The sequence below is a fragment of the Vipera berus genome (assembly GCF_964194415.1).
Source record: "Vipera berus genome assembly, chromosome: 4".
Lineage (NCBI taxonomy): Eukaryota > Metazoa > Chordata > Lepidosauria > Squamata > Viperidae > Vipera > Vipera berus.
In genome coordinates, this window is record NC_138206.1 from 87,228,342 (window position 1) to 87,300,430 (window position 72,089).

A 72,089-nucleotide genomic window follows, 5' to 3' on the forward strand; every position below is an offset into this window, starting at 1 on the left:
GACTGTTTTCCAATGCCCGGTGGAACCGCCTCTGTTAATGGAGACTATTGATGGCTGATTGCTCCTGTCTGGGCCCATTAAGGCTGCCACGCAACCATTGGGTATGGCCATCAACTCTCATGAGGAGGCCATTCAGTTTTACATAACCTCCGACCTGCATTTCCCCATGGGCTTGGGCTTGGTGTGACTCCGGATGCACGACCCGCAGATTTATTGTTCCTAGAACCGGGTCAGCCGTCAGCCTGTGCCACCACTCGCATGTTCATCCAGCATGTTTTCTGGCTGCATGGCCTCCCTGATAGGGTCATTTCGGATAGAGGGGCTCAATTTATGGCCCATGTCTGGAAAGGGCTGATGAAGGCCCTATACGTACAAATCTGCCTGTCGTCGGCACATCATCTGCAAATGGATGGTAGGACTGAGAAAGTAATCAGAATTTAGAATAATATTTGTGCTGTTTCGTGAATTAACAACAGGACAATTGGCAGACTATCTTGAAGTAGCTGAGTTTGCTTTTAACAACTCACAGCACACCTCCACACGTATGACACCATTCCTGGGCAATGTAGGATATCATCCCCGGGTTTTTTGCCCTCTCTCAGATTGATGCGCCAGTTCCCTCAGCTAATGAATATCTGACCAAGTTACAGGCTATCCATCAATTGGTGCGGCAGCAATTAGATACGGCCAAGGTGGAATACAAGAAAGTCGGCAAGATATGCCTGCGTTAGCTGTGGGAGATCAGGTATGACTGTCAACCAGGCACCTTTTGTCAGACTGGCCTGCCAAGAAACTGGATCACTGGTACCTAGGCCCTTTCCTTATTGAAGCCATCATTAATCTGTTTGTTTATCGGTTAACATTGCCACGTTCATCATGGGAACATTTCACTGGTCCCTCTTGGTCCCAGAACAACCAGCGTGTCCGCTTCGCCGATCAGAATGTTCCCCACCAGAACAGCAGGACAGAGACAGCACTCCTGAATATGAGGTCACCAGTATTCAAGACTCCCATTGGTTAAAAGGTCGATTCCAATATTTGATTGAGTGGAAGGGCTATGGACTAAAGGAGTTCACCTGGGAGGACATGACCACTGTGCATGTTCCTGCCTTGGTGATGGCGTTCCATGAACAATTCCCTTCACGGCCGCATCCGGCCTGTCAGACCCGAGAGAAAGGTCCTGCAGTGAGGGATAGTGTTGTGAGTCCTCACCTGCCAGCAGATCCGGCAGCTGAGTCAGATTAATCCGATGAGGGGGAAGGGTTGCCTGGGGTCACATTGGAGTCTGTGGAAGGCTCTGAGGAGCACAAAGACTCAGAGCTAGATGTGACACCGGGCCCATCTACTCACACTCAGGCAGAAAGACAGCTGGGTTGGTGGCCTGAACTGAGTAAAGATGAGGAGCAGCTAGGGCCTGTTCTAGATGCACAGATATGCAGGGAGGAAAGGCGTGCAGGAGAATGGAGGGCGTTGGAGCGGTTCTCCAGGAAAAGTAAAAGACTCTAAGAATCCACAGTCTGGCTAGACTATAAAGAGGGGAGGTATGGGAGGGGCTGGTTGCTGAAGGCAACCTTTCGTGCTATGGCTTTGTGCTTCTGTTGTTGGATTTCTTGCCTCACGATTCTTGGATATTTAATCAAGTTTGTCAGATTTCTGTGTGTTTGAGTGACTCAAACCTTGAGCATTCCAGCTGAGAACTCAGAGACTGATCTTGTTCATTTCAACAGCTAAAGGACTGGTTGGAGTTTTGTTCCATAAAAGCTGTGTCAAAATAAAAGTGGTTTATCTTATCAAGTCCTGCCTTGTTCCATGGAAAGGGGTTTTTCCTCATAAGTAAGCAGTTGAGCAGTATTCGTGGAGGCTGGGATAGAACAAGAGAGCGCAAAATACTGTAATTGTATTCTTACAGACCAGTTATAGATAGGCCTTTTTTTCAGGACTTGCTTTAATATTCTCCATTTAGCCATCCTGGAGGACAGATTCTAAAATATCCCAGTGTCACAGAGACTGTGGATCAGGTAGAAATGAAACCATGGACCATATTTTTAAATGTGTCTTTTATTCTGATTTGCAAACATAACTACTCCAGCTATTTTCTTTTAATCTTCCTGGTCATACTGAATAATTCCATGTAAGAAATCCCAAAGTTGCCAAATCTGTGGCAAAATTTTCTATTTAGCAGAATAAATACACTGTCACCATGGTGGGACAGAATAATTTTCTGTAGAGATTTAGTAACCTTGCTTACAAAGAGTATTTGTTAAATGTTTTATTAAGTTTTTTTTAGTATATTGTATTTCTGGTCAATGATTGTTGTAAAGTTTTGATTTGATTCTCAAAAGAAACAACGAAAGTAATACATATTTTACTCTGAATGCACTATTTTCAAAACTCAGTAACTACTTAATCAATGGATATTATAATTGTTATAGCCACTTTATCACTATTAACAATTGCCAATCTATCTCTTTCCTGCTATTCTAAGCATCTGCTTTCGCTCTTAACTTTACTATAGTTTAGATTAGAAAATATTTTACATGAGAAAAAATATATTTAAATATTTAAATGTAATTAACTTTTAGAAAATCTTAACCAGTAAGAATGTCTTGAACATTGTGGGGAAAACAAATGTAAATAAGAACTGTAAACAGGATCTATGATGAGGCAACCAGAATGACTAGATAGAAAAGAAATATTATATTGATGTGATTATTATCTCTAGAAATATTAGAAATTTTTTTTATATTCAATTGTTATTTACCAAAACAACAAGAATTGTATTAATTTAAGGTTGGTAAAAGAGAACATTATGGGGAAAAGAGGAATTCAAGTAAAGCTATTATGTGGATTATAAATTATAGATACCAACTGTTAATGAATGTTTTTTAAATGTAAACCCAGACAACACACTACCAAATATTAAGGTGAATATATTAAAAAGTCAATAAAACATATTTTTTTAAAAAAATTTTTTACTTCTTCATGCTGTTTTCTTCTAGTTGCTATTTGTTTTGCTTAGCTAGTAAGCCAACGACAAGAAAGATGTAATTTACAATTCAATTTATATCACTAAACTGTTAGTAATTTAATAAGAGTAAGTAAAAAAAGTCTAAGAAAAGCAGATTTTACATTTCCACTCTTGAGGGAGGGATATCTACAGATCTATTGTCATCACTGAAGTGGCAGGAGAACCTAGAACAGAAGTTTGAATGATGACCTTATTGCATGGAGAAATTAACAAAGAGGTAAGCATTTCTTGGAGTCTACTACATTTTATAAATAGCATGAAGCATGATTCTTATCTATATGCTACTAAAGCTCTACTGTCTGTCTGTTAGTAACCTTCAATTAGCATCATATGGAAAAATATTTGAATCAAAGTACGTCACATCTGCTAACATAAAGAATGGATACAAAATATGGGATTCTTTACTCTTGTGTAATTGAAATTTCAAGAATCTTTACACCAGTTGTGTTCACAAAGTGGTGGCTGTTGCAGCATTGCCACAGTTAACCATAGTTACATAATTGTCATTTCTGACATTCCCTGAAAGCATCCCACAAAGTCATTGGGGAAGCTGGCAGAAGTCAGAAGATGACTCCACCTTCCACTGCTTTTTTGCCTACTCATGGTCATTCTGTTTCTCTGTTTAAGTAAGGAAATATCTCTGAAAGGATGATCCAACAGATCATGGGTTTTCTACTTTCAGCTAAAGAAGAAACTATTAAAGGAACAGAGATGTCAAGTTTAATGTATTTATTAAATACATTAATTTAATTTATTTATTAAATTTATATGTTGCCCATTTCACTATTAGAACTCCACATGTCCAATTCCATACCAATGGGGTATACCTGTTGAATTATCAGTGCTTTTTTTGTAAAAAAAAAAAAAGGTGCCGGAACTCACAACCATCATACAGCCCACCTTGCCTATCCTACAAGGTTCCATCCAAAAAAGGTGCCGGAACTCTGTTCTGGGCATTCTATGAGAAAAAAAGCTCTGTGGGTTACAAATAATAACTTGCTTCCTTTTTGCTTTTTTAACATATACTATACAGTGAAACCCTCAAGTAACCTTAATAACAGACAGGTTTTAAAAATAACAATAAAAATAACAGTCAGATTTTAAAAACACTATATTTCTCTATTGATATGAAATTCAGAATGAATTGTCTATTAAAATTTATTGTTAACAATGTTTCTTCTATGTTTATTGTTTGTTTATTGTCTGAAACTAGTTTTAATACTCAGATTGTTTCTAAATTAAAGATATAGCTAAAAGGACCATATAATTGATTTATATTGTCCTCCTCCCCTTTTATTTATTCCTTTGAAGACCATGCCTAGGTATGAGTGTGTGTCTCTGTGATTAGATTATCCAACCAATCCTGGGTTAGATTCAAATTTATTTATATTTAGTAAACAACCACTGAAATAATTGGAACTTTATTACTACTAATATAGAAACTGATTTCAGTGTCTGTTGGAAGTATGATTAAGTCTGTATTCAATTCTCCTGCTGGGACTGCTTATTTGAACCACACTATTTCACCAGAAAATTATAGAGGCACTTCCCCTTCCCACCTAGCTATGTCCTAGTCCCCCTCTCTCTGTCCTTTTAAGGGCCTTTCATTCTGTGTATAGCGATCTAACTAATTGGTAGACTTGCTGAGAGTTGATGGGGGGAAACCTTACTTCTTAAATAAAGACACAGCATGAAGCTTAATGAGAAAACGAGGATAGTGTGAGGCTCTGATTGGTTCTTTTTTCAGTATTGCAAATTAAGATGTCTCTCGAGTTTAGACTAGGCATAGAAAAGTTAGTAGCAACCTGGCTGCTTCATGAACTTGAATTGGCGATACAGAAAAGTTTGGGTTTGATTTGGTGGATGAAAATGAAACAGTCATTTTCTCTTTTCCATTTGCTCTTTGTGATCTGCTTTTGCACAGGACAATTCACTTCAGGTAAGAATCATTCTTGCTCCATATTGATTTAAGATGTTTGTGTCTTAAATCTTAGATCTTTGAGTGATTTACTGTATAAATTAAGTCCACTTTGTAGATATCCTGTCTGTGTAAGGTGTGCTTTTTATTTCTATAAGGTTTTTTTAAAGATTTTAATCACAGCTTTATAAGTCAAAGACCTAAAATGGAATTCTTGTTTTAAGAACTTTATCGTAAGAGATACAACTCTTGTACTAAATAAATGATATACTGCTTTTCCTTGACTCATAGTATTTAGAGAGATCGCTTCTAAACTTTGGCTGCAGACTTCCTATAAGTTTGTATATCTCTGAGCTATCTAAGGTCCTAAATAGAACATGGTAGCCATGTCTTTTTCTATGGAGAATTTTTTAGATAGAAGTTTTGGTTGAAACAATTCATGAAAATTAATTAATTAAAACCAGGTCACAAGTCCTTAAAGTCAGTGTGCATTCATATGTGAGGATGTATTCTCTTTCTCTTCTTCCTTCTCAAATACATAATATTGGCTTCTTTTTGTCATCCCAATTTAAAGGTTTTTGTTCTTTTATAAGTGAGGGTAGGAGTTAATTACAGAATGAACTTTTTAAATGGTAAATTCAAATTTAAAGTTCTAGGAAAGGAAGTGATATGATTCTCTGATGAAAGGATTTTGTTTGATCTATAATATACAAGTTTCTTCAGGAGTATATGCATTTTCTTTATGTTAATTCAGATTAAATCAGTCCAGTTCTTACCTATTATTTCATGTTAACAGGATTTCCTCAGACTTTTGCCCGCTATCAGGATGAATCAAATGTTCCTAAAAATGAGGTATATAACATTTAACATATTTTCCACGTCTCTGCCAGAAAAATATAAATAATAGGACATCTATGGAAAATATGTATTCTACTGCAGTTAGAGAGGAAAGGCCATGTACAGTAGTGTTTGCTGTATGCAAATGCATGTAAATAAATGAATTGTTATAGGAGCAAAGTACACAAATGTGGACTACATATGAAATAATGTTAGCGCTTGTAAATATAATCTTTTGCACAAGTTTTTATCTAGATTAGAAGTTTCCTTTTTTGTACATTTGCTCTAGAGACTGGCACTATGTTTCAATCAGTGGACAGAACTCTTTGAACAACCCCAGGTAAAAATGTATAATTAATTTAGAATTATAGAGTATTCATCAATATTGATGCATTAAAAAATGTGTGCATATTCACCCCATACTATTTTTTTTCCTATAAAGCTCTTTCAAGCAAATAATTCATGTAAATTATTTGTCCTTCTCTAATGCTGAAACTTAAGCACTTGTTTTTTCTTAAGCAATTTTCAGTAAAATTGTTTTATTTCACAACCTATCCATACATATAAAATTACTTCATATTATCTAACTACACTTTCCAATCTATCTATCATTTGGATATGGGTATTTCTAATCAACTAACATTGTTGGAACCACAATTCCACATAAAAGAAGCAGTGTGAAAGTAACACAACATAAGGAATAATCTAACATTTAGTCATAGTGCCTGATTGTGAGTCCAAAAAGTAATTTTATATTTAAAAGTATTAAAAGTTATTTATTTAAACTCTTCTTTGACTGTCTGACAACTATTGGCTACTTTATAGATCATACATCTGAAAAGTGAACTATTGTAAACCTTTACATTCCACTAGTATGTCTTTTAACATTCCAGTCTATTTTTATAGTGATCATGCAACAGGTAAAGGATGAATAATTAATGTGTTTCACGTTTTAAACTGTTTCTTCACAATACTTTTTTGTAATGTTATGTTCATAAATGATGCCATAAAGTATAGAAAATGGCAAAATATTTATTAATAAACAACTGTGAGAATTATCAAAAATAATATAAATGTTTTGGATTTGGCTGCTCTTATTAATATATTAATTTAACACTCATGTCACTAAAATTAGTTAAAAATATTTGTATTTTTTTAAAAAAACTTGTATCTATAAAAATATATCATAGTCATCCTAAAGTACTCTCCCTTTGAACCACAACTCTCAAAATTTCTAGTTCTCATGGATGGATAATAATATTTCAGGGAAGATTGAGTTCAAGTCATATCATCAACAGCAGAATTGTTTCTAAAATACATTTTCCCTGCAGATTTCCAGTGCACTTTTGGATTTTTGTAACTCCATGTTTGACGGCCTGCAGACAGATGAGGTAAGGTGATTTCTCCTTGCATAGTATTTTGTTGGTAATAGTTATTGTTAATCTAATATGATCATCATTATCCTTCCTAGGAAAATAATCAGGAATTGTATAAAAGAGTAAGTATTTATTTTTAAAATAGAATTGATATGCATATTTTAATTGAAACAATATAAGATACTAAAATAGCTCTTTTTATGCAGTTTTTATTTCACTACTCTAGACCTCAAGACCCAACATATCCACTTAAAACTGGGGTTAGTACTTTTAACATATTCATTTGTTATACATTTTTAACATACAAAAGAGTATGAAAAGATGTGTAAAATAGCATATATCTCTTCACTGTATTTGTAACTCCTTTAAGCAGCATGTCAGTAAAGTAAAATAAAAAGGATTTTCCATGGATGTTTTCAAAGTGGGGGCAAATTGCAAAATGGGTGTTGTGACATTGCAATGCAAACTCTTTCCCTTTTAATCCAGGTTTTGGTTTTGTCTGCTGGCAAGGAAAGGAAACGGCTTTTCATGTGATGGCAGAATGCATTTTTCATTATTTAGAAAAACTCTTGGTATGCTGCAGATGCCTGATGTCTTCTGAAATTTATATTCTAATTTCAGGATCTAAAAAAATATATTAAAGCATTAGTTTCATGAGCCAAATGGATTTTGGATTACAAACAATGGCATAAATTTCTGTTTATCAAAAGCTTTCTGTAATATAATATGCAGAATAAAGCCCCTTGCACCTTGTTATTTATTTTTTTATTTTTTATTTTAATCCCATTTATATCCCGCCCTTCTCCGAAGACTCAGGGCGGCTTACAATTTAAGCACAAACCAATGTGCTTAGCAATAGCCTTCATTCTATGTATATGCCTGCTTATTAGGGCTTTGCCCCCCCCCAAGCGGCATTATTACAAAGTCAGCTTATTGCCCCCAACAATCTGGGTCTAAAATGTTCTTTAGATTCTCCTTTCTAATGATTCATAACTGTATCCACATGCATTCAATATTATCAGTCACTACCTATATCATTAATATCTGTCAATAATAAGAAGAATAAGTTGGCTAGTATGGTGATTACTGTGCTGGTGACAAAAGAAGCAATAAACACTGGCCTTATATAAGTTTTCAAGGGGTCAGCTAAAGGCAGAGACCAAATGTAAGTGAGATAGATAGAAACATAGCACAAACAAGACATCCAGACTCAAAGTAATGTAATATGCAGCTTCATCCTCAGGTGGGCTCAGATTTATCTGCATGCAACTCTTGTCCCCAGTCAATATGTCTGTTTCAGACTTCTGAAAGACTCCAGTTTATGGATGGTTACATTAGAAATATTCATGCATCAAACCAGTTAGCTGTTATCTACATTTTAGATATTACTTGTTCTAATATTCTAATATCTAAAATAGCATTCACAATATCTTTTTGTTATAGTCATTCCCTCTGCATCCTTTAATGAACCTTGCTCCAAAGCTCTCGGACAGAAGAAAGAAAAGATTCCTTAATCCAGTATGCATTCATATATTCCATATTACTTTGTGTCTGTTATTTTACATTTCTTTTTTTAGCCAATATGTCAGGTGATCAGCTTGTGAGCAATTACTAAAGAAAAATACTATTCCCTTCCCTTCTTTGATGTTTTTTTATTTCTACATTCCATCCTTTCTATTTCGCCCAGTCTTTTTCATATTGCACTTTGTTATTTATTTAAACTCAGTTACAACAATAAATGTAGATATGCCTATTATGAGTAGTGGCCAATTCTAAACTTAGGCATTGCATCTTGACAGTATCTTCATGCTTGAGGCTTTAAATCCAGATATTGCCCATGTTCAATTTTGTTTGTTGGCACAGGAGCATAATGCCCTGTATTTTCATGATATGATGGAATACTTGTCTAAAGTGAGTTGGAATAATTATCAATTGGCAACCAGTTCAGTAAATAAAAATGATCAATTATAACTTGTGACTGGGTTAAAATTCAGTAAATAATAGAGAGACATAGGGCAAAAATCCTAGCACAAATAAAAGAATATAAGATATGACTGCTATTTGAGATTATTTTATGTTCAGGACAGGAGTATGTCTGTGTCATTTTGGTTTAAGAGACCAAAGCATGTTTGTACTAACAACTACTAACAGGATATAAAATTGAAGGCATTTAGTCAGATGTTGAAATTCACATGTGTTCTCTCCTGCAGGAATTGCAGATTGCTGCAGCAGAATTCATGAAAAAGGTAATGTTAAAAATGCAGTTATTACTGTTGTATATGAATATTATTGCCAATTCTTAACTTTTTGATGGGGATTTGGATTGACTGATCACACTGTCAACTATCTCATTCAGCAAATTAAAGATACAGATGCCAGGAAGCATGTTTTCTATTGCATGTGAGACCTGAATCTTATACCTTCTGTCATAACTTGTAGCCCATTGTTGTGTGTGCATATACTATTGCCTTGGGCTATAGGATGAAGACTTGCAGTTCCAAAATGTTGGTTACAACCTTCAGCTCCTTTGCAGTATTTGTAATTTTTAATATGTCAGAGGGAAAAATATTACAGTAGCTAAATAGGGAGCAATTATATTAAGTATTACCTTAGTTTTTGTTCTCATTCTAGGTATATACATGTGTGGGTATACATACGGTATATATTATTTATTAATCAAATCAGTATAGTTACCAACTTCACCAAAATGACTCTGGATGGCACAACAATCAGATAAAAACCACAAATATAAAAATAAGAGATAAAAAAATTAAAAATCTACATTAAGAAATAAATAGTATAAAAACAAATATATAAACCCCAAGCCAAGAAAAGGTAAAAATGGCCACCTCAGCAATGGAACCATCTAAGTAAATTTCCCATTCCTAACATGAACAGGTCTTGAGGGCCTTCTGGAACATCAAAAGAGAACTAATCTAATTTTGGAGGGAAGAATATTCCATTAAGGTGAGCACCATGGCAGAGAAGACACATCTCCGGGGACCCACAAAATGTAAATCCCTAGCTGATGGTAACTGCAGCATCCTTTCTCTGACAGTTCTAAAAGGACAAGCTGAAGTAACTGGGGAGACAGATAGCCTCAGCCCTTGCCATGAAGGGTTTTAAAGTTTAAAACAAGCATCTTGAATAGGACCCAGAAACAAACTGACAACCAATGTAGTGTAATATGCACTGTTCTAGGAGCACACATAACTGTGACCACTGTCCTCATTTGAAGGGGAGGGAGGGAGGGAGGGAGAGAGAGAGAGAGAGAGAGAGAGAGAGAGAGAGAGAGAGAGAGAGATGTACAGTATATACATATACACTTGGGTATTGGGTATTGTTTTAAGTAGACTTGCAGATGATTGTGGTGCTAACGTCTGTTGCTGGGACATATATTCTTTGGACTCTGATTCCCTATAGAATTGTCTTTTTCCTGAAATCTGGAATCCCCTTAAAGTGACTTACAACTTCATGCTTCTTCTGTCACACACAGTATAACATCTGAGAACTTTTCACTTATACTGAGTTTTGAAGTATTTTATTAAATCTCTCTTATTTTATTTTACAGGATGGTTTGGATGATTTAGGACGATTCTTATTTCTTTTCAGGGTAATATTTTTTCTGTTTCTTTTTAAGAAGAAACTTGACTTTGAGTTACATATTTGACTTGGAGACCATATTTATAGATTATAACAAGTCTATAATAAACCCTACACAAATGAATTTCTGTTCCCCAAAATTAAATAGCTAGAATATTGTACTAATTAAAAGCTTAATGAGGAATAAAATAGCCTAGGCAAAAAAACCAATTAAAATATTTCTGTGCATAATAGCAAAATATAATTATATTTAGTAGTTTCTCCTTTGAAATTGACTGAGGAAGAAGCCAAAATAAGTATTACCTTGTATTAGTTCAATTCTAATATTGCACTCTCATTATTTCAGTGGAATAAATGATAAGGGAGTATACAATAGGATGGTGAAGGAGGGATTAATTGAAGCATAGGCCCGTCTTTCTTATTACCTAGTCCTAGTGCCTAATTTTATTGCAAACTTAGTACAAAGATTTTTCCCCACTGGGTATCTCATAAGGAATACTATCAAGCACCATCTTATTATTCATTTTCAGCCTAGAAATGGCAGAACTGTTGATACTGATGAACAATAGGCCACTAGAAGGTGATTTTTTATTTATTTATAAGTATAATATTTCTTTATTCATTTAGTAACATGCTTTGTTTCCTTTGAAATTTTGTTATAAGATGCAGCTTGGAACAAATTGTTGTGTTTATTTAGTCCTTGTAGCATTTTCATTGGCCATTGTAATTGTCCTGCATGAATCATTTTTAATAGCATCATCTGTGTGATCTATATGATCATACATATTAAGGCCATTCCTACCTATAATGTATTATTCGTGTTGCTTATGTTTGTCGTATTCATCAGGAGGAGCTGTTGGCACTGCTATGCTATGCTTCTCTTAGCTTTAGCAATATGCTGGCTGTCATGCCTCTGTCTGAGCCTAACTCAGAGGAAGATATGGAGTGCTTTGTTGAGGCCCAGGAGGGGGTGTCTGTGGCTTTGGAGAACTGTAGGGAAGAGCAGGTTGAGGCAGGCCAGGGCCCTTCAGGTTCGGAACAGGAAAGGCATAGTGCAGGTGAGGAGCAAGCCCCCCCCCTTGATCCTAGAGAAAGGAGAGGAGAGAGGAGGAGAAAACAATGAAGGCAGGCTCAATTGCTCGGGAGGAGAGCATCCCGCCCCACTTCACAAGGCACACCTGGGGACTAAGGTATAAGGAGATGCTGTGGGGTGGGGCATTTGCTGGGAACAAACGTGTTATCTTGAGATAGTGAAGTGTGCTCTTATCTAACCTGGACACTTTGAAATCCAGACCAGTTGTTCTCCTGCTTCACAACCACAGAAGACATTTCTGAGTCTTTCCTTACAGACTGCAGGGAAGCCGAGAGTTAAAAGGACTATTTACGTTTTGTTTTTGTGTTATCTGTCTTGCCTGTGTGTGCATTGCTTGAATTCTTTCCAGCTTCTGTGGGAACTTGGGTAGTGATTAAAGAACTGTTCCCTTGCCAGCTGACTCCTTTGCTTCCCTTCGGGGCCCTAGGTCAACACACTGGCTTTGTTACACTTTACACCTTTTATTTATTTATTTAATTTTATTCTCTCAACAGAAAAGTCTATACCGATAAACATTTATGTGAGTTGATGTTTTGCTATGCATACTTGTATACAATCTTGGTATACAAACTGATATCTCATCAGAGATTTCTAGTGTAAATAGTGATATGGAAGTGTGTTTGGATTATTTTAAGTATTTATATTCCTCTAAAGACTGAATGTATTTTAAAATGTAATTCCTTTCAGATTTCTACAGAAGATATATCCATGTTTGGCTGATTTGCTCCATCAGTTTATACTATGAAAAAAGATGTATGTCTGTGAATATTAAGAGAGATTGTTCTGTATCGTGTGAAATCACGTACAATAAATTTGCAGCTATATATTTTGTTTGAAAAATTTGTGTGAGTGCTCATAGACAATCTTTTCAGTTTATCTTCATTTCTAAATTAGTTACTATAAAGATTTGCATATGACCTATTAAACAAATTACTCAGAACTAAAAATCAAATTTAAAGTTGGCTAACTCAAATAATATGAAATTTAGAAGATAAAAGTGAATATTCACTGTGTTACAATCCAATATATCATGCTTTTTCCATTTTAAGTTCTAATTCAATGTTAAAAGCTATCACATTAAAGTAATGAGATCATTTAAAAGGAAATTTGCATTCTTCTTTGAAAACATTAATTTAGGTTGCACAAAAATGCTATTGAGTATAAAATAATTACATAGTATCTTTTTAATGCAGTCTGGAGATATATACGAAGTGCTTCAGAGCAGATGGGCATGCAGACCTCCTAATTATATGTTAGAATTGTTTGGCTAGAGGTTAAACCCTTTTTCCATTCCTGAGGAAACAGACTACTCTAAAAAAGACATAAAGAAAATCAAACATTAGGGACATATGGGTTGATAAATCAGGGAAAGATAAAAGCCTGAAAAATTACAAAAATACAGTGCTTAGGCTGAGCACATGATGTTGCATGTCTGCTATAAATGAATGCTTTTTACTTGTAAGACAGATGTTGAAATATGATATTACAGACTTTGCCAAGATTATATATAAAATTAGTATCTTCCTGCCTAGCATAGAATAATGAGATTGGAATGGACCTTGGAGGTCTTCTAGTCCAGTCCTTTGCTCAAGCAGGAAATCCTATGCCATTCTGAACAAATGACTGTTCAGTTTCTTATTGAAAACTTTAAGTGATGGAGCAACCACAACTTTCAAAGGCAAGCTGTTTCACTGATTGTGATGTGTTTGTATATTAGTAGCTCAGGTTGGTAGTTGGGCTGTTGGTTTGATCTCCGATCAAATTTGCGATTTGTCTGCAAATGTTTCATCTCCATTTGGGAGAACATCTTCAGTGCACTTTGAATTATGGTCATCTGTCAGAGCACTGGCTTTAAATACCTTTTTGTGTAATGTAAATTCGTGTGGGTGTTATTTGTTCAGATTTTCTGGGTCATGGTCTGGTTTCAGGCTGTTTGATTGGCTGGTTATTGTTGCTGGGCCACACCAGACAAACAGGTACTCCACACAGCAACAAAAATCACACCCACCCACAATAAACCGGACTATGCCTCAACAACCAGCTAATCAAACAGCCCAAAACTAGACCATGACCCAGAAACATCCAGACAAATAACAGCCATACCAATTTACATCAAAAAGATAGGTATTTAAAGGCCAGTGCTCTGATAGATGAGCACAATTCAAAGTGCACTGAAGATGTTCCCCCCCCGAATGGAGATGAAACGTTTGTTCCACTATCAATTATTCTCACTACCAGGAAATTTCTCTTCTAAGTTAGACCATTCTTTAATGATTTTCCACCCATTACTTGATTCAATGTACATTTTGTATAGTACAGAGAAATAAGGTAGACTTTGAGATGAAATATGAAACAAAGTTCATAACACAACGTATATAAATATTTTCACCTATCTTTTCAGATATAACTGATTCCCAAAAACTGATTCCCTCTGCCTCCACTCCCCGCTCCCCATCTTCCTTCATCCTGGAGATTCCAGGAAATTCATTCTTAGGCCACTAAGTACAGGTAGTCCTCAACCTACGAGCACAGTTGACCCCAAAATTTATGTTGCTAAGTGAAACATTTGTTAAGTGACTTTTGCCCCATTTTATAACCTTTCTTGCCACAGTTGTTAAATGAATCATTGCAGTTCTTAAGTTAGTAACAGAGTTATTAAGTGAATCTGGCTTCCCCATTGATGTACAAGCTTGTCAGAAGGTTGTAAAAGTTGATAACATGACCCCAGGACACTGCAACCATCATAAATATGAGTCAGTTACTAAGCTTCTGAATGTTGATCATGTGACCAAGTGGATGCTGCAATGGTCACAAGTGTGAAAAAAACTGTCATAAGTCATTTTTTCAATGCTATTATAAGTTTGAAAAGTTATTCAATGCATTATTGTATGTTGAGGACTTACCTGTAGACAGAACTCCAAACTTTTTTCAGTCTTGTGTGGCTGCAGGTGGATATTGACAAGGTGATAAATGTGTTTAATTTTCAAGGGATGGAAAAAGTATCCTGTTTTAGAGTGCATTTGGCTAGGAAAGTACAATTTTAGATTAATCAAAAAAGCCACATTTTGCTAAATATACCAAACTAAAAATAAAAAATAAAATTTAGCTTGAGGATCAAATATTATATTTGTTTCTACTGATAGGTCACAAAAAGTTTTGGAAGTTCCAGAATTTGCTTGCAAGAAACTTCAAGATAGGTAATCCATACCCTGAACATACAATGCATCGATTTCAAAGGCAATTTTTTCTAATGCAATCCTAACCACTTAACAAAATAGGAATTCAAGTTATAGGTGATAAAGCCAAACTGAATTAATTTTATCTCCTCACTATATATATATATATTGAAGTTGTATGGACATGTAGACATACAGCTGTTTCAACTCCTTTCCTTGGGATGCCACTATAGGGCATTGTATGCCAAGTTTTTCCCCTCATGCCATCGCTCTGCTGAACACCTAATTTTTGCAGCTGACAAAATACAGTGACTATTAAGTTTTTTATTTAATGTATATGTAATATTAACCCATAGGGTGTGGTTGCAGTATTATTTATCCCTTTTATTGGCTGTATACTTAGTACTATTATACTCTGTTGCTTCTATATCGGAGACAATTTCTTCTGTGCCTAACCACACTTGACCAAATAAATAAAGTATAAAGTTTAAACAAATACTGTATATTTGGGAACAACTATACATCATTGGAATGAACTCACATGGTTAAAATTGTATTGGATTCTAATATATTTATACTATAATTAATTTTGAACTATGACTGCTGTGCCATCTAATGTTACTTGGAGTTCCTTAATCTGCTGAAAGCACTCAATATCCACAGAATACATTTACATATTCATATCAACCCAACATTACTAAAGTCATTTTAGGAAGACAAAGCAATTATGAGATGCTTCCATTTACTTTTAATACCAGATCCAACATTCATCGCTTCACTTCTGCATGCTTGCTCATAGACTTATAGATGCAGCTTGTTCTAGAATCTAGCTCAACGAAGCATCTAGAAATAGGAAGCTGCCTTATATTGCCAAAGTTCACTTAGTATCCAGCCATGGTTTAAAACAAAACAGGATGGACACACAGAACAAACTTAACCAGAACCAAGCAAACCACATTATGGATTAGCACAATTTGAGATTATTGATCCATCTAGACTAGCATCCATATTGATCTATCTAGACCAGCATTGTTGATAACTCTAACCATGGGTCTCAGAGATTCAACTTGGGAGCTTCGACATGAAAAGCATGTTCTCTGTTTTTTAGTTATAAACCTTTTTGGACACATTTGCAAGTGAGGTACATTTTTAATTATGAAGTACATAAAGACCTGTATTAGATGAAGCCAACAGGATGAAGCCAACAGAATTTTTATCAATTCAATGACAAACGTCTGAGATGAGCAACTCATCTAAAGGTACATGAAGTAAAAGCAAATTAGTTCCCACATCATAAAAACTAAGAATATAAATGCAAGGAAGAATGTAACTACAGTTCTATTTCACAATCATAATCCTTAATGCAAGTAAGTAAATTTAAAGTGCTGATCTGGGGGCAAAACCTTGATGAATATCAAAATGGTTTTGCCAGTACCGATCATTTTACTTACAGGCTGGTGAAAAAAACCAGGGAAAACCACTTAAGTTAGAATTACATATCTGAAGAGTGCCAACCTGAGGATAGTCAGGTTAACATAAGACATCATCTATTCCTTCTGCAGCAAGATTCCCATAACACTATAAATGATGATCACTGATATTTAGTTTGTTTGGAAATAGAGAGGTATACCACTAGTTCTCCACCCCATTCAGGACTAAAGGTCATTTATGTTAGAGCTAGGTGGACATTATTTATCTTTTGATGACTGTGTGGCCCATATATAATTGGGGGATAACCAGTGGAAACTGCTACACCACCCCACCACCCCAATTTCCAGTCTTTCCCTTTTAGCAAAGATTGTCCTTGCAAAATAAGATGTAGAATATTTCAGAATTCCTGGGACTGATCATCTCCTTTGGTTTCTTTAAGATGTGGTGTTTTCTTAGGAAGAAGAGGGGCTTGGATGTGGGGGAGAACTCCTCCTTCAGGAATGGTCACATTTGCAAACAACTTGTTCAACTCATCATCATTCCTTATTGCTAACTGGATATGGCGTGGTCCAATCCGTTGCTTCTTATTCTGAAGAGCAGCATTCCCAGCTAATTCCATGACCTCTGCAGTCAGATATTCCAAGACTGCGGTCAGATACACTGAGGCTCCTGCACTTATTCTTTCAGCATAACGGCCCTGTCTTAGGTACCTGTGAACTCGGGACACAGAAAAGTGCAAGCCAGATTTTTTAGTCTTGCTGCTTCTGGCAGGCAGTGCAGGCTTTGGATGTTTCTTACCACGCCCAGACATTCTGGTTCTATAAACAAAGAATACCTTCCTTCATTATTTCAATTTAACTCTGCAATTGAACAGAGCCTAATAGATTCTGCTAACAAACTTAAGCACTAGCCATTAAACATTAATACAAGTAAGATTTGTATACACATCCCCGTTACCATATTTCTATAAAAGAAAGAAGTACTTAAGAAATACTTCCACCTTTCTATTGAAAGATAATCAAGGTAAATGGAACAGCTTTGCTAGTGATGTTATCAGGTTCACTAAGTTTGGAAAAAGCTAGCAAATATTTTCAGAATGACATAAAATGTATCAACTGCATTAGAAGAAGAATAAATTATCAAGATTTAACTTTTTTAACCCAGCAACTGCAATACAATGTTACATAGTCTATGAATATACTTTGTAGCTACTTCCGTATAAAACTATGAAATCTCTTTGTTCCATGACATTATCATCATTATCCACAACATAGCTTGTTTGATTTCGGCTGTATTTTCAGCAAATTGTATTTAATTATGGTTTATTGAATAAACCACCATTTAGCACAATGTATTAAATGGACTACTAAAAAGATTTCTTTGTATAGATATAAAATATTAGATTTTTATAACCCAAGTCTGCTAATTAAATAATTGCTACAGAACAGGTTAAACGTTTCTGGCCAATAGTGCAACATTTTTTAATAAAACATTATCTAGTCCTATTTTTAAAAAATTCTACATTCTCTACAATATAAAGCTAATTATATAATGTTCTTATTTTATAAGTAATAACAAGTAAGGCAAAAACAGGTTTAGTATTTATAATTTTTTAAAAAAAACCTTCAAAATTACTCACTGCTTATGTTACTCTCTAAAGTCTCTAAACAGCCAAATACTTTCTTCTTGCTTGAGACAGATACTGCCTCTTTTTAAACATCTCTATTTATAATTAGTGTAGATTTAAGCAGCTGCATCTACTTCACTATTAATACTAATTTTAATTGTGTTCATTTTTCCTTGGCAACAAAACTGCAATCCCCAGTCTTACAACAGAGAACTTATGGTCAGCAGGATGCTTACCACAATTATTTTATCTTTTGAAAATTAATTTCTAATTAAAGCTGCATTTACATAATACACTAAACTACAAATTAACAAACTCATTTTAGCTTAGCATGAATGCAAACCAATCTATATGTTTTTTTGCTTAGTAAGTTATGCTAATCCAGAAAACTGGATTCATTGGGAAACTATGGATAAGTATGCTTTCCAAATCTCGTTATTGGGAAACTGTAACTTAATATTAAGTATATAGAAGCCATCTCTCCTTTCATGAATAAGGGAAATTTATTCCTTAAGAAGGCAATTTTGAATCATTTATTGCTAATACAGTGCCATAAGGTATCTTTCCATTAAGACTTTATTTTTCTTTTAGGTAATGGGAAGAGAGTGTGTAAACTAAGAGCAGACACAGACACAAGATCTTAGGCAAAAGATCAAGCAACAGCTTTGACAAATACACTAAACTTAAGTAAGGTACTTTGAGTATCAGTATTAATTCATACTTGTAAATCCTCCTGATTTCAATGAGACTCATTCAGTTTATTTTATTGACTTCTGAGTAGATGGAAGTTTTTGGCTGATCTTGCACGGATATCAGAATTCCCTGAATTACACCTCCCAGGAAATTCTGAGAGCTGAAGTTCACATATCTTCAAGTTGCCAAGCCTCAGAAATACAATGCTAAATTGAAACACCCATGGTATGTAAACATCCAGAAAATTTTGGTCATGGACGCCTGGAATTTTGCAGCCTGGATGTGCTAGCTAGCCTTAGGTTCTCCACATTAGAAGATAAGCAACCTTTGGATATTGGAATTTAAAAAATCCCGCTTCTCAAAGAAAACAACGGTAAACTATTTCTGTTCTATTGCTAAGAAAAGTACCTGGAAGCTTCCACATAATTTCCAGAAAGCAAGACATATTTGTTGTGCTGACTTGCTTGGATTAGCATAGTATGCTGAATACCCAGGTCATTCATTAGCCACTCTCCTCCACTCTCAAGGCCCTTATCTAATAGGAAAAATCTTTTAATTTACTATTTACTGGATGTTTATTTCTAATTTTTTCTATTCCTTGAAACCAGCTTTGGAAAATTACCTTTAAAACCACAATACAATTTGTAATCAATAACCAAATTTAGGGCTGAGTTTGGTTGTTTGCTTGCAGACATGTTGTTACCCAATTAGGTGCTCATGTTCACTGATATTACCGTACCTAATCAGGTTATTTGCCTGCAAGCAAATTACCAAGCTTACGAATCAAGCTACATATATTCTCTTGTAACGGGATTCATGTTTCTTTTGATATTTATTTTTACTCTATTTATATATGCATATAAATGGGCCTAATGGCGGTGTTCTCGCTCAACCAAAAATCAACATTAATTAAAAATCAAATAAAAAACACACGGGTATAGTTGGCACAATACACATTAGCCAGTAACTAGCCAAGTCTTCTGATGTTCCAAAAAGAAAAAGTTGAACTGCAAGAAAACTGTGTCTATGATTTATGAATCCATATAAGTGTTGAACACAAGCATTTTAAGAAAAAAGTGTGGATATTAAATTTCTCGGATATCATCATTTAGTGCCTCATAAAAGCAATAAGCAGCCCTGCTCCGACTCCAAACCCCTATTCAGCACCGCGGGACAAACGCTGCCGCATTACTTCGCCACCCAGGCAAGGAAAAATGCCCGGATCAAGCCTAATAAGGAGACGTCAGGATGGACAGTGGGCGGGTTAGTAGCGTGTGTGCAACGCCCGCTTGGGTTCCTCCCACTGATCCGGGAGGACGCGCGCGAGGTGCCCAGCTCGATTTGCCGCTATCTGGGCCTTTCAGCGGCGACAACAGCAAGAAGACCTTTCCTCAAAATGCAGGTTAGCCAGATTAGACCATTTTGTCCCCAAGAAGAGGAAAGTCTCGCGTGCTTCCCTAATAGGGGCGGGATTTCGAGGGAGGGTTAGCTGCCGGGGAGGTGGGAATCAGGAAGAATGGCTTGGTTAGCTGGATTTATGCTTCATGGGTGGTTCGATTTAGCGTTGTATTTCTCAGGCTTGGCAGCTTGAAAATATGTGGACTTCAACTCTGGGAATTGAAGTCCACAGATTTACAAATTGCCAAGCTTGAGAAACACTGGAGTAGGCTACACGTGGTGACTTTCCTGACCATGAAGAGAGGCGGTCCAAGTTTCTTTTCGCTTGCTGAGTGTTCGTTCAGCGCATGCTCCGAGACCGCTTTTCCGGGTACTGTGGATGGGTGTACAGAAGTGAGAGTATGTATTTAGACTACGAGAGCACTTATGATGTTACCTAGTTTGGATAATGAAACGTCTACAAGCAAGCAAGCAACCAACCAACCAAGCTTAGAGGGCACCAAGAACCCCTCATTTCAATCCTGAACTGCATATATTCTCCTTTATTAGTGTATATTCTTCCGACTTCTAAGTTCTTGCAATAATTGCTCCTTTGCTTGGAGGAGTAGAAAGAATAAACTCTGGTTTTGTTTTGGTTTAGCTGCCTTCCTATTGTAAATGAGAGCGAAGGGAAAAGCTGAAAATTATAGCTAGATTGTAGAGAAGATGGATTGGGTGCCTAAACCCACAAACACCACTGTGCTCTTGGGCTAATGTAATTTTAATCCTATATAATGACTTTAAAATTGCAAAGTATAATTAGTAAAATGATGACCCTTTAAAGAAAAGATGATAGCAACGGAACTTCCCCCACTATTCCCAGTACTGTTTCTTAATAAGATAAATTATTATTTAGCAAATTTATATAGCTGCTCATCTCACAAATTGACTCTGGGCAACATACAACAAAACAGTTAAAACAAGTATTAACAATAATTAAAAACAAGTAAACATAAATAGAAGTAGACTGTAGGAAAATGGACCAACATTCTAAACACAACATTTTTTATTTGTACAATGTATTAGCCGCCCATCTTACCACATGGTAACTCTAGGAGGGTTACAATATTAGAAGATAAAACTATAACATACTATAAATATAATACTATAAAAAATCAACCTACCTAAAAAGATGGGGAGGGAGGGAATATGATGAGAAAGAGGGGGTGGGATCTGTTGTTAATCTATGAACCACCCCCAATGTGAAACCCTTCATTGGAGTCCCAGATCAACTAGCAGAACCAGGTCTTTAAGCTCTAACAGAAGGTAAAGAAGGTTAGAGCTGACCTCAGTATGGGGGAGTGGGGGGGGCTGATGGGGTTCACAGCATGCCTCTTCTGGCACAGGTGGGGCAGGCCAATCTCAGTGAGATGAGATGGTCCTTCAAGTAGCTATATCTTCTCCCTGGCTCCCTGTCACATATTGCCATGGACCAATTGCAAAATATTATTTGCTGGTAACCTTATGGTTCAGACTACAGTGATGCAGTGAACTAGAACCTTATCTCTTATAACACAAGAAGAGGGGCAGTGCCTGTACTGTGCCTTTCTGTCTCTCATAGTCCTAGGTTTTTTTCATGCTGTGAGGCTTTAGGTTCTGCACCATATGGAGTACTTTCTGCAGAAAAAGACACTCACCCCCCAAACTCTCATTTTTGACGTAAAGAGAACCAAGGTGGACCTATGCTACAATCTTTCCCCTGCCCATTGTAACAGGGAAAAATTCATACTATTCAAAAATGGCCTCTAATTTATATTTTGAACCCCTAAATCAGGGGTTTGAACCCCTAAACTGCCAGCTGATGGGCCGGATGCGTCACGAGAAAACCACGCCTACCCCATTGCTGGCAATGGGGGGAAAAGCTCCGATACTCGCACGACATCACATGATGTCGCGAGTTTGACATGTCTGCCCTAAATAAAGCTTCTAACCATTACAAGCTTTATACATAAAAAGGATGTAAGTAACTTGCAGAAACAGTCCTTTGTTAGATAAATGTGACTGCTTTGTGCAAAATTGAGAGAGCTGATGCTTCCATTACAAGTATTGGTAACTTTATACTTAGTGGGGAGTAATGTGTTAAAGAAAGTTTTAAAGTTATATTTGTGTCCAAAAACAGACTTGTTGACTTTAATCAATGCATACTTGAACCCACTCTATTTGGCTTAGCATTACAAGCAGACTAGTTCATTAACATTTAATTAAAATACTGACTTAACACTTCAGCTGCCTACATAATAAAACTTGGGAAGGAAACTTGGAAGGAGACATGAGAGTTTCAGCAAAGTGATGTTCAGGTATTCAGAAGTTGGTTTTTTCAGAATTGTTCTGATAAACTTGGATTGAACTCTTTCGACTGGTGTGTAACACGAAGCTGAGGGTCCACGCAAGGTCCCGTAGAGAAGCTGTGCTAGCAATTTGGCCAGAAAGAGCTTAATTGCAGCTGGAACATAGTGTCCTCCCTTTGTGCGGAAAAATTTAAGAATGGCATTCGCTGATCGTTGACCAGAGGCAGCCGTGTATTCCATGGGCTTTTTGTGAGCCGGTGGCATGGATGACCACCCCTAGGTACTTAAAAGGTGGTTACCTGCTCTATTTTGTGGCTATTTAAATACAATGTGGACCATTTTGGCCTTTTTGGAAAAGCCATAAACTTTGTTTTTCATAATTTATATCCAGTTTATTATATTTGCAATACTGGACAAGAAGAGCTCGCAAGGCTCTTTTAAGGCCAGGTGGAATCCTGGAGAGAATCACAGCATCATCTGCATAGAGCAGCAGAGCAATGCTTCGGTCACCTATTTTGGGGTTTTTTTAAATTTGGATTATTTAAACATTTTACCATATCATTTATGTAAAAATTGAAGAGCAAGGGGGCCAGAATGCACCCCTGTTTAACCCCCTTTTGAGTTTCAACTGACCTCAAGAGAGACCCTTGCGTATTACACCTTGAGGGATGTTTTGGTATGTAAGGCACATAACAGATGGAGGAGTCTGTGATCAATTGAGGCAGCTTCCAGCTTCTCCCATAGCTTAGTCCTTGTAACCGTGCCAAAAGCTGCCTTAAGATCTATAAAGGCAGCGTATAATGATACAGGTCTATCTGATGCATATTTTTCAATCAAATGATGAAGAACTAAGCACTGATCTATGGTGCTTCTCTCCTCTTTAAACCCGGCTTGTTCTTCAGCAATCAGGTTCTCAAGGTCCAGCCACTTCTTTAATTTATCTTGAAGGTGTTTGGCATAGAGTTTGCTGATTATATTTAGCAGACTTATTGGTCTGTAATTGGCAGGGTTGTCTCTCTTTCCCTTTTTATAAATTGGGGCCACAAGTGCCAAACCCCAATTCCCCTGGGACATACCCGGTGGAGTCAATATAGGTGAATAGCACTGCCAGGATGGGCATCCACCACTCCATATTATTCTTTAGTAATTCGGCCGAAATGAAGTCAGCTCCTGGAGCCTTCCCCATCCTGAGTTGGCCAATGAGGGATCTCATTTCAGATTCTGAAACTGGAGGCCACTCAGGTAAATCCTTCATTATAGACCTTGTACTCTCGCTGGAGGGGTCTTCATTCATAAAGGCTGCACAGATTTATTTTTTTTAATTCCATTTATATCCCGCCCTTCTCCGAAGACTCAGGGCGGCTTACAAGCTTAGCAGTAGCCTTCATTCTATGTATATGCCTGCTTATTAGGGCTTTCACACACACCCCAAGCGGCATTATTACAAAGTCAGCTTAATTGCCCCCAACAATCTGGGTCCTCATTTTACCTACCTCGGAAGGATGGAAGGCTGAGTCAACCTTGAGCCTGGTGGGATGCGAACCTGCACTAATTGCAGGCAGCTGGTGTTACTTGAGGCATTTTGAAAATTATTTTTTATAATTATTTTTTATAATTTTTATAATTTATTTTTTATAATTATAATTTTGAAAATTATCCTCTGTTAGGGCTCTCCTTGCCTTCTGATCAAGTTGTTGGGTTCATTTGACCTGTCATCTTGTTAGACTGGCTGTAGAGATTACAGGGATAAAATGGTCCTTGGAGGGTATCTGCCTGATAAAGGGCTTCATGTATATACACAGAGGAAGATGATCACTGTCTAAGTAAGGCAGGACTTCAAAATTTCTATATAATATACTAAGTCCATAGAAGTTAAGTTGTAGTCAATAGTGCTAGTTTTGGGCCCTGCCATGAATGTAAACTCGCCAGGATAGTCACCAGGCCACGAGCCGTTAGATATGAAGAAGTTAAATTTATTTGCCAACTTGGCAAGATAGAGGCCAGCATAGTTAGCTCTAATGTCTTTAAAGAGTCCTATGAGGGGAGCATTGGTTTGTATAGGGACCTCCGATGGTGGGTATTGATGCTGTTTCATGAATAATGTATAATCATCTGGTCCCAATCTGGCATTAAGGTCTCCCCCTAGTAGAGCCCTGGCATTTGGGTGTTCCATGAGTTGTTTATTAACATAGTGTTCCAACTCCAGCCATACAGCAGTGGTTTCAGCTTTTTTTAGTGAAGGCGGGAGATAAACATTAATTATCAAAAGCAGGAGTGAGTCCTGCTTGAGGAGAAGGGCCATAGCTGAATGGTTTAAAGGGGTAATAAGTGTGGACTCTGCTCTCAGGTTGGTAGAAATGAATATACCCAGCCCTCCTTTCAGTCTCCCTGGTTCTCTGCCTGGCCTTGCTTCCAGCTTATATGAATAAAAGCCATTAAGCAGGAGATCATCAGTAGTCCAAGTCTCTTGCACCAATATAATATCCTTACCTTTCAGAGGATTAGAGTGATTAAGGCCTCTGAAACGATACCACCTGGCTACATTCCATAACATGCTTTTCTAGCACTGGCCTTCATATAGTCAGTTCAAGTTCTCCATAGGGGCACTTGTTGGAGGATCGTTATGGTAATTGTTATTTGATGTATTAGCTTGAGTAGTTATTGTTAATGCTTCTTTTAAATCATCCAGTCTCTGTATATAATTAGCTTGCTCAGAATCTGGCAATATATCATTAAAGTCTATCAACATTTCTTCTGGCATGCTCTCAGCAGAATCAGTGACTATGGGTAACTCTCTTTGTGGATCACTTCTCTGTTTTCTCAAGGTTGATTCAGCTGCCCATGTTTCAAACTTATTAGTATGAGGTCTGATGCCGCTTGGATTTAAAGCAATAGTTCCCTCATTGAGAGACTGAACCAGGAGTAGGCGCAGGTTCCCTGAGCGGAAAACACTCGTAGGTTCCCTGAGCGGAAATATTGAAAAAGGGCTCAGGAAGTGCTTCATTCTAAGAAGCATTGAGGGAATTATGGACTGCTTGAAGGATAGCAAAATCCTCATACATTGCCTTCTTGCGGGCAGCCACTCTGCATGCAATAAATCAATCTGCGTGTACTCGCAGCCGAGTAGCTGGCTCAGAGACTGCCTAACAGCTTTTCTATCACTCCAACATCCTCTATTCTATCTGTTGTCATAGATTTGGAAGGCAACCTGGTTGATCTGTAAACTGAGGTTATAATGGTCACCTCTAGAACTATCTGATTGAGTGTTGTTTTCTTTGTGGATATTCTTTCCTCTCATTTATAGAAGGGAGAGAGGGGCCTATTTTCTGCTGCTTCAGTGATTTGGATGAACTCTGTGGTGTCTCCTTCTCCTTTTCCCCATTTTTGGTAATCCTGGCTTGTAGAGTTGTTAAAATGTAGGTAAAACAATGGTAGCCTGTCCAGTATATATCCTTTGTAAAAAGTCTTTGACTATTATAAAAAGTCAAACAAGGGTTAAAACAGGTTTAAAAATAGGTTAAAATAGGTTAAAATGGGTAGGCTAAAATGCAGTGTTAAAAGGTGCTAAAAAGAAAATAAAAAGAAAAGAAAGCTTTTACTTTTGGAGGACTTCTTTACAGCCTTTGCTGCCTGTCCACCATCTTGGCTCCTCCCCCCAAGAAAAAGACATTGACTTCCAATTCTCTTTAGCACAGTAGAAGATAATAACATAACTACCTCAACTTTTTACTTCTATACAATAGTATATTGTGTATATACTAGCCAGTTCTATAGCAACAAACCTATCTAATCAGCAAAAACAAAATCAAAGTTTCCGTTTTTCCCTCCCAAGCATAATATCTGGAAGCAATTTCCAGATAGAAAAAAAATTAAATATATTCTCTCCTTTGGATGAAGGAATCAATTTAATCATCTCTGCTTTTCCATTCGGAGATTGTGAGCAGCTCTCTCACTTGGGTTTATTCTTGCATCTGTAATATCTCATCCCAGCATCTTTTGTTATGGTAATACACTTGATTGTAGTTGAAAGTCCAAGAAACTTTTATTTAATGTCAGTTCTTGTAAGCCAAAGTACATCTCTTGTTGCTGTTCAGTGTTTTGCTCAGTCATACTGTTACATAAAAGGATGTCCCAGAATTAATATGTTCATTTTCTTTTTTGTGTGTTTTCATACAGTCTTTCCTTCTGGTATTATCACTTGAATTTTACTTTGTTGTTATTTGGCTGGTCAAGAAGAAGAGCATGTGTTAGTTTTCTGCTGCTCTTTTGACTTCATAAGAAAGAAATGCCATGAAATGATTAAGCTATTTCACTCCCGTCTGTTGCATGCTTAATGCATTTTTTAGCCACTACTGTATTGTGATTTTTCTGGCATAATGATGGTGTGGTCCCTTACATTGCTGTGTCTTTATGTTCTTTCATGTGCAAATATTTAGATGTTACTGAAAACACAACTATTGGTTGAAAAATATTGCTGTTGTTATATCTTAAGGTATATATTTATACTGCAGCTTTACTGTTTTTAGCTATTGGTTGCTTTTCTATGGTTTTTGGTTTACCTTTTTTTTCTTATGGAAGCAAGCTGATGTTTACTCAGACACAAGAAAACCTCCTCTGGGTTCAACTGAATTGCCTCCCTTATTGTCTCTCTTTAAAGAGTACTATAGGATTAGTTTAAATATTTTATTAACCATGCTCTGTATCTGCAGAAATGGAAATTAGATTGTAATTATAAGGTTTGGCATTCCTTCTTGCCAGCAATCCACCATGCTTTTCAAAGGAATTTTCAAACTCTGCAGTGAAGCTGGTGCAGTCTTAATGTGCAGGGAGCCGGAATAAGGTTGTCACACTGGCATCTCATGCTCTTATCATTTTTATGTTCTAGGATCCTAATGCAGATACAGAGTGGAATGACATCTTGCGTAAAAAAGGCATCCTTCCTCCCAAAGAAAAGCTGAAAGAGCAAGAGCAGGCAGAAGAAGAAAGGGAGCAGCAGATCCTCCAGCAACAATCAGTTGGCAAGCAATCTAGTTTAGAATGCTGAATTAATGTGGAACTCTTATTACCCAGGTTCCCGGGTAATCACCTCAAAATATAGGAGCCCTCTCATTGCAAACAAGGACCTTGTTAACTTCAGTGAGGCTTGTGTACTCATTGTATTTTGGGTTTTGCATGTCTTGGGTGAAAAGGTTTCAAAATTAATTCTTGTACTTGAGAAGCAAGGATCAGGAGAAATATTCAGAACTGTTTGTGTTTCTGATGACTGGTTAAACTCAGCTGAATTTCCAACTGCTGTCTACGCTGTAGGTTGGGATTTAGTTCTCAGGATATATAATTGATAAACTTTGATCTACACATATAATTTTAATGAAATGCAGGTAATCTGCAATTTATGACTGTAATTAAGCCCAGAATTAGAGCGCTAAGTCATGCTGGTTATTAAGCCAGTCACCATGCAATCATGCCCCAGTTTACATCCTTTTTTGTGGTAGTTATTAAGTGAATCACCTTAGTCACTAAGTGAACACCACAGTATTTAAGAGAATGCTGTATTCGTTAATCCATTGTCTGCAATTAACCCTTTTTTCTTGAAATAGGAAGTAAATGCCAGGTTTTGGCCCCCCCCCAAAAAGACTGTGTAAACAACCATAAATACAAACCAGTTTCTGAGTGCCCAAAATATGATCACATGACCTGGGAAGTGGTCATTAGAACTTCAAATCTAGGTCATAATTACCGTATTTTTCGGACCATAAGACACACCTGACCATAAGACGCACCCAGTTTTTAGAGCAGGAAAAGAAGAAAAAAAATATTCTGAACCAAATAGTACCGGTATACTAAAACAGGGCTTTTCAACCTTTTCATCCATTGTACCACTTTTAGGACAAGGCAATGTCCCAGTACCACCAGTCGCCCAGCAAGGTGTCAAAAACTTGACCGCCCCCCAAAAAAGGAAAAAAAATGATACAGGTAGTCCTTGACTTACAACGATTCACTTAGTGACTGTTCAAAGTTACGACAGCACTGAAAAAAGTGACTTATGACCATTTTTCACACTTATGACCGTTGCAGCATCCCCAGGGTCATGTGATTTACATTCGGATGCTTGGCAATCGATTCATATTTATGATGGTCACATTGTTCCAGGGTCATGTGATCGCCTTTTGCAACCTTCTGACAAGCAAAGTTAGTGGGGAAACCAGATTCACTTAACAATCATGTTACTAATTTAATTTCTCTCTCTCCTTCTCTTTCTCTCTCTCTCTCCCCCTCCCTCTTTCTTTCTCTCTCCTCTCTCTCCCTCTTTCTCTCTCTCCCTTTCTCTCCCTCTTTTTCTCTTTCCCTCTATTTTTCCCTCTCTCTCTCTCCATTTCCCTCCCTTTCTCCTCTCTCTCTCCCTCTTTCTCTCCCTCTCTATTTTTCTCTTTCCCTCTTTCTCCCTTTCTCTCTCTCCCTCTATTTTCCTCCCTCTTTTTTTCTCCTTGTCTCTCTCTCCCTTTCTTTCTCTCCCTCTCTCTTTCCCTCTCACTCTTTCTCTCTCCCTCTATTTCTCTCCCTTTCTTTCTCCTTCTCTCTCTCTCCCTCTTTCTCTCCCTCCCTATTTCTTCTTCTCTCTCTCCCTCTCCCATTGTCCCTTCCTTCTTTCCTTCCTTCCTTTCTTCCTTCCCTCCCTCTTTGTCCTTCCCTCTCCATGTTAGAGCAGTACCTGTGGAGGCGGCCCTGCGGCCCGGCTAACTCTTGCAGAAAGCAAGCTGAAACGGAGCAAGGGATATTGACAGGAACACGAATTGGCCGATCTCGTGCTCCTGCAATCTCCCTCGTTCGGTTTCAGCTTCCCTTGCTACAAGAGAAAGCAGGCTGAAACAGAGCGAGGGAGATTGCAGCAGCGCGAGATCGGCCAATTCGCGTTCCTGGCAATCTTCCTCGCTCGGTTTCAGCCTGCTTTCTTTTGTAGCAAGGGAAGCTGAAACCGAGCGAGGGAGATTGCAGGAGCGCGAGATCGGCGTTTCTCAGCACGTGCCGATTCGCGCTCCTGGCAATCTCCCTTGCTTTCCACTTGCGGAGGTTGGGGCTGGCCATACGGATCACCTTCGGACCATAAGACGCACCCTCGTTTTCCCCCCACACACTTTTTTTGGGGGAAAGTGCATCTTATGGTCCGAAAAATACGGTAGTCATAATTAGTCTTGAGAAAGTTCATTGGAATTTCAAATGGTTGCTAAACAATCAGTTGTAAGTTGAAGAGTACCTGTATAAAATTAGCACTGAAGGTACCCTTATCACATAAATCATTTTTATATATTTCTGGTCTTTTTATAAGTAAGACATTTGGCAACTACTGTAGATTATATATATATTTTTAGTTTAAATCAAACAACTCTTGAGAACTACCCTAGGGAAAGTCAGACAAAGAATATTGTTTGTAAACAATACCCTTTGACTGAGAGCTATAAACTGTGTATCATCCTGTGTTGGTTTCAAAAAGTCATGACAATCTTAAAAACATGCCCCCATGTCAACAGTAACGAGTAATCTAGAATTCCAGAGATTTTGTTACTTGAAAAAGGCTTGCTTGCTTGCTTAATTAATTAATTAATTAATATGCCACCTTTCTCACTCTTGGAATGACACTGGATGGCTTACAAAATGATAAAAAGATTAAAATAAGAACAATTAAAATTAATAAGAATTAAATAGAGAATATAAACCAAGGGAACCAATAGCACAGGACTGCAGTCTTCACACTTAACCTCATCATTTACCACCAGTATAGAGTGCCCCCTCTATAACAGCTTTTCAAACTTGGCATGTTTCAAACCAAGGAGAGTAACATATTTAGGAAATCTGCCTTAGATCAACTAATAACTGGTAAGGTTGTTCATGGGACTGGAGAGATGGCCTTAGCATGTGATCTGCAGTAAGAATATTGTTTTTGAACACATTTGCTTGATTCATGGGGTGCTCTTTTCAGAGTTAAAAATTCTTTTATTGAGCAAGATTGTTCCCCTTGGCAAGAATTATAATTGCCTTTCTTATTACATGTCATTTAAAAAAGAAGCGGATGATTGCTGCCTAAAATAAGAATTGGCTCAGTAGGAGCAGTAGCCTTGTAGCAAATGAATACTTCCAGCGAGTTATTTGCAGGAGCAGAGTTAATAAGATGGCATCATTCTGAGGGCAATAACAATTAGGTTCAAATCTGCATAGAAGTGATTCACTTTCCTTTTGCAACAAGTTTGTTACAGACATGAATGTCTAGTCAAGAGAATTGTGCCTAATTTAATGAACCATCATTTTCACAACATGGTCTATACCAGGGTTTCCTAGCCTTAGCAACTTTAAAATGCATGGACTTCAGTTGCCAGAATTCCCAAACCAGCAAGTCCACAGTTGCCAAGGCTGGAAAACCCTGCTCTATGCTATCCTAGTGCAAACTTTCTTAATGAAGTTCACCTATAAGCTAACCTGGAAGGATCTGTTGCTGCCCTGGTTTTTGGACTACCTTCCTTGCAGAGATGAGGAGCCTAGCATAACTATTAACATTTTTAAAAGCCTTAAACCAATTTTTGTTATTTAAACTATTGGTTAATATTACTGTTTTTTTATTGGATTCTTTTGGCAGCTTTGACTTATACCCAATTTAAATAAGTAAATAATATTAGAAAGATAAGGGTAAAATACATAAGATGAGACTAAGTACAGTAAGTCCACTCCTCCTGCTGCCCTGCCCTTTGTGCTTTCTGACTTCCTGAAATAATGTTCATACTACCTGGATCCATACTAGATCAGAACCCTAGATGGTATGAACTCTAAAGCGCACTCAATAGCAGAGAAATCAAATTCTCCTTAAGGGCTTTTTGCAGAGGTTGAGAGAACAACAGATAGTACAGGAAGAATGCAAGATTATGTTAGCTAAGGGACAAGATTTAGTTCTCTACGTGTGTTAGCTCCTGAAACTCATTAGAAACTCACAGAGGACTATTATTTATTTCTACCAATCAAAGGTCTACAGAGCAAAAGTTTTCTTGACATAACATGCAAGCTGTCTTTAAATGGCTTCTATTCATAAAATTTACATGATTTACATTCAAAAGAGATTTTTGGTGTAATTCTGTATTGTCTACGGCCTGACATTTGTCCTTGGTAAGAATTACCAAACTCTTTGTGCTGATGACCCTGTATTTGTCCCATATCAGTTAAGACCTATGAAGATATGACTCTGGAGGAACTTGAAGAAAATGAAGATGAATTCAATGAGGAAGATGAACATGCTGTAGAAATGTACAGGTTAGAATATTCTGTTGAAAGTGCCATAAATAAAGATATAGTTGTAACTGGAAATTATTGTTGATACTATAAGTTATGGTAAAGAACTCTGGATAAACTTTCCAGTTTTAGCCACGTCAAGCCTTCCTCTATAACTTATAAAAATAACCATTTATGTACAGGTGATCCTTGTTTTCAGACTGCCTCAAAGCAGCCATTTGCAATTACAAAAATAATTAAAAAGTAACTTTAGAAACAATCCTTGGAATATAACCTTTGAGGATCTATAAAGCAAAGGAACGCTAAAATTACGTAGATCATAAGTACAATTGTGCTCTCACTTAGCAACTGCCTTGATTAGTGACCAAGTTGCCAGTCTGAATTATAGCTAAATGAGGACTACATGTATGTGCAGATTCAGAGAAACAGTGCCTGCATAAGTATAGTCTAGCAGTGAGATCACTGGCACTCAGATCTGTACAAAGCATTTGAAAAAAAAAATACAATATATAGGATTGTGTGTAAACAGCATGTTTCAAATTCCTGAAACAGCCACATCTTTTGCAAGGATTGTGGATTGCTTTGGAAATTGTTCCTACTGTCTCCATGTGCATTGAGCAAAAGAGACGTGTGTATGTATGCCAGTGTGTCACAGCATATGGGAACAGAGAAGTAGAAAATTCATTATTTAACAGATATTATAGAAGATACCTATAATTTACAAAAATGAATTAAGTGAATTACTCAAAAATTACAGTAATTTATATTATAGTTAAACCAGCCAAACTCATAAAAAAACAGGTATCTTGCATGTGCAATAAACCTTCAGTTCACTTTGACAGTGCCTGACACAATGATAAATGATCTTATAAGGGACAAAATGAATGTAACAGTGAATTTTTTAAAATATTTGCTCTATAAAAGATGCATTTGAAGCTTCTGCCTTTAAATCCATAAAACACTATAAAATACTTCCGGTTAGGCATCGCAGTGTGATGGGTGCAGGAAGACAGGGCTCCATCTTCCACGTTTGATTTTACCTCACTGGGGACCCTAAAAAGGGTCGAAAGTTGCCCCAGAGAGGCATTGAAGGAGGGGACCCTCGTTGATTGTGGAGGGGCGGCAGCCCTTCCGCTGGATCCGAGGAAGCCCTCCAAACCGACAGGGGAAAGACTGGCTACATTTGTGTGACCAGTCAGAAGCTGCTAACAACTGAAGATAAGCGCTAACTAGCAATTTTTTGAGCAACATGGATGGAACTGGGTGAGACTTTATCTTCTTTTTATGACCTTAACACTACTTTCTTGGAAAAAGAATGCCCAAAGCAAAGAATCCTCCCCGATGTGAGAGGGAAGGGATGTTTTTGCCCTATTCCCTTAGGAAAAGAAAAGCAGCGAATGAATTGCTTTGGGGGAAAATAGAGAAAACTACAAGATCAATTTGGAATTAATATAGATATATAGCTTTGAAATTTGGGGACTCAAAGTACCTTTGAGACTTTTTTTTTAGAAAAAATATTTGAAAGTCTGTAAAATAGGCTTGGATTTGGAAAGCTGGAAGACAGTGTTACCAACATCTAGTGGTGAATCATGGCACTACAATTTGTTATGCTTAAAGGAAACTTGCCTTGAAGCCCGGACTTAGATAAGTCTGTTTGGAAACTTTCACTTTTGCAGCCTGCAGCTGGGAAAAGGGGAACAAAACCCAAATTGGGCTGCTTATCTGTGTTGGGGACCCTATTGGACTATAAAGACTACATACAAAAACAAAATGAGTGTTCCATACTTAGCCTTAAATGGTAAAAAAAATCATCTTTAACACTGTTTCTGAAGCTCCCAGCTTAATATGCCAACAAGAAAATGTTAATGAATCTCAGAAAGAAATTCTTTTTATGTTGAAATCAATCCAACAGACAATTGTTTTATTTCATGATGAGACTAAAATAACGCAAATAAGATAAAAGAACAATTTTCTAGCCTAAACTTACACATCCAGACAATGACTATTCAGAAGGAACTAGTATTCCAGAAAACAGAAGGAAAATTAGAAGAAATGGATCCTTTTACCCAGAAAAAGATGGAGGACCTAAAGGAAAGAATTAACAGACAGATGCAGACAAATGAAAAATTAGAAGATGCAGGGATAACACCTGAAATGGAAAAGATATCTTACTTGTCAGGATCACAGAACAAATTTGAGGATAAGGAAGAAGAGTGGATTGAACAGATGATAAATCTTTTAATGAAAAGAAAAACTGAAGGAGAAGGATGGAAGCTGTTTAATGAATATAAACGGGTTGAGTGTTCTTCCAAAAATACTTCAATCAAATTCTCTTCCTCATTCCAAATAATATGTACAAAAACAGAGGAAGAATCTAAGTGATGATATTTAGACAGTTTCAATCTGAATCTAGGCGTCTGTAGTTGCGTGTGTAGAACAGGAATGTGATTTTCATCATGTACCGTAATCTAGAGAGTAGTTTTAAATATCCTTTTTTCCATTCTCTACTACCCTTAATATATATGCATTGTTTTAATCTCTCAAAATTATTTATTTTAATTTTCATCTCCCTTATATTTTGATGCATAAAGGGGAGGAACCATAGTTTATGACATAATGTGGGTTGTAAGTCTGATTACCGGGACTTCTTTAACCATCCATTGCAAAAACAAACCATATTCAGAGGATAAATGAACTAGTTGTTATAAGCAGATTGTTATCTTTTAAATATTTGCTTATAATATTGGGATAAAAGCATTGTCCCACATCCATTAAAATTGTCAAAGTTTTATTACAACGTTATATATTAGATCTCCTGCTAAATGCGGTCTGAACAAGCATTGATCATTCTGGCTAGAAATTCTGGAATTAGCAGCCCCAGGCATCTTAGAAAGACTCAGATTGGAGAAAGCTGGCTGTGTTCTGAATAACATTTTTATTTGTCTGTCTGTCCATCTCTCTCTCTCTCTCTCTCTCTCTGTGTGTGTGTTTGTGTGTGTATTATTTATATGTATATATTGATTCTATATTTTGCAGGCAGCAGAGAATAGCTGAATGGAAAGCATCTCAAGCAAAGAATATATTTGGACAAGTTTTGGAGATTTCAGGACAGGATTATATTCAGGAAATTACAAAAGCTGGCAAAAATATCTGGGTGATACTGCATCTTTACAAGCAAGGGTAAGCGAGATTTTCAACGCTTTTTGTCTTCATGGATCATTTTTCTCTAACAGCTCTTGTTATTGTGCTACAGCATGGCAGTTGTGCTGCCATTTGCTATTCAAGGACAGGCATTAAAAGTACAATTTCCCCTTTTTATGCCTAATTCAGTTGCAAGTCAAAGAGGTTGCAAAAGAGTTTTTCACTTATCATTGTAATTGTCTTAACCAGGTGGAAATGAGGATGGTTTCCTATTGATATGAGAGATCCTGTTAAGTTAGAGAAAGCTTGTCAATTTCTGCCTTTTCCTTTGTATCACCTTCAGTATACAAGTAATCCTCAACTTACAACCATTCATATAGTCACTATTCTAAGTTACAATGGCATTGAAAAAAGTAGCTTACAGCCAGTCCTCACATTATCCCTATCACATTGTCCCTTAGTCGTGTGATCAAAATTAGTTTGTCTGGTAACTGCCATGTATTTATAATGGCAAAAAAGGTTGCAAAATCGGGTATGACTCACTTAACCATCTTGCTTAGCAATAGAAATTCTGGTCCCAATTGTGGTTGTAAGCCGAGGACTACTTTAATAGGCAGTCTAGTGAAACTTGTAGATACCCAGATGTGTTTGTAAACAGTAATTACAAATCATGAATATTGCCCATTATGGACATTTGTTTTATTTTGCATATTTTCCTTTCTTCAAATTTAGTATTCCTCTCTGTGCCTTGATAAACCAACACTTAAGTGGGCTTGCCAAGAAGTTCCAGGATGTCAAGTTTGTCAAAGCTATTTCTACAACTTGCATACCCAACTATCCTGATAGAAATCTCCCCACAATCTTTGTCTACCTGGAAGGTGACATCAAGGCCCAATTTATTGGGCCACTGGTATTTGGAGGCATGAATTTGACGAGAGATGGTGAGTGTCTGTTTTGCAATAAACAGAATATTTTTCACACAGAAAATTGGTTTAGGTAGTCTGCCACTAAATTTCAGTCTATTCTTACTTTCCTTCCTTAAATCTCCATATCAGAAAAGTTAAGGATGCAAAAAGAAATCTCTTAAGCAAAAGAGGTTTTAGTTTTTTTGAGATGGTGGTCCTATTTTTCTTCTGCTTTTACATTTACAGTATATGTATTCCTACATTTCCTGTTGATTGAAACTGTGCTGAATTAGTATGGATAAATGCTGTGTTAGTTTTTAAAATTGATTGATTTGAATCTTTAACAAAAAATGTTTGGCTTCCTTTTCTCGGGAGCTGAGATTGCATCAGCATAGTAGGAAAGGCTTGTTACATTTGGTACATCTTGGCAATTGTGGCATTGTGTATGATGCATATAACCAATGCTTTTTTTGTTGGAGAAAAACTATTAACATCAGTCCATTTCTAATACATGGTAGATAAACTATTATACAAGCAAAATGAATATACTTTTCTAACACAGAAATAAGAGTAAGTACTCCCCCTTAATGTTACCTACTTTATTTGGTTCTCTTATCCCTTCCCTCCCCCCCCCCACCAGTTCTTTGGTCACTTTTATCATTACATCTGTAGAACTAATCTCAGTAGAAAATCCAGATCATGCTAATTTTCCTTTTAAACTAACATAAATGAGATTGACTGATTAGGTTGCCCACAGAGTTAACAGTGTGATATCTGATTAACTTGTACTGTTGACTTGCTTCCATTTCTGGGATGTAAGCCAGTGTGAACATGTGCAATAAAAACCTGCTGCTACATGGAAAATGTCTGTTTTGTTGGTGTAAAGAAATAAGAAGGGAATTGGGTGTTTATGTCTTTGTGGTCTACAGAAGATGCCCCCCTCCATTCCAAACAGTAGTAGCAGTTCCAAATAAATTATAAACAAGATAAAGGAGGCGAGATGAAGTGTCCATTCTTGGCTAGCTGTAGCATGTCAGTTAATGTCCGGAAGGCTGCTTCAAGAAGTTTGTGTAGAACTTAGCATTATAGTAAAAGTGGAAAAGAAAACAACAGATGGAATTGTTCAGAGGGAGAAGGAACATGGTGATACTTTATTCTTTCCAACATTGAAAGGCATCCACAATGTTTCATTTCCCCCTGTTGTTTCTCTTACATTTAGAATTAGAATGGCAAATTTCTGAGTCAGGTGCCATTAAGACAGACCTGGAAGAGAACCCCAGGAAACAAATTCAAGACCAGCTGATGACGTCCATCAAGTGCTCTGTTCCAACAAAGAGAGAAGAAAGTGACTCAGAGGAGGATTAAGACCCCACGTGCAGTTCTTTCCTGTGCCCAATTACTCAGAATTACTCTTCAATGAAACCAGAGGATTTATTGCTATAAAATAATGTGTTTTATTTCAGCCTAATGAATATCAGTGGTAGTATTCTTTCTTGAAAAATAAACTTCATTATTCATACAGGAATAAAGCAAAAGCAATTTTTAAAGTTGACATACCATTAAAGTCACTTCTGATGGACATTTACTAACAAACGTGGTATCTGCTTGTACTCTTATCATTAACTGTAGTATACTCTCCCCTCTGCTCCAGCGTCACTCTAGGGCTGGATAAAAATTGTATGATACATTTTGGAAGAGCTATATTGATGACTGTAGGCCTGTATTGATCAGATTAACCTAACCTGTTGTAGGTTAATTTTAACAAAAAGTTATCTAAATCAGTGTGTTTATCAGCATATTTATTTAAAAATCCTGAAATCAGATCAAGTATAGGTAGCCCTCAACTGTTCATTTAGTTACTGTTTGGCACTGGAAAAAGTGACTTATGGCCACTTTTCACATGACCATTCAAGCATCTCCATGGTCAGGTGATCAATATTCAGGCCCTCGACAACTGGCATGTATTTATAACAGCTGCACTGTCCCAAGGTCAGGTAATCAATATATATAAAGTTCCCAGCTAGCTTCTGACTAAGTTAATGGGAGAAACCAGATTCACTTAACAACTGCCTTATGGAAACTGGTTGTAAGTAGAGAACTATCTGTAAAGGAAATATAGAATAGTTTGAAAAATGAGTTTGTTCTTCCTCTTCTGTATACATGATTTAAACTTAACTTATAACAATTGTAATTATACTTGATGGGTCATTAAAAACACAATGACTTTATACTGTAGAATACATTATCTCTTCACCTTTTGGATATTTAATAATGGTCCAAAGAAATGTGCAGAAAACATTGGCTTGGATGATTTCAGACTAGAAGTGAAGAGTTTGATAATATGAATATTCACTGTTGCGCTGTTGTAAACTATCTTCCATTTACATTTTCTATAAATTTTAAGCATAAAATGTTTTGTTTACTGGTAAAACAAGCATACTGATGTGTTTAAATATTGTCCCCTATGCTGAAAGAACTTACCTGCAATTAGTATAGGAAAAAAAATAGGAGACATGATAGCAGTGTTCCAATATTTGAAGGGCTGCCACAAAGAAGAGGGGGGGTGTCAAGCTATTCTCCAAAGCACATGAAGACAAGACAAGAAACAACAGATGGAATCTAATCAAAGAGAGATCCAACCTAAAACTATGGAGAAATTTCCTGACAGAGCAATTAACCAGTGAACAGCTTGCCTTTAGCAGTTGTGGGTGCTCCATCATTGGAGGCTTTTTAAGAGGAGACTGGACAGCCATCTGTCTGAAAGGATATAGGGCAGTGATGGCGAACCTTATCATGAATTGCCAATTCACATTATCGAATGCTTTCTGCGCATCCAAAAACATGAATGCCATCTGTTTTTCGGGATGTGTTTCATAGTATTCTAATGTGTTTAATAAAATTTGCATATTGTCTCTAATCTGTCTTTTCAGCAGAAACCCATTTTGATCCAAATGAATAAATTCGTTTAAGAACTTTTTAAGTCTTTCGGCCATGATTGATGTGAATATTTTGTAGTCCACATTGAGCAAGGAAATCGGTCTATAGTTCTTTATTTTCTGTATTTCCGTTTCTTCCTTTGGTATCAGGGTAATGAGTGCTTCCGACCGTGAATCTGGTATCTCAGCTTCAGAGAGAAGTTCATTATAGAGTTCCAGCATTACATTGCCTAACGGTTCCTGCAATGTTCTATGTAGTTCTGCTGGTAGCCCATCTGGTCCTGGTGTTTTGCCATTCTTTTGTTTTTTAATTGCTTCTGTTAATGCCATCATTGTTATTTTCCCTTCTAGCAGCTTTTTAAATTTCTCAGGTACTTTAGGTATATAGGGCAGTGATGGTGAACCTTTTAGACAACATGCCCCAAAACTGTCCTGCCCCCTGCCCGCCCGCAGGGCCACCTACCGACACCATGGCCTGCAGGCGGCCCTGCAGCACCATGGCGGCCACGCCCTCTGCCCATGCCCTGCAGCATCATCTGTGTGCGATGGGGCATAAGGGCAGAGTCTGCCCGGCTGCCATGTCTTTGACATCAGCTAAAATGCATGTGTGCAGTTTATATCATTACATTTTTCATTTTTTCTTGAATTTGGATTGCAAAGTGTTTGATCTGGGCTAATTAAGAGATTTTGCAATTCCTTGAATTCCAAGTAACAAGAATTTAGTTCCTTTTCTGGCAAATTCCATAACAAAGCTATAACCAAGACTGCACAAATATCTCTGTAAAAGAGACGAGGTTCAGTCCTCTCTGATCTCAAATGGACAGTTACATAGAGCAAAACAATTAAATTGAACAATGTTATTTCAGCCCTATCACGTAGTGGCAGCAAGTATGTTATTGGGAATCCCTGCGTAGGGCTGGAATCAGTTTTTAACTTACATTCTCAGTCTATATCCCAGACTCATTGCTTAACAAATATTTTGACAACAGTGTAATTACAGATTCAGAAGAAAAGCCATAGATTTGGAACAGTTTATTTTATATATGGATTCTGAGTCAAGCCCTGAAGGTTGTAGGAGTCTGGAATGGGAGGAATAGAGTTGAACTCAACCTTAGCAACTCCAAATAGATGTAGTCATGACCTCCTGATCGGGAGATTTTCCATCTTTGTAAATGAGATCCAGACAATCCAGTGCATAATTTGGGGATCCTCCTCCTCATGGATTTACAAGTCCTAACTGAACAGCAGGTGGCAGCCATGTATTGGAGGGCCTTATGTTCAGATTTGCACAAATTTGTGCACATTCCTAGCTTAGGAAATTTATTTATTATTGGGACTTATATGCCGCCCTATCTCCCGAAGGACTCAGGGCGGCTAACAACAATAAAATACAGTAATAGAGAAGTTAAAAGAAAATTAAATTAATGGCCCCTGTAGAATAAATTAAAATTAAAATAAGTTAAAAATTAAAAACATAATTAAAATCCCTGTCAGTCCAGGTCAGCCTGATGGAAAAGAAGTGTTTTGAGGCCGCGGCGAAAGGACCGGAGATCTGGGGTCATCCGTAGCTCAGGGGGGAGCTGGTTCCATAGGGCTGGCGCTCCCACAGAGAAGGCCCTCCCCCTGGGGGTCGCCAGCCGACATTATCTAGCCGACGGTACCCTGAGGAGGCCCTCTCTGTGTGAGCGCACTGGGCGATGGGAAGTCGTTCCCGGCAGCAGATGGTCCTGCAAGTATCCCGGGCCTAAGCCATGTATGGCTTTAAAGGTAAGTACCAGCACCTTAAATCTCAATCCTACACATTGTCACTCACAACCTGATAACCTCTCATCTGGGTTATTGCAATGTGTTTCCAGGAGTGCATTTCAAGAACACTAGGAAGCTACAGTTGATCCAGATTGCAGGAATGTAAGTGACCATGTAATACTACTATTACTTCACAAATTGCATTGGTGGCCAATTTATTTCCAGGTGAATTTAAGATACTGCTTATTACAATATAACGTTCAAGGCACAGGGGCTGGCTATTTGCTGGACCTATTTCTGATTAACTCTGCCCTTCCATAGGATATAACAACTGCACAATCTAGGTCCCTGTTACTAAGTTATGCCATGTGGTGAGAGATCTGTTACCCTGAATTATCTGAATCATACCTAGAGCTGGCTGGGGAATTCTGTAGGAGTTGATGTCCATGCATCTAAAGTTGTCAAGGTTGAGAAATACACTCTAGAGAGTGACTACTGTATGTAAATTCACTAAATGAATAACAAAACTCATGTCTTCCAGAAATATTAAACCAAGTTTGTGCTGTTTCTTGGTGAGCAGGAATTAAGCCATCTTTGAATTAATTGTGTATTGAGGGCATGTTTTGGATAGAATGAAGACATTTGGACTACAACTGTCTAATCCCCCCCAAGTACTAATAAGTGCATTAAAACATTAATGTTAGTTAGTTTCAAACTTTGTCTACTACATTCTGTGATGCACTTAACTTTTCAAGCTAATGAGTGGAAGAAAAAAGGAGTCTTCTCTAATTCCTGTTAATCTCCAGAATAACAGGTAGGTTAGTCTGGTGTTCTATATTGCAAATATCTTGGAATACAAATCACGTAAATATTGTGTACAGTTGGGAATTATAAACCAAAGTATTTGGGAGGTTAGGGTGTTTGACCTTCAATGTAAAGAGCAAAAATGTGATATTCAGTTGTTTACATCCAGCTACATTAGTAATACTTATGCTTCTAAATAAAAAGATTTAGGTTGTTTATTACAGTGCAATCTTATCCCTGTTTCTTGGTTTCAGCATTTCTGTATTTTTTCTCATGTCAAATATATTGACCAACAGAGAGACTTAACAAGAAATCTCCATAGGATTCAGATGAGATTGGTTTAATCTCACAGTATAGCAGAAACAGTAGAAGAAGAAGCAGCTAAGATTTTATTACAACCCTCAAATTCCCAGGCCTCAGGCCCTTGAATTCTCTCTGGCAGTAGTAAAGAAATATTGAAGAAATTAGGTATGTCCTGAAGATGGCAATGTTTACCATGTTAAGTCCATTGTCTTCTTCTTGAAACAATCCTAGGAATATTTATTAAATGATAGACTTTCTCCAAATGCCAAGTTGGCAGAAAGCTATACAGAAATGACAGGCAATCAGCTATTAACAGTGTCTACTCTGTGTCTGTTGCTTATGTTCCAAGCAATCACTCCATTACTTTTTCTCCAATGTAATGGATAACAAAGCCTAATAGATTTTGTGTACCTTAAGTTCAATCCTTGGATGGCATTGGAATAACAAGGAAAATACTACTTTAATGCTAGAGAGAGCTAAGGTTTACTTAAGTCTGTCTCATTCTTGGGCTGTTATTCTTGGGGGTGAGTTCAAGGTAATTATTATTTATTATTTATTAAATTTGTATGCCGCCCTTCTCCCGAGGGATTCAGGGCGGTGAACAGGGCACATATAAATAGAAAATACAAAAATTAAAAAAGAATTAAATAATCGCCCAGATAAAACAATAACAATATAAAAACCCATTAAAAACCCTAACATCCCCCATCAGGCCAGGCCAGTTTGTTCAAATAAATGGGTCTTCAGACCGCGTCGGAAGGAGCGAAGGTCCGGTGCCGTCCGGAGCTCGACTGGCAGCTGGTTCCATAAAGCCGGAGCGCCCACAGAGAAGGCCCTCCCCCTGGGGGCCACCAGCCGACATTCTCTGACCGGAGGCACCCTGAGGAGGCCCTCTCTGTGGGAACGCACAGGGCGGAGGGAAGTTGACGCCGGCAGCAGGTGGTCCCCGAGGTACTCCGGACCCATACCATGTAGGGACTTAAAGACCATTACCAGAACCTTGAATCTCACCCGGAAGACAACTGGTAACCAATGCAGCTCGCGGAGCAAAGGTGCAACATGGGAGTACCGGGAAACTCCCAAGACAACTCTCGCGGCCGTATTCTGTACCAGTTGGAGCCTCCGAGTGGTCTTCAAGGGAAGCCCCATGTGGAGACAATGCAGAAAACTCTGGTTGCTAGGCCATATTTGTGTCATGGTTAAGTGCAAATGGGCAAGAATACACAGTAAACAATATGTCTCACATTAATTTGCAGCAGTTCATGATTCATGATTTTTAAAAAGTGTATCAGAAAATTCAGTGTTTGGAATAATTAGTATTGTTCAGGATGATTTGCAATGTAATTAACAAGTCCCCATGAATGTATATCAAAATTTAAATTGTTGCATACTTAAAACATGGAATATAAGCATAGGGAGAAACAATTTTCTTAGAATATTTTTATAGAATTTTTAATGATCCCTGAACCCTTTTTGAACGGCTAGATGTCTTATTTATAAACAAATTATTTGCTCTGGTATTTTTTTTTTAATCCCATTTATATCCCGCCCTTCTCCGAAGACTCAGGGCGGCTTACAATTTAAAGCACAAATCAAACGTGCTTAGCAATAGCCTTCATTCTATGTATATGCCTGCTTATTAGGGCTTTCACACACACACCCCAGCGGCATTTTTACAAAGTCAGCTTATTGCCCCCAACAATCTGGGTCCTCATTTTACCTACCTCGGAAGGATGGAAGGCTGAGTCAACCTTGAGCCTGGTGGGACTCGAACCTGCACTAATTGCAGGCAGCTGGTGTTACTTAGGGAGGCATTAGCCCACTGCTCCACCAAGGCTCCTGGTATTCAATATGTATCAATGGCAGGTATTTTCTACCTTGATCAACCCAGGAGAAAATTCAAAAAATCAAGGTGGCACTAATTTTTGATATATTTCTTTATTCTGCCCAGCGTAGCACTTGGCTTTCTTTCCAAGAGCTCAAGAGCCTTGGTGGAGCAGTGGGCTAATGCCTCCTTAAGTAACACCAGCTGCCTGCAATTAGTGCAGGTTCGAGTCCCACCAGGCTCAAGGTTGACTCAGCCTTCCATCCTTCCGAGGTAGGTAAAATGAGGAACCAGATTGTTGGGGGCAATAAGCTGACTTTGTAATAATGCCGCTTGGGGGGGGGCGAAAGCCCTAATAAGCAGGCATATACATAGAATGAAGGCTATTGCTAAGCACATTGAGTTGTGCTTTAGATTGTAAGCCGCCCTGAGTCTTCGGAGAAGGGCGGGATATAAATGGGATTAAAAAAAAAAGTAGAGCCTTTGCCCACCAAGGCTGATAATTATTCAGACAGGGCAGGATTTCCTCATAGGGACACCATAAAGTGTATGGCTGGTAGAAGAACACTACATTTTTCTAGCAATAAATCAAAATAGGAGGAGCGAAGTGTCACATTTCTCATATTGGCCATGGTTCTGATCGGAGCTGGATTTCCCTAACATTTAAAAAGGGGAATGTGATACAGATCTGCAATTCCAATTGTAAGTTATCACAGTTGTCAATCAGGTCATCATGTGACCTGCTTAACTTTATGACCTTTTTCACAGAAGTCATTAAGCATACTTCATGTTAAATGAACCTATGTTTGCTATGGGTTTTTTTCCTGGAAACCAGAAGTAAACTGTTTAGCAAAAATATAAATTGTGATCACATAACTATGGGACACTGCAAGCAGCCAAAAATACAGGCTATCTGAAAGCACCCAAAATGTAGCCTTGTGACTTTATGAGGAGGGTGGCCATAGAAACTCCCTGGATGACTTTGGGTCAGTACCGGTAATTCTTCTTCATCTCAAACTCCCTCCATTGATTTTGAGAGTAAATAACATGGGAACACTATGTATGTTGCCTTATCCTGAATGAAATGTAAGATTGAAGATACATGGATGATAGAAATAAAGGTATAGAGGTGTGTGTGTGTGTGTGTGAGAGAGAGAGAGAGAGAAAGAGAGAGAGAGAATCTTCTATATACGAGGTAAACTGCTTGAGGCCACATGGGGCCTTCTGCAGAAATCCTTCAGCTATAGGTATGCTCATATTTGTAATAATTACTACCTACCTTATTCAGATTTTAATTCCTTCATGGCAGAAAAAAATAGAAGGAGAATAAGTACATGACCTTAGTGTCTGATCCTACTCCTGGCTTGCAAGGAATCAAGTTCTGGATGAAACAGATATGACTAAAATGTGCAAAGAATTCAGTGGCTTTTTGACAGGATAGGACAGACCAAAGTGTAATAATTCTAACCTTCATTATAAGAAGAACAAATTGTATAAATGTTGGGTAATTGATAAACGCCAAGCTTGACAGAATGAGGGAGAAATGTGCATAAATACAGAGAACAACATGGGGAAATCCATAATGATAGGACTATTTTTTAGAATAACTCTCCAACAGGCTAGCTACTCTGAAGGATTTGCAATCAGATTAATTACTTGGCAGTCAGTTAAGTATTTGTACATTCTTGTTTCCTTTCCCAACTTGCATCTAACTACAGCAAGGTATCTGCATACAAGGGGGCAAATTACAACATGTGTGTTGCAATTTCATGACCCAAACTCTATTTTCTGCTTGTATTGTGATGTCACATGCAAATACATAAAAAATCATAATTTCACACAGTGCATCTTTTGACAAAATCTCAGCTGATTGCAGATGCCTTCTCTTAGCACATATATTCACAGACAACATTTTTCAATTGCAACCTTAGGCCATGAATAAGATAGCCTTATGGGTAGGTATATTGATGTAAAAGTAGTATTTCTCCCTTTATTCTAGCATAGTCCTGAAGCAGACTCAAGATATAAAAAATCTGTTTGTATATTCAAACATTATTTTGGAAGGAAGACAATTTTGTAAGGACCAGGAATAAAAGCAGGAAAGTAATCATATATTGTCCACTCAGAAGTGAGGAAATGTCCAAAGAAGTCTTATCCTCTATTTCTATTTAATATATAATATATCATTGTTAGACAAAAATGCAGATTCAGTTTTGGCATGAATGGGACCCCTGAGATTAAGCACTGCTTTGTTATTTATCCTGATGTCTCCCTGTTGTTCTCATAGGAACTTCTCTTTCAATATAGGTGCACCATCTGAAAGATAAGCTATCCGTGGGAAATATGAAAGAACTCAGCCCAAGCAGCATAGAAAAGAGTTCCAGCTGCTGTAGTGCTAATTACCGTATTTTCCGGCGTATAAGACGACTTTTTAACCCATGAAAATCACCTCAAAAGTTGGGGGGGGGTCGTCTTATACGCTGGAAAATCAGCGAGCCCAGGAAGACACGCCCTCCCCTCTCACTGTGGAGGAAGCAGGGCAGGCTGGTGTCTGGCGGGAGCCGGCAGGGCAGTCCTGCGCACACGCGCGCGCGCAGGACTCCCCTGCCGGCTCCCGCCCGACGCTCTTCCCTCTTGAGGCAGCATCGCTCCCCGGCTCCTAAGGAGTCCTCGGGGATGCTGCCTTAAGAGCCACGGCAGGCGCCTCACTGAGGACCCAGATTGTTGGGGGCAATAAGCTGACTTTGTAATAATGCCGCTTGGGGGGTGTATGAAAGCCCTAATAAGCAGGCATATACATAGAATGAAGGCTACTGCTAAGCTTGTAAGCCGCCCTGAGTCTTCGGAGAAGGGCGGGATATAAATGGGATTAAAATAAATAAATAAAAAATAAATCTTCCCTCTTGAAGCAGCATCGGCGGAGCCGTCCGGCGTCGGGCGGGAGCCAGCAGGGCAGTCCTTCCCTCTTGAGGCAGCATCGTGCGCAGGACTGCCCTGCCGGCTCCCGCCAGATGCCAGCCTGCCCTGCTTCCTCCACAGTGAGAGGGGAGGGTGTGCCTTCCCGGGCTCACTGATTTTTCGGCGTATAAGACAAAAAATCTTGAAAATCATCTCAAAAGTTGGGGGGTTGTCTTATACGCCCAGTCGTCTTATACGCCGGAAAATACGGTATATTATCATTTCTCCTCGTTTCATCCAGCTTACTGGAAGAATTGCAAAAAGACAGAGAAGAGATCAGCAGACAATCAAAACAGCCCATAGTCATCTTGAACACATTTTCTATTCAAATCAGAAGAGTTGGAAGACAGGTTGCTCGTAATTAAGATCAGGGTATTAATGTTATTTTAGCTTCCCATCAGGTTTTGCAGAGAGGACATGTTATGGCTGCCATTGATTAAGGACTGTCATTTGATAGGACCCAGAAGAAGAACAATTTCTAACACAATGCCCACCCTTTGGAGTATTACCTTCATCCTGAAGGTTAGATTGGTCCTGCTTGCCTTTTGAAAGGCTCTAAAGACATGTCTCTGTCAATGGGCCTGGGGATCTGGTTATGATTTTGAGCCTAATACATGATTAAACTGACATGTTAACTTCTGCCATCATCATAAATACATGCTGGTTGCTATGTCCCCAAATTTTGAACATGTGATCATGCAGATGCTGCAATGGTTGTAAGTGCAAGGATCAGTCATAAGTCACATTTTAATGCCATTGTAACTTTGAATGGTTGCTAAATGAATGGTTGTATGTCAAGGACTATGTGTATTGGTTGTGTTTTTTACTGTTGTTAATTAAGTCTGCTGCTCAGAGTCACAAATTTGAGATGGGTGTCTCTACAGAATGAATGAATGATAAAAAAACAAAAACCATTTCTGTCCAAAGCTATCATGATTACATCACTGTCTTTTCTATATCACCCTAGGCCATTGAAATAAAAAACTTTAAAATCCAGCCCTGGCTGTTTAATGTCAATTTATGATTTATACAATTGTGAAGAAATACACCCATCTGACACATGAGCTATGCTGTTGTCCATTATTATATGATTAAAATGTGTAACTTCCTAGCAATAAATAAGAGGCACTGAATGTGTTTAGTGGGATTTGAAGCCAGCAAGTGAGCTACAGAAAGGTACAGATTGCTAACCTCAACAGCAAACAATTCCTAATAATAAAAAAGTATTCCCAGGATGCAACATCTGCCATAATAAAGTGATGTGACACCCACACATGCATGCTGAGTCCTTTATTACTTGGTATTACTGAAGCCCTCTATATGGCATTGTAAGTGTATTATCAGTCCTTCAAAGAGTTCTGCACTTCCTTTTGCAAAGAACTTACTTATGCTGTTTGAACTTCAAGGTAGCAAAAGAAAACAAAGGCAATGGTACTGTCTCTCTGGAGTTCCTGGCCTACTTTGTAGAGATCTATACTTTTCTTCAACAGAAATATAGAAACAGTGCCAGAAATACCTATTCGGTCTGTTGATAATAATCTATATCTTTTTAAAATATTGCACAGGTAGTGATATGCAGGTTCTGAGGTTTTGCTTGATACAGGAAACCAGAAGTTGCGTTTAAGCTTTACGTTTTTATTCGGCTGAACAAAGACGGCTCCTCTAAAAGAGAGAAGCCCCTAATGACAAGAAATCCTTGTATTTATTCTTTCTGATTACATAAGCAATCCACCCAGCAAAGCTGACTCACATAAGATGAAGATTTCACCCAGTAAGTCTTCCTTGCTGTCCTTTCATGACCCTGCATCCATGATTCTGCAAGTGCCCAAAGACAGCAGAGCCATCTGCACATACGGTATTCACAATTGTTACTTCCTATGCTGTCTCCTAATTCCGGGTCAACAGTAGTTCAAGAGACAGAATCTAAGAGACATTCACACAACTGTAGGGTGAACTGAACAAATGAACCTTCCTTAGAAGATAGATGGATGTACATGAAGAATTTATAAATGGATAATCTAATGCACTGAGAATTCTAGAATATAGCCACTTCCTCAGGTCCAGCAGGATCAAACTGTTTCTAGATAATGAGTAAGTCTGCTCCAGGCATTTCCACAGTACCTGCACCATGCTTGGCCTCCCATTGGGAGTGAATCTGAGCAATTTTATCTGCCAGATGCACAGAATTTGTCTTCCATTTTATACAATTCTCTGTCTCATAATTTCTACAGGATTAACGATTTATTTCATGGGGTCTCTTCCCAACTTTCTTTTTTTTGCCATTCAGATCTCCCTTCAGTATGATAGTTGAAAACTTTTGAAAATAGGTTCCTGCTATTTCAAAAAATGCTAAAACTATATAATGTAAGCCAGACATGTCAAACACAAGGCCCGGGGGCCGGATGCGGCCCGTGAAGTGGTTTCATGTGGCCCGCGAAGCCATCCTGGAAACAGTAAGAGAACGGCCCCCGCTGTCTTGGCCCCGGCCCAGACTGGCCAGGAGCCAATGTACAATTTCGTGGTGGTCATCTATGCTGAAATACATTCAGTCTTAGCTCCACAAGGCCATCTGGAAACAGCGAGGGACTGGCCCATGCCGTGTTGGCACTGCCCCCTCGGCGCATGCTGGGGAGGTATCACCCTTTGTGAGGAATGAAGAAATGCACCATTGCCTGGAAGTGGCCAGCACATGGCCCTGCCTACTTCGGGCAGGCTAGGGGTTGGGCAGCATTGTGCTTCTCTTCAGATTCATGCCACCTAGCTCAGCCTCTCGGCACTGTGAGTAGAGCACCCCACTACCTGCCAAAACCGGGTAGGCTAGGGGCTGGGCAGCAATGCACAGGTAACATCAACTCGCACGATGCTCATGGCATCCCCTCCCATAAAGGCCACCAAGCCAGATATGTGAAGTAGGCGAGGGCCATGTGCTGGCCATTTCCAGGCAATGGTGCATTTCTTCATTCCTCACGAAGGATGACACTTCCCCAGCTGTGCTTCTTGCCTGTTTTTCTCCCTCCCCCATCTCAAATATTTTCCCACCACTCTGTTCTTTGGAAGGAAGGAAGGAGAGGGAAGGTCTGAGGGAAGTCCTACCTTAGTCCTGCCCTGCTGCCCTTTCACCATCCCCTTGCCCCCTCCTCCTGGCCTATCCTGGGGGGGTCTCCCTATTGCTAAGAAAGCTTTGGATACAAAGCCAGGTCTCCTCACATGGAGAGGGAATGGGCCTCCCTCTTGATTTTGCCCTCATACCCATCATGAGCAACCTGGCTAAGGAGAGCAAGCACAGCAGCAGCAGCCTTGAGGAGGAGGTAAATGCAGCTGGGCACCCCCTTGGGGAAGTGGGGCTGGGCTTATGCCGTGGGTGCTTGAGGGCTGGGCTAGGCATTTGACCTCCGTGCCACCATCCAGCCCCCACCCCAATGGCCTGAGGAACAATGAGGCTCCTCCGGTGGACCATGCCTTGGCACTTCCCTGGTCCCATCTCCTTCTGCCAGAGACCCTCAGATCTGTCCCACTCCTGCCCAGGCCCCCATAGGCACCCTTGACACAAATGATGTAGAGCTGGCCATGCCCACCCAGTAGGCCATACGCACTCCAGCCACGCTCACCCAGTAGGCCATGCCCCCCCACCCCCAAGGGCAACCACAATGCTGATGCGGCCCTCAATGAAATTGAGTTTGACACCCCTGATGTAAGCAGTAAAATAGACACATTATATATTGCTCAAAAAAATAAAGGGAACACTTAAACAACACAATGTACTGTATTTAATAGTAGGATGTCTTATCTTGTGTTCCCTTTATTTTTTTGAGCAGTATATATAAACCCAGAAGAAAAATTCCAAACTAACCATTCCCACACAATGTTGATGACCCAACTCTTTGGGAGAACTCAACACATAGAACTGGCTTTTTAAGTCTGCCCTTTGTCCATTCCTGCTTTATATTTTAGGGCTGAAATTTCGATCATGGTTAAGCCCCCACAAGACTGCTTAGATTTTAATAAAGTAGCTTTAATGGTCATCTGGAATAAATAGAGAACCTTGGAAATTATAGGAAAAATTTTGTATCATCATTTATAGTGGGTAGTTTCAGGCTGAGTCAGAATGCTCGGAGACATTTTCCCCAGATTTTTTCCCCCACCTGAGCTGAGTTGTCATTTATAAGAGAAGTCCTGTGACTCATCTGCCATTTTTTCCTCTTCCTTTCTCAACCTCCCCACAAACTTCCACTAGCATCTAAAGGATCACATCTGCTACATTATAGAGAGCCAAAAACAAATTATTCATTTTTACAAAAGCATTTTTATAGAATGCACAGAAGACTCAGAACAAATGAAACAGGATTAAACATCTTTTTAGTATAAAAATAATTAATAGGCAACTCTATAAATCAATCACTAATAGTGGCACCATAAACACATGTTCCCTAAATAGTTTAGTAAACAAGCACAACGTGGGTTAATAATTACAAACCACCCAAACAGTAGCACAGCAAATTATAGGACTAAACGTATCTTGTGGGATTAATTTGAAATTTATTTTTTAATGTATTACAAACTCCTGCCTTGTGTTTTCCATTAGATGTTTAAAAGCAGGTAAAATACAGATTAATAATCTCTTTAAAATAGTAAATGTGGGTTAGATTATATTACTGCTAGATGGATTCATAGTGGGCTGAATGATTATACCCAAAGAGTGCTTATCAATGGCTCTACTTCAGCTTGGTGGGAAATATGAAGTGGGTGGAAGGACGGTGTGTCCCACCAGGCTCTGTCCTTGGTTCTGTGCTGTTCAACATTTGTATCAATGACCTGGATAAGGGAGTCTGCAAATAGACAACATTGAAGGATTAGCTAATACTTTATATGAAAGGGAGGAGATTCAAAATGATCTAGGATAATTAAGCAGGAATTCAGGAATAGGATGGAAAAACATAACTTGGCAATAGTACATGTAAAAAGGATCGGGGTGTTCTTGTTGACTGCATTTTTATAGACAATATGATGAAACTCTTAAAAGTGCTATTGGGGTGAATTATCTGTTCATAAAAATAGTGATAGACTGGAGCAGCTTCAAAGGAGGTTTATCACAATTGTGAAAGATCTAGAAACCAAAGCCTCTGAAGAATGGTTAAAGAATCAAGGCTTGTTTAGCATATAGAAGAGATAGGTGAGGGAGACATGATAGATATTGTCAAATATCTAAAGTGTTTTCAGAAAGCAAAAGAAGTTGACTTATCCTGTTTTTATCCAATGAACAAGGCAGAATGAATGGACTTAAACTACAAAGAATCAGATTCAGGCTAGAGAGAAGGAAGAACTTCCTTGTTTTATGAACTGTCTGTCAATGGAACAAACTTTGGTGAGTTATTCAAGCAGAGGCTAAATAGTCATTTGTCAGAGTTGCTATTGTGGATCCTGCACTGATTAGAGTTAGACTAGATCCCTCAAATCTGTATGAAACAAAATAGCAGTAACTCAGAAAGTAATAGGCTTAAGAAATACATTCTCTGATGGGATTAATTTGAAAGTCATATCTTTAAAATACTATCCCAATTCCTATTTTGTATGCTTCTATTATATGCAGGGGACATCATTTCTGAAAGAGAATTAGCCATTCAGCCACCTAAGTTCTGTAACAGATATGGACAATCAGTTACTCCAGAATGAAAGTGAATGAAATATTTTCCTGTGAGTCATTTTTAAATAAAACTTCATATATTCTCTCACAAACAATACTATTATTGTCTATATGTCTTTAAACATTTGATGTTGTGCATCATTGGCTTGCTATGCTTTTTACTGTATTTGGTGAACTGATTTCTAGAGATTGTAACTTGGAGGGAAAGGATTAAGTTGTTAGTCAGCTCACACAGCGATGCATATATAATAAATTCCCTGTCTATGATAACACTTTGAAAACATTATTTGTTTTTTAGGCAGATTGTGGTCTTTTCTTTTATGCCTTCACCCCTACACTCTCTACATAGTTATTTCAACAACAGATTATTCAAGAGAAGACAAAGATTGCTTTCCCTCACTGATAGATTCAATAAGCTTTCTTTCCTCTCATTTTCACTATGTATTAGCCATAAAGCAAAGCTTCTTCCTGCATTTTATTTCTCATTCTAGATTAACAAATAGAAATGTTTCCAAAATGAAAAAAGGGGGAAAAAAACCCCAATTCCAAATAGCTCTGTAAAACACTTTCTCAATTAAACAAGAATGTACCTAAAATAACAAACGACTACAGTGGTCTTGATTAAAAAGCAGAACAAAACAAATTAAACTAAATTGTTATTCTTTTAATGGCTTTTATCTCAAAATATCAAACACAATTCGTGGATGAAAAGAGAAATCCTTTTTCAGGAATACAAACTTGTAGCAGTCAGAAACAGAAATGTAGGTCAGTAGGTCACAAATGTAAAACTGCACTAAAATAGATTTTCTGAAGTGCTCTATTGTGAAAGAGATAATGGAAGGAATGTGAACAGATACATCTAAAATATTTAAAGACAGAAAATTCTCTGGAATTTCATTCCAAATTCAAATAATAAAAGGTGAAAATGCTGGGAATTGTAGTTTTGTAAGAAAACTACATGTTTCAAATACAACAAAACCTTAATGAACTATTCATTTCTTTGTATGTCTGTTTGTCTGTCTGTCTGTCTTTCTCTCTCTTTCTCTCTCTCACTCACACACATACACACACACAAACACACACACCTAGTTAAACTGATTACTTTTTAAATATTAACTTTTAAAATTGTACAAAAGGAATTGGTTATACATGTCATCTTAATATATGCATTATTTATTGGTTCTAAATTAGAATAGAATAGAGCTGGAAGGGACCTTGGAGGTCTTCTAGTCCAGCCCCCTGCTCAAGCAGGAGAACCTATACCATCTCAGACAGGTGATTATCTAGTCCAGGGGTCTCCAACCCCTGGTCCATGGACCAGTACCTGGCCGCAGCATGTCAGCAACCGGTCCGCACAAACAAGTAAAGCCCCATCTGCAGGATGCAGGCAGCACACAAAACCACATACCCTCCTGTCTGTGGAAAAACCTCTCTCCATGGAACCGGTCCCTGGTGCCCAAAAGGTTGGGGACCTCTGGTCTAGTTTCTTCTTGAAAATCTCCAGTGATGGAGTGCCCACAATTTCTGGAGGCAAGCTGTTCCACTGGTTGATTGTCCTCACTGTCAGGAAGTTTCTGCTTAATTCCAGGTTGCATCTCTCTTTGATCAGTTTCCAACGTTTCTCACCCTTCACTCTGGTCCTCTGGTGAACAATGTGATCCCCTCTTCCTTGTGGCAGCCCCTCTGATACTGGAATACTGCTATGTCTCCCCTATTTCTTCTTTTCTTTAGACTAGCCAAACCCAAGTCCTGCAGCCGTTCTTCACATGTTTCAGTCTCCAGGCCTTTGATCATCTTAGTTGCTCTTCTCTGAATTTTTTCCAAACTCTCAACATCTTTTTTGTGATATGGTGACCAAAATTGGCTGCAGTATTCCAGGTGTGGTCTTACTAGGGTTTTATAAAGCGGTACTAATACTTCATGTGATCTTGATTCTATGCTTCTGTTTATACAACCCAGGATTGTATTAGCTTTTTTGGTTGCTGCTGCATACTGCTGGCTCATAGTCAAGTGATCATCCACTAGGACTCCAAGGTCCCTCTCACAATTACTGTTTTTAAGCCAGGTCTCACCCAATCTGTCCTTGTACCTTTGATTTTTCCTCTCTAAATGTAAAACTGCTTTTCTCCACATTGAATCTCATTTTGTTGGATAGGGCCCATTGTTCAAGTTTGTCATGACCTTTTTGGATTCTGAATTTGTCTTCTGGGGTGTTGACTACTCCTGTCAGTTTGGTGTCATCTGCAAATTTGATGAGTTCCCCTTCAATTTCCTCATCTAAGTCATTTATGAAGATATTGAAGGCAGAACCTTGTGGTACCCACTGCTTACTTCTCTCCATGTGGACTTAGTGCCATTGAGGACTACTCATTGAGTATGGTTTGTCAGCCAGCTACAAATCCATCTGGTGGTGATGTTGTCTATTCCACCTTTTTCTAGCTTACCAAGGAGTAGATTTTGGTCTACTTTATCAAATGCCTTACTGAAATTTAAGTATACTACATCTACAGCATTTTGTTGGTCTACTACTTTAGTCACTTTATCAAAGAATGAAATAAGATTGGTTTGGCATGATCTGTTTTTAACAAACCTGTGCTAGTTACTGGTTATGACTTTGTTTGCTTCCAGTTGTTCGTAGATCTGTTTTTTGATTATCTTTTCTAGGATCTTCCCAAGTATTGATGTTAGACTGATTGGTCTGTAGTTTCCTGGGTCTGTTTTTTCTTTTCTTTTCTTGAAGATGGAAACCACATCAGCCCTTTCCCAATCCTCAGGTACTTCCCTGGTGCTCCAGGATTTATGAAAGATGTGGTGCAGTGGTTCTGAGATAACATCTGCCAGCTCTTTCAGTACTTTGGGATGTTCCCATTGATTTATATTTGTCAAGGTTGGAGAGGTGTTCTCTTCCGATTTTCTTGCTTGTTTTAATTTTTGTTTCTAGTATGTCTTTTGCAGTGGGTTTTTTTTGGTATTTTGTGCTATAGTTTCTTTTTGTGTGAAGACTGATGCAAAGTATGGGTTAAGCAGCTCTGCTTTCTCCCTGTTCCCTGTTATTTCCTTGCCATCTTCTCTCTTTAGTGGGCCTACAGTTTCCTTGACTTTTTTCTTGTTGTTAATATGTTGGAACAAACTTTTTTTTATTATGCTTGATTTCTGTTGCAAGTCTTTGTTTGTTCTGAGCCTTTGCTTTCCTGACTTCATCTTTACATGTTCTGGCTGTCTGCTGATAATCAGCCATAGTTATGTGCCCCTCTTTCCACTTTTTGTATTTGTCCTTTTTGTCTTTCAGTTTAACAGAGAGATCTTTGTGCAGCCATGCTGGTTTCTTCTTGAATCTCTTGTTTTTCTTTCTCAATGGTATTGTGTTGGTCTAAGCTTTTATGACTGTATTTTTCAGGGCTTCTCACACTCCTTGAGTTGTTTTCCCCTTTAGGATTTTCATCCATGGGATCTTTCCTAGGTTCTCTCTGAGTTTGTTAAAGCCAGCTCTTTTGAAATTTAAGCCACTGGTTGGATTGTTTTCTATTGTTAGTGTTTGCATTATATTAAATTCCACTATGATGTGGTCACTTTCACCCAAGGTTCTGGCAATTTCAATTCCCTCTATCACTTCTTCTCTATCTGTAAGAATTAAGTGAGAACATTATGAAATGTTGTATATACATGAACTGATTACCCAGATGAATTATTGGCTGATTCAACCATACTAACAATATTTGATTATCTGTTATACAATGGGAAATCTTTAACCTTTCACCTCAAATCTCTAGCTGGTGCTGATAAAAGTTAAAATCAAAGAGTATTTGAAACAGCACAAATTTGTGTTCCTGACCTAAAACAAATAGTCTGGAGGAAAGGGAGACAATTTTGATCAAGAATTATGTCACCATAATCTCAGATTGATTTGTGTTTGGTTATAATTACCAATTATATTTGGTTATAATGTTCATACAGTGAGGAAGGCATTTCTTAAACGGTGGCGTTGAGGGGTATCAAGGAACATCAGATGGATGGAAAAAGTGTTGCAGCATCATAACACAAGTCCTTCCACTTTTTTACATGTGTCATGACATTGCTCAAAAGGAATGAAGCTTGCATCCATCCAAAGAGGGTGGAGCTTTCAGACAAAAGTAATAGGATCCAGCAACACTTCTGTCACTTGATGCTAACACTTCTGATGCACACCAGGATCATGCCAAACATAAGAAAAGGAGAAAACCTAATAAGGTCATTTTTTGTCAGGTTCAAGCAATCAGATTCTCATGTATAGGATTCAAGCCAACTACTTTATTACATTCTGCTTATTATACAGAAATCTCCCGACTGCCAGCCTTCAGTTGGGACAAGATAGATAAGACTCTGTGGAGTTTAAGAGGTTGGGGAGTCGGTTCTGTATCTCTTGCATCTGCGCAAGATATGAGGTTAATTCTGCACTTGAGGGGGCTGCTTTGCCTGATTGGGTGTTTCCCAACATTTCTGTTCCTGGTTAGATATTATAGACGATAGGTTTCATAAGCTAACTAAGATTTGTAAGAACTATCACTAACAACAGCTTGAATGATTCTGGTCACATATTCATATCATAATTTATAATTAAGACTAGCCTTTCTAGGTTCATTGATAATTGTAGGCTTCATTGATAATTGTTCATTGATACTCGTAGGCATTCTCAGGGCACATCTACATTATACAATTTTCATTCCCCAGTTCCTCACCTAGCAGCTTGAAACTGACCTGTGGCCTTCTTTACTTTTGCCAACTGCACCCCTTTGCCCCTGGTCCATGTACCTGAATTAAAAGAAAATTAAAACAACTTGCTGATGCCCATCTTATATTTTTAATATGCATTACATCAAATTCTCTGGTCATCTCTGGGGGGGGAATAGTTATGAAGCAGTACTTTCTTACTACAAATCCTGCTCCTCCTTTCCATTTTAAAGCTTCTTACAAGCTGTGATGTGCAATGATAGCAGAGTAGCATTTTTGCAGCTAGATCCTTTCCCCAGCATCTCCAACCTTGATTGCATGTTGCTATGGCAGCTGAAAAGAGCAAAGAGCAGTATTGTTTAGAAGATCCATATATATGCCCCAGTAACAGAAGAGAAAATCTGAAGACTCTTGTATAACATAGGGAAGCAATGATATAGAAGTAGAAGCTTAGATGGTAATACATGTGAAGGTTGTGTGAACACTGTGGTTATGATTGAGGACAAAGAAGTGACTATTGCACTAGCCCAAACCTTATACAAATTACCTGAAATCATCCTTTAGTATAAAGTCTGATTCCAGCTACACAGAGCACTCCCTCTTCTTTCTATTTCAGAATGTTTGGTTTGGTGTATCTGAGCAAAAAGGAATCGATGCAATGTACATTGAAGACTTACAGAATTATCTTTTCAAACAGAACCCTAAGCCAATGTCTTTAACCTATGAAATCCGAAAAGATTTAACTCCCACTTCCTTCATGCGAAGCATTGATTTGTAAGTCAATGGTGGCAGTATTCATCCACTGTGTAATCCCATGAAAAGTTGAAAATAGCTTTATATAATTCTTGTGTGCCTCCCCCTAAGAAGGAACATTTCATCCTTGACCTATTTCTGCTTGCTGCACAATAGACTTAATGAGTAATGATGACTTTAGAAAGGGCAGCACAAAAAGAAAAAAGAAAAAAAGACTGAAGGCTTTAAAATGGGGATCTAGAAAAACATCAAGCCATGTCTGCCAAATTTTAAAAAAGGAACAGATTGTTGCTTAAAACCTAATAGTTAAAGTTCTGCTGCAAATTGCATTTAAGTTGTTATCATTTTGATTAGAATCCAGTTCTCTATGTCCAACAACTCATCTTCCCTTCTTGCTTCTGAGGCTTTAGCTCTTTCAAGGTCAAGATCACTTGATGCCTTCTTATCTCTCCTGTATAGAACAGCTGCTTCATAAGAGAGGGGAGTTAAGATCAGAGGAGAACACATATCATGATACAAGATGTCAGGACCCACCCCAATCCACATCTTAGGAAAGAAGAACTCTTGGAGACAGGATTGTCCAAGAAGGAGCTTTTACTAAAACATGATTGACAGTGGAAAACTAGACAGGATCTGAAAACTGTGTTACAGATTGATACTTTTAAAGTGTCCCCGAGTGAAACCCCCTCCCCTCAGTCCAATTAAGGTTCAAGTGTCAAATCCTTCAAAGGGAAGAGGGATCTTCCATGCCTTTATGACATTTCCTTCCTCCCTTTCAGTTTCTAATCGGAGATACAAACCAGTTCTCTCCCCCCCTTTCTTTGTTCTTCTCAGTTCAAAGGTTCTTCCCCTGGTCTGATGACGGCCTCTAGGCAGGCTGAATAAACAACCTTACATCAAATGGATAGGGATGGCCAATTAACATCTTCTCTTCTCCTTCTTGGAAATGGCAGAATCCAGTGAGGGGTGTAAGATTTTAGAACATACAGATAGGGATTTATGAATGGGATATAAATGGATTCTGACAATCTGCCCTCCTTAAAAGAAAGATAGGTCCATCAATGGTTCTCCCTCTGAGCTGTCTTCCGAAGTGTCCACCGCCCCTGTGGTGTAGGCCAGAATCCAATGCCAGTTCTTGGCAGGGGTTGTGGACTCTACAGCCTCTGTCCCCTTCATGGAAGATTCTTTTGGGTTGCCTTGGGACTTCTCTAGCCTCTTGGAGGGTAATGCCTCTGATTTATGCTGGGGGGCTTTTGAGCAGCATTCTGTGGCGCAGTGGCCCTCTCTCCCACATTTTAAACAGCCTGTTGATTTTTTAGCCGTGGATGGTGGTTTTTCCCCCTCGTGTGTTTGCTCAGGTGGTGGGCGGGCCCATGGTTTCCCCCGGCAGTGCCTCTTCAGTAGGTCTATCTCTGCCTCCTCTGCCAGGACATACCAGTCGTCAAGATGGTGTGGGTCTCCTCGAGGCAGGCAAGCGTCATACAGGTCATAGTTTAGCCTGTCTTTGAAGTGGCTAAGGAGGATATCTTCTGACCAGTTCAGCTTGCTGGCAGTGGCTCGGAATTCTTGGATATATTCAGCCACTGGCCATCTGCCCTGCCTCACCGTTTTGATTCTCTCCTGGGCCTTACGATCAGCCAAAGGATCCTTGAACCACCGCCTCAAGGATGACATGAATCGGTTGAAGTCGTTAAGTTCTGGGGCATTGGAGTCATGCAGGTTCACCACCCAGTCCGCAGCCGGTCTGTCCAGGGTGGATTGCACAATATGGATGCGAGCTTTGTCACTGGGGATGTCCTGTCTGTATTCTTCCATATAGCTGAGGACTTGGGTTAGGAAAAAACCCAAGTGTGGTAGCTCCCCCCTGAATTTTGCTTCCAGGGGTGGAAGTCTTTGAATGGATCGTTGTCTGCGCAGCGTGCGGTATTGCCCCTCATCCTGATCCCCATCTGTGGTTCAGGGCTGGGTGGGTACTACTGAGGCAGCAACTCCTGTTCCAGCGGACAGCCCCGGTGTTGCAGGTACCGGGTCCCCCCCACTGTCTCTCCAGTTGTGGCCCCAAGCGCTGCTGCGGCTGCAGTACTCAGCCTTCTCCTCTCTTAGTGAGCTAAGGGTTTTCATCTGGTCAATAGCTTTCTCTAGCATCTGCTCCTCTTCACTGATGTGCAGGGAACTCTCCATCTCTTGCCTCCATTCAGGTTGGTGGCCGCCCCGCCTCAGGGTCACTTTCCTCGATGCCTTTTCCCACTCACTTTTCCTTCCAACACCCATTGACCACCGCGGTTTGCGGTCATGCGGCTCCACCACTTCTTCCCCGGAGGAATATGATGCTTCAGCTTCCGATCGTTCGTGGGGTTCCGTTTGGGAGGAAAACTCCCTTTCCATGGGGCTTTCCTCCTCCCTTGCTTTGTCGTTAGACATTGTATTTTTTACAAAGTCCCCCGGTAAGGTTTTCTCTTCCAGGTTGACTCTTACTGCAGATCCTGTCTAATGTGACCCACCCCAATCCACGTCTTAGGAAAGAAGAACTCTTGGAGACAGGATTGTCCAAGAAGGAGCTTTTACTAAAACATGATTGTCAGTGGAAAACTAGACAAGATCTGAAAACTGTTACAGATTGATACTTTTAAAGTGTCCCTGAGTGAAACCCCCTCCCCTCAGTCCATTTGGTCAGTCCCGGATCAATTAAGGTTCAGGTGTCAAAACCTTCCAAGGGAAGAGGGATCTTCCATGCCTTTATGACATTTCCTTCCTCCCTTTCAGATTCTAATCGGAGATACACACCAGATCTCTCCCCCCCTTTCTTTGTTCTTCTCAGTTCAAAGGTTCTTCCCCTGGTCTGATGACGGCCTCCAGGCAGGCTGAATAAACAACCTTACATCATATGGATAGGGATGGCCAATTAACATCTTCTCCTCTCCTCCTTGGGAATGGCAGAATCCAGTGAGGGGTGTAAGATTTTAGAACATACAGATAGGGATTTATGAATGGGATATAAATGGATTCTGACACAAGGACTGTGTGTATTTGTGTGTATGAGATTGATACAAGTAATATTTTTCATTTCTCCTTGCAAAGAGGGGGGGTTGTCTTTCTGTTCTTTATTCTTGCTATTGTGAAATTTGCAGGTCTGAACATAGTAGATTGGATTTACAACAGTTCATTTAATGACAGTTCAAAGTTACAACAGTACTGAAAAAAGTGACTTATGACTGTTTTTCACACCATGTAGCATCAACATGGTCATGTGATCAAAATTCAGACACTTGGCAACAGATTCATATTTATGACGTTTGCAGTGTCCCGGGATCATGTGATCACCTTTTGCGGCCTTCTAACAAGCAAAATCAATGGGGAAGCCAGATTCACTTAATAGCCATGTTACTAACTGAGCAACTGCAGTGATTCACTTTACAATATTATCTTTCTGAAAATCCTTCCTAAACTCTCTTTCTCACACAACAGTCTTAGCAAAAACCAGAGAATAAACTGTCTGCTCAGGACACAGAAAAATAGACAGGAGCCACTTCTGAAATAGCTGCGTAGTTTTTAGTGCTCTTTGAGCTTGGTTGTTTGCTTGCAGATGTTTTACTACTTGACTAGGTGACCTCATCTTTGTGAGTGATGTTTGTTGCCTGTTTACATACAGTAGTTTGCTCTACCAGTTTTGATGGGGGATGTAGTTTGCTTCTTGCAGGTTCCTTGATTAGAATATTGTTTTCTGCCTGATGATTTGTCTAGTGTTGTTCTCTGAGTATCTGAATGTTGGCTGTGTGGGGACATGTTCTATATTTTTGTTTCTTTTCTTGGTTTTTTTAATTGTCACTTTTGAATGCTGCATAAATGTGGCTTATCTTTATGTGTTTATTGATGGTTGATTTGCTCAAATGCCAAGCTTGCAAGAATTCCCTAGCAAATATTCAGCAAACCCCATACTCACCACACTGATGATGTTATGTAGTTGGGTAATGAAATGTCTGCAAGCAAACAACCAAACTCAGCACCAAAACCTCCACACTTCAGCCATGAGCTACAGATATTATCTTTTATTGAAAGAATCTTGCAAGGAACCCAACTGTTTTAATTAGTCCTACTGAGTTACTAGTTAACTAAATCTTCCTTCCTCCTTTTCTCTCACACACATGCGCATGGATAACTAAACAGTTTCTCCATTTTCTCCTTCAGTTGAGTCAATTGTCCATAGGTATACTTATCTGTAACCCTTCCTGAATCTCCTAATTTCATCCTTCTACTGGGTCATATCTACCTGTTCCAGGTCATTTTTATTTTTAATGGTTTGCCCTTTAGTAAGAAATGACAGTGAAGATCAGTCAATCTAGTTCTGGCATCAGGAAGAGCTTCAGAATGAAGTGTTGCCCTCCAGTTCCATGTCTTACTGTTGCATTCACAGGAGATCCAAGAATATTTTTGGAAATAATGATCATAAGTAGCTAAGCACCAACATTTTGTTTTGAAATGGTTATAGCCACCAATATCTTCACAATTACATTTTTAAAAAAATACTAAATATTGTAGGACTGGAATACATTGCTCTTTTGGGTAAGTGTGGAGAGTCTAATTTGAAATAACTTTTTCTATAAAATTAAAATTATATGTTTCTTGAGAAATAGCAATATTTCAAGGCATTTAAAAATACATTGTTTCATGTACCAGATGCTTGCAAGAGAACATAGTTTCTCATTAGATTTAAATGTGCCAGTAACTATTCAAGGAAAAAGTAAATAATAAGCAGGAATGAGTGAAACTGACAAAAACTTGCATAAGAATTCATCTCAAGTCCTCAAGATATGTATGTATCTATGCCATTAATTACAAAAAAATCAATCCCAAGAGTTGATAGATAATAGTCTTTTTATAGTAATTTGATTTAAAAATAGTTACAACAATTAAAAACTAATTGTTGTTGTTAGTTGCGAAGTCGTGTCCGACCCATCGCGACCCTATGGACAAACTAAAAAATAAAATACAAGAAGAAAAGGTGCAGAAGAAAAATTAGAAAAAATAGAAAAGAAATAGATAAAAAATGACTTTCCCTTTGGTAGGAGGAGCCAAGATGGTGGACAGGCAGCAAAGGCTGTAAAGAGCTCCTTCAAAAGTAAAAGCTTTTTTTTATTTTTATTTTAAATTTTAACACCTTTTAACACTGTATTTTAACCTACCCATTTTTAACCTATTTTTGACCCATTTTAACCTATTTTAAGTCTGTTTTAACCCTTGTTTGACTTTTTATAATAGTCAAAGACTTTTTATAAACTGGAGAGGCTACCACTGTTTTACCTACATTTTAACAACTCTACAAGCCAGGATTACCAAGAATGGGGAAAAGGAGAAAGAGACAGCATGTTCACTCAGCAGCACAGAATTCTTCCAAGCCACTGAAGCAGCAGAAAATGGAAGATTTCACTGCAAATAGACAGCCCGCTCCAGTAAGTAACTCATCTGTATGTGACTCATTGGAATGGGATTTACAAACTGAACTTGAAAGCAAACAGCATATTGAACTTTCTGTTTCTCTTCACAGAAAATAGCTCCCCTCCCTGGAATTCAGCACCCGCTTTTCCTGCACAGGATGGGATAGTAACAAACTTAGTAAAGGAGAATGAAACATATCTCCTTTCCAGACAATGTTTGCTCACAGCTCAAACTGTAAATTCAATCTATGAACTTTTATCAATTGTCACAAATAAGGTTGACTGCTTGGAACAGTCTTTTGCAAAGTTTATCAGCAGTCAAACAAACATTGCAGAAGGACCCAGGAGAACACATAATGATAGACATGAGATGGCTAATGCAGAAATGAAAACTAGAATAGGCCCCTCTCTCCCTTCTATAAACGAGAGAGGAAAGAATATCCACAAAGAAAACAACACTCAATCAGATAGTTCTAGAGGTGACCATTATAACCTCAGTTTACAGACCAATCAGGTTACCTTGCAAATCTAAACAGATGGAATAGAGGATGTTGGAGTGATAGAAAAGCTGTTAGGCAGTTTCTGAGCCAGCTGCTCCGTTGCGAGTATACACAGATTGATTTATTGCATGCAGAGTGGCTGCCCGCAAGAAGGCAATGTATGAGGATTTTGCTATCCTTCAAGCAGTCCATATTTCCCTCAATGCTTCTTAGAATGAAGCACTTCCTGAGCACTTTTTCAATATTTCCAATACGTGTTTTCTGCTCAGGGAACCTGCACCCACTCCAGTCTCTCCATGAGGGAACTATTGCTTTAAATCTAAGCGGCATCAGACCTCATACTGATAAGTTTGAAACATGGGCAGCTGAATCAACCTTGAGAAAACAGAGAAGTGATCCACAAACAGAATTACCCACATCACAGATTCTGCTGAGAGCATGCCAGAAGAAATGTTGATAGACTTTAACAATATATTGCCAGAAACCTGAGCAAGCTAATTATACACAGAGACTGGATGATTTAAAAGAAGCATTAACAATAACTATTCAATATAATACATCAAATAACAATTATCATAACTATCTGCAACAAGTGCCCCTATGGAGAACTTGAACTGACTATATGAAGGCCAGTGCTAGAAAAACATGTCATGGAATGTAGCCAGGTGGTATCTTTTCAGAGGCCTTAATCACTCTAATCCTCTGAAAGGTAAAGATATTAGACTTGGACTACTTGGACTACTGATGATCTCCTGCTTAATGGCTTTTATTCATATAAGCTGGAAGCAAGGCCAGGCAGAGAACCAGGGAGACTGAAAGGAGGGCTGGATATATTCATTTCTACCAACCTGAGAGCAGAGTCCACACTTATTACTCCTTTAAACCATTCAGCTATGGCCCTTCTCCTCAAGAGGGACTCACTCCTGCTTTTGATAATTAATGTTTATCTCCCGCCTTCACTAAAAAAAGCTGAAACCACTGCTGTATGGCTGGAGTTGGAACACTACGTTAATAAACCACTCATGGAACACCGAAATGCCAGGGCTCTACTAGGGGGAGACCTTAATGCCAGATTGGGACCAGATGATTATACATTATTCATGAAACAGCATCAATACCCACCATCGGAGGTCCCTATACAAACCAATGCTCCCCTCATACGACTCTTTAAAGATATTAGAGCTAACTATGCTGGCCTCTATCTTGCCAAGTTGGCAAATAAATTTAACTTCTTCATATCTAACGGCTCGTGGCCTGGTGACTATCCTGGCGAGTTTACATTCATGGCAGGGTCCAAAACTAGCACTATTAACTACATCTTAACTTCTATGGACTTAGTATATTATATAGAAATTTTGAAGTCCTGCCTTACTTAGACAGTGATCATCTTTCTCTGTGTATATACATGAAGCCCTTTATCAGGCAGATACTCTCCAAGGACCATTTTATCCCTGCAATCTCTACAGCCAGCCTAACAAGATGTTGTGTCAAATGGACCCAACAACTTGATCAGAAGGTAAGGAGAGCCCTAACAGAGGATAATTTTCAAAAAATCTGCACAGCCTTTATATCAGCCAACCCACTCAAGATTTATTAGAACTATATAAAAGTTTAGTTTATGAGCTACAACCATTATTAGCACATGGCTGAAATTTCTCAGCTAAGAGGTCCTGTACCACTTCCAAACCATGGTTTGATAAAGATTGCGTAGAAGCCAAGAAAGCCCTTAACTTGGCATACAAGGAGTACAAAAGCGAGACTGGATATGGGAATAAAGCAATTCTTAAACAGTTACTTACACTTAAAAAACAATTCAAGCAATTGATTGCATTCAAGAAGAGACAAAACACAAGGTCTTCCAGCTCATTGTGGCAGAAAAGCAAAAGAACTTTTCTTTATTTTGGCATTTAATAGCTTGCCACTCTGAAAGAATCTATACCCCATTAGACTGTCATATATCTCCTATAACCTGGCAACTCCATTTTCGTAGAATGTATGAAGACCCCTCCAGCGAGAGTACAAGGTCTATAATGAAGGATTTACCTGAGTGGCCTCCAGTTTCAGAATCTGAAATGAAATCCCTCATTTGCCAACTCAGGATGGGGAAGGCTCCAGGAGCTGACTTCATTTCGGCCGAATTACTAAAGAATAATATGGAGTGGTGGATGCCCATCCTGGCAGTGCTATTCACCTATATTGACTCCACCGGATATGTCCCAGAGGATTGGGGTTTGGCACTTGTGGTCCCAATTTATAAAAAGGGAAAGAGAGACAACCCTGCAAATTACAGACCAATAAGTCTGCTAAATATAATCAGCAAACTCTATGCCAAACACCTTCAAGATAAATTAAAGAAGTGGCTGGACCTTGAGAACCTGATTGCTGAAGAACAAGCCGGGTTTAAAGAGGGGAGAAGCACCATAGATCAGTGCTTAGTTCTTCATCATTTGATTGAAAAATATGCATCAGATAGACCTGTATCATTATAGGCTGCCTTTATAGATCTTAAGGCAGCTTTTGGCACGGTTATAAGGACTAAGCTATGGAAGAAGCTGGAAGCTGCCTCAATTGATCACAGACTCCTCCATCTGTTACGTGCCTTACATACTAAAACATCCCTCAAGGTAAGGTGTAATACGCAAGGGTCTCTCTTGAGGTCAGTTGAAACTCAAAAGGGGGTTAAACAGGGGTGCATTCTGGCCCCCTTGCTCTTCAATTTTTACATAAATGATATGGTAAAATGTTTAAATAATTCAAATTAAACCCCCCAAAAAATAGGTGACCGAAGCATTGCTCTGCTGCTCTGTGCAGATGATGCTGTGATTCTCTCCAGGACTCCAGTTGGCCTTAAAAGAGCCTTGCAAGCCCTTGTCCAGTATTGCAAATATAATAAACTGGACATAAATTAGGAGAAAACAAAGGTTATGGCTTTTGCAAAAAGGCCAAAATGGTACTCATGGTATTTAAGTAGCCACAAAATCTTAACCACCTTTTAAGTATCTAGGGGTGGTCATCCATGCCACTGGCTCACAAAAAGCCCATGGAGAATAGCCGGCTGCCTCTGGCCAACGATCAGCAAATGCCATTCTTAAATTTTTTCGCATAAAGGGAGGACACCATGTTCCAGCTGCAATTAAGCTCTTTCTGGCCAGGTCGCTAGCACAGCTTCTCTACGGGACCTTGCTTGGACCCTCAGCTTTGTGTTTTACACTACTGGAAAGAGTTCAATCCAAATTTATCAGAACAATTCTCCAGATGCTGTGCTGTATCCCAAATGCACTTCTGCGCCTGAAGACAGGATTGATAAAAGTCGAAGCAAGAATCTGTATAGCTTCCTTAAACATCTGGCTAAGGCTTAATTGCTTTCTGCAAAGCCTCGCTCCATTAATTCTACAAGATAAATTTTCCTCTTCATGGATCAAGGCAGTCGAGTCCAACCTTGCCAAACTAGGCTTCTCGTGAGCCTCAATTCTCAAATTGGACTACGACCAAGCAAAACAAACCTTGTGTCAAAGGGTAGAGGACATCGAGAGGCAAGCAGACTTAGGTATAGCTCTGCTGTTTCAGGCTCCAGACTCTATTAGATACGTGGTTACACCTGCTAGTTATCTTAGTCAGTTGGAGTCAGTAAACCACCGGAAAGCATTCTCGCTTACACAGTGCCATGTGTTTCCATTGGCTGTCCTGTACGGCAACTATAAAAAGACACCACTGTCTGAAAGACTATGCTCCTGTGGCTCAGGAGAGGTGGAGACCATTGGACACATATTCCTTTGATGTTTCTTCTACAGAGCCATTTGGAAAAACCATATCCTCCCCATAATTGATAGGTATCCTGGTCGTTTGGAAAGTATTTATCTCCAGTGACTGCTTAAGGATGAGCAGGCAGTGATCACGGCGCAGGTGGCTAGATTCTATGCAGCAGCATTGGGGATTCACCAGAAACATAAATAATCATTTTAGATCTTTTTAATAATCTTTTAAAATTGATTTTATTACATGTTTTATCCAGTTTTAGACTATACTCAGGGCTTTTTTTCTCATAGAACGCTTAGAACGGAGTTCCGGCACCTTTTTTGGATGGAACCTTGTAGGATAGGCAAGGTGGGTTGTATGACATGTGTGAGTTCCGGCACCTTTTTCTTATACAAAAAAAGCACTGACTATACTTAATGTATTTTTATTGTCAGGCCAGTATATTTCATTTTTGCTGAAGCTAGCTTGTTTTTGATATACTGTGTGTAAAACTAGGCAGACCTTGATCGCCCATTGATTGCATCATTGATTGTGATGTATTGCTATGTCCTCTTGTGATGGTTCTGTTTGGTTTTGTTTTATTTGGATGTTTGATTTATGTGTGGCCTTTGGCTTTAATAAATTGGTTGAATTGAAATTTCCCTTTGTCACAAGTATAAACAATTTTAGTAATGTGTCACATTCTCTTCTCAGATAACATATCAATTTTAACCTTGATCAAATAAATCAACTTTATATCTCTTCCTTTTTACTTCTAACAATCTTAATATTTAGAATTTGGTTTTTTTTTTCATTTTTGTTTGTCCCTCCTGACAAAATTCTTCAAAGCTTTTAAACATTTCTTTTGTAATTCCAGTACAGGAAAATTATCTAGGTCACTTTCTTGGTTTGTAAGTTGTATATCCCTTTAATGATTAAATGATTAGCCACCCAGAACTACCTTTCTCCTTGTCCAAAGAGGAATTATGAAGAGATGGTCTACTCACCGATTCTTATTCTGCTATGATTATTCTGTTTTTATCAGAGCCGACTTTAGTTTGCCATTTCTTCCCTGGAAGTAACAATAGTGCTGAACCACATTCATGAATAAAAGTAATACTATTGCTTGTTAACAATGTTGGTTAAGAAATAATCATGTTACGGAAATTGTAATTAAAATTTATTATTTCAAAAAAGAGAACCAAAGTAAAGCATTATATTTTATCAAGCATAATTATTTAAAATAGTGTAAGTAAATATCTTTGAAAGATGTAGTAGTAGTTCACATCCTTTAAAAATTCTTTGGAGGAAAGGAAGATTTATGACAACTATAGCCCATTTCTGAGCAGGGTGCTATGTCTGTGCAGCTGCATACCTTCTTGTAAAATATTTTGCTTATTTGTGTTAAGATTGAATATTTTGGTTGCCTTGATGGGTGCCCTCCTAATAGTAAGAGATAGACGAATGGCTGTTGATCTGATGGATCTCTTAGCAGTTTTTGATATTGTTGACTATTCTCAATGGGTTGGAGATTGTCCTACTCACACTTGTAAGGAATAACATTGGGTGACTATTCTTTGGCAATTACAATTTGAGGTGCCCAATGCTCTTTTGTAATTATATGAAGTTACCAGCCAAGCAGAGAGTTTTGCAGAGAGAAAGCATCAACCTGCCAATGACACTCAGCTCAACTTCTCTGTAACATTTGATTCAGGACAGGTTCTACAGGTAGTCCTCCACTTATGATCACAATTGAGCCCAAAATTTCTGTTGCTAAGTGAGACATTTGTTAAGTGAATTTTGCCCCATTTTACAACTTTTCTTGCCACAGTTGTTAAGTGAATCACTGCAGTTGATACGTTAGTAACCCGGTTGTTAAGTGAGTTTAGCTTCCCCATTGACTTTGCTTATCAGAAGCTTGCAAAAGGTGATCACATGATGTTGGGACACAGCAATGGTCATAAATATGAGTCAGTTGCCAAGCATCTGTATTTTGATCACATGATCATAGGAATACTGCAAAGGTTGTAACTGTGAAAAATGGTCTTAAGTCATATTTTTCAGTACTGTTGTAACTTTGTATGGTCACTAAATGAACTGTTGTAAGTCCAGGACTACCTGTATATGTTCTGATGGATGCCTGAAAGGACTGGATTAGGGATGTGATGAAAGATTGTATAGGTGGGTAGTGATTGGCTAATTGGATAATTCAGACAATCATAGCATCACCAACTGGCCCACCTCTTCTGATCTCCATACAGCAAACCTTTTTTAAGGTGCAGATAATATGGCTGAGGGTGGTGTCAAAAGTGGTGTGTAGTTTTTGCCACTGCCATTGATATATTTGGCTTCAAGCACAGTGTAATGTATTGGGCTTTGTCTTGTTAAGGGAACACCACGTGGGTTAATTGCTGGAAAGTTGCTTAAGCAGGGAAGCTGGCTAATGGCTCCCAGCTCCTCAGACAACCCATCTCCAGCACCGCCATTGGCTGCCTCTAGGGTGGCAATAGGTTGCTTTAAACCTATTGGCCGCCGCCTAGAGGCCAGGGTATAAATTGCTGCATTCGCAGCCCTGTTTCTCAGTTCAGATCCTGCAAGCAACAAACAATGATCTTTGCTGAACTCACTCGCCTTGTCTCGTCATTGAAGCAATGAACCCAGTATCCAACACTGGTGACAAAGGTGGGATCCTACTCCTCCAACTGAGCTGAAGAGTCACTAGGGGAGAGGCAGCACATGCCTGGCGGGAAAAGCAATCCCCCCCCATGGTCGGCTAGCACAGCCACGCTAGCGACCACGCACCCAGAGGACCAGTCCCTGAGCAAAGGAGGAGCAGGATTCAAAGATGCTGAGCACCAGCCGCAAAGACCAGCAGAAATGGCCAAGGTCGGAAAGCTGGAAGAATTCAACATAACTCAGAAGGGTGGTCCTCGTACCTGTCCAGGGTCGAGAACTACCTTCGAGCGAACCAGGTCACCAAGGACGGATTGAAGGCCGCCACACTCCTCTGTGTGTGCGGCCCAGCAATGTTCGACATAGCAGAGAACCTGTTCGCGCCGTCATTGGAGTCATCATTTGCGGACTTGAAGAAGAAGCTCGGAGACCACTTCCAGCCTAAGCTGTCGGTGATCACTTGGCACTATGCATTCGAGCAAAGAGTCCAGCAACCAGGTGAAACCACGTCCGAGTTCATCGTGGCCTTAAGGCAGGCCGCATGCCTGTGCCAGTTCTCCGATGTCAAGGAGAGGCTACGAGACCGGTTCGTCTGTGGTCTTTGAAACCGAGAGCTGCAGCAAAATCTCTTCACCAAAGAGACTCTGTCGTTCCCAGACGCGCTGAAGGAAATCATGGCAGACGGAGCCGCCGGCGCGGCCGTACGAGCCATGTGGCCCGCCAGAACTACACAACGCAAAGAAGCCATCCATCACAAGGACGCCGAACACACAGAAGACCCCAAAGACGACACAGAAGTCGACGAGCTACACAGACACCATGACCAAAAGCATTGCAGTGACAAGCAACATGGGGCCACTTACAAGGCAGATCCCTTCCTTAGGTGCCCAGGTTGTGGCGGCCGCCACCAACGCTTGGGCTGTAGGTTCCGGACAGCCACATGCCAGGCCTGCAGAAAGATGGGCCACATCGCGTCCATCTGCAGAGGTCGCCAGAGAGACCGGCCATCGAATCACCAGTCAGAAGATCCAACCAGGAGAGGTACCGGGGCCCCGGGACAGTATAGTATGGGGTTTTGATCCAGCCGCAGAAGTATTTGCCGTACCGGGGCTCGCTGCCTGATTAAGCCATAGTATAGACTTCAGGTGGAGCTCCAAGGGGTCCCCTGCAAGATGGAGCTGGACACGGGCTCCACCATTTCCATTATTTCCCTTGAAACATTTAATTTCGTTTGTGGTCACAGTAAAAGATGGGCCAAGCTGAGGCCATCTAATATTGTATTAACTGATTTTCAGAATGCCAGAGTCGCAGTCAAGGGTGAGGCCACACTAGCCGTTAAATTTAAGGGGTTTTCGGGGCACCTGGATGTCGTCGTAGTAGGGGGTCAGCGAACGAGCCTGATTGGGCTCAATTGGTTTGATGCACTAGGCATACAAGTAACTGGGATCAACCGGACACAAGTCGCGAGTCTAGCGACAGTATGCGAGGAATTTGCAGATGTGTTTGATTCAGCTCTGGGGACATACACAGGCCCACCAATAGCATTTAAACTAGATCCAAATGTAGTGCCAGTCAGGATTAAACCTCGTAGGGTTCCATTTTCTCTTAAACACAAGATAGACGCTGAGCTAGATAAACTTGTTGAACAGGGTGTACTGCAGCCAGTAGATGGGGGTGATTGGTAGACCGCAATCGTAACGCGACTTAAAGCCAATGGGGAGGTCAGAATCTGTGCAGATTACAAATGCACTATTAACCGTGCACTCAAACAGCACGCATACCCAGTACCGGTAGTAGGCCACATCCTGACATTTTTGCAGGGTGGCACCATTTTTGCAAAATTAGATTTGGCTCAGGCCTACCAGCAGCTCTCTGTTGATGAGGCCACAGCCGCGGCACAGACTATTGTAACCCATAGGGGGGTGTTTAAAGTAAAGTGTCTGCAATTTTGGGTCAGTGTAGCCCCCAGCACTTTTCAGGGCATCATGGAACATACACTCAAGGGCATTCCGGGGGTTTGCCCCTATTTTGATGATGTGCTCATCGCTGAGGTGCTTGCAAGGAGGCTCAGAGCCATTCTGCAAAGGCTGCGTGAAGCAGCCCTCAAGCTTAAAAAGAATAAGTGCAGTATTAGAGTGTCCTCAACTGAGTTCTTAGGGTTTCGCATTGATGCTGACGGCATACACCCTGCTGAGTCGAAAGTAAAAGCTATTCAGATGGCACCCAGCCCTAAAAGAATAGGAGAGCTTCAGG

General features: G+C 39.0%; 3 protein-coding genes across 3 annotated transcripts; 2 read left to right on the top strand and 1 right to left on the bottom strand.

Annotated features, from left to right (window-relative positions):
• Positions 1–876: 876 nt before the first annotated feature.
• NMS (neuromedin S) lies at positions 877–11,331 on the top strand (the record flags this gene model as incomplete). The annotated part of the gene is made up of 11 exons (XM_081326389.1): positions 877–1,200; positions 1,964–2,018; positions 5,743–5,798; positions 6,073–6,123; positions 7,115–7,174; positions 7,255–7,281; positions 7,366–7,419; positions 8,603–8,677; positions 9,370–9,405; positions 10,731–10,772; positions 11,293–11,331. 11 exons carry the CDS (start codon positions 877–879, stop codon positions 11,329–11,331), a joined length of 819 nt encoding a protein of 272 aa, XP_081182515.1.
• Positions 11,332–16,859: 5,528 nt separating this feature from the next.
• On the bottom strand, positions 16,860–17,273 carry LOC308667250 (histone H2A type 1-J-like; the record flags this gene model as incomplete). Its single annotated transcript, XM_081326390.1, has 1 exon — positions 16,860–17,273. One exon carries the CDS (start codon positions 17,271–17,273, stop codon positions 16,860–16,862), a length of 414 nt encoding a protein of 137 aa, XP_081182516.1.
• Positions 17,274–20,078: 2,805 nt separating this feature from the next.
• Positions 20,079–39,221, top strand: PDCL3 (phosducin like 3). The gene is made up of 6 exons (XM_081327463.1): positions 20,079–20,184; positions 27,393–27,525; positions 31,708–31,798; positions 34,814–34,957; positions 35,651–35,859; positions 37,043–39,221. Exons 1-6 carry the CDS (start codon positions 20,179–20,181, stop codon positions 37,186–37,188), a joined length of 729 nt encoding a protein of 242 aa, XP_081183589.1. The 5' UTR covers positions 20,079–20,178; the 3' UTR covers positions 37,189–39,221.
• Positions 39,222–72,089: the final 32,868 nt, after the last annotated feature.

Bases quoted from the DNA above. Each gene is read 5' to 3' on its own strand.
- PDCL3 (XM_081327463.1), top strand. The intron at 31,799-34,813 runs GTTAGAATATTC...TATATTTTGCAG, and splicing joins CATGCTGTAGAAATGTACAG to GCAGCAGAGAATAGCTGAAT. The intron at 34,958-35,650 runs GTAAGCGAGATT...CTTCAAATTTAG, and splicing joins CTGCATCTTTACAAGCAAGG to TATTCCTCTCTGTGCCTTGA.